We start from the raw sequence: 53,534 nt of genomic DNA, 5'->3' as shown, positions 1-53,534 counted from the left end.
TGCAATGATTCGAAGGCCCACCAAATACAAGATCCATTTTACGAAGAGAAGCAGAAAGGCTAAAGACCAGCCCAAATACAGATACAAACATGAAGAGGTTGAATATCCTGGCCCAGTTACCTTTACGTACCTTCACCATATACACACGTCAGCTCAGCCTGTGTTTAAATTCTAAAAACTAAAAACATCAACTAAACTATTCAGATTTTACTTTTTAAATATACACAAACTAGTTTGAATATTCATGTTAATTTTAAAAAAACCAATAAAAAAAAACATATAAATCTTAATTTTATTATGTTTTAAGAATGAATCACTATAGTACTCTAAATTTGGATTTATAGATTTGGATTTGCTTGCCTTTTTGAGCTTCATCTTTTGTTCATGGAATTTAAAAGGAAAAGGACGATTATTTAAAGAGTAATGTTTTGGGAAAAAAAGTATTCCAAAGGTGAAAGAGTCTTTCAAGTCTTAGGTATATAGTGCCTTTAAAAAAAAAAAAAAAAACCATAAAGATAAAGGCAATGATATTTTGCACCTTCTTTTCTTGATTAATATATTGTTGTTCTTGTGATGGAAATTCTATAAAATGATGAATTATATGTCATAATAATTATATAAAATAATGAATTTTTTAATTTTTACTTTGTTATTAAATAAGTTCATCGAGACATTTTAAGAATATTATGAAGATATATTTTTATAATATCTGCAAGTGTTTATTTTTTGCATTGCATCTTCTTTTTTTTTCTACTTTATTTTTTGTTGATATTTTATTTTCTAATATTATTAAATTAATTGAGTTTATTAAACTCATTCAAGTCAATTACCTGAATATTATATATTTTTTATTTTTTAAAAAAATATATATTTTAATATTTTTTATGCAATAAAAATTTAGACCGCGGGACACATCAATAGTTTTTTTTTTTTTTTTAAATGAAAATATAGTTCCTGAAAAACCAAGATTTTCTAAACCTGTTGACAAAGCAAAAGTTTGAAACTCTCATTTGTTAATTTCTCTAATGCCACCCAAATGGAGTCTTAATCACCAAAAGATATAAACTTCATACTGCATCAATAAAAAGCAGACCTTTCCGTACCAATAAATCATGATAGATAGACCAAGAAGCCACATTCTTCTCAGGCATTTCATCAAACAACTTTTGAGCATCCTCCAACCCACCCAGCAATAAATTCCATGGCACCATATCCTTACTTCCACACTCATCAAACAACATCCTTGACAATCCCACTTCCCCACATTTTCAATACAATCCAATCAACCCCTTCACGACAAAAACATCAGAACCAAACCCTCTCTTCACAATCTCTCCATGAACGTCCCTCCCTTCCACCAACCCCCACATCAGCCAACTTTAACACTAATGGGTATGTGTAATTATCTCCCAAAACCCCATTTCTTCTCTTATCAACAAAAAAATTGAATCCTTTTTTTCTCTTTGAGCTCTGTACATAACCTTTAATCATGGCATTACACATTTAGGCATCAGACTAGTCAATTTTAGTGAATAAGCCCTCTGCATACTTCATGTTAAGTACGTTGGTGAGGAAAGTAATTCGCTTAAGGTAAAGGGGCTGGTGATAATACTGGTAGTGATGAGTTGGGTGTGAATTTGGAGGATTTGGGACATTGTTTGAGTTTTGAAGAAGGGTGAGTAATGGGTTTTTGAAGGTGATCTTGCATAAAGTGTTTGGTATTGTAGTAATTTTTATTGTTATAGTTTGAAAAAAAAAATTTTATAAAATTTTTTAGTTGAATTGATTTGATATTTATATATATTTTGTTAAAATTATAATTAAAATTAAAGTTTCAATAAAAAATAATTTAATATATTTGGTTACAAATATTTTTTAAATTAAGGTTATAAAATAACTAATATATATATTGATGGTTTTAAATTTCAATATTGTAGATTTAACTAGTATTATTATATCATTAAATAAATAATATTTTATATAAAATATTTTTTATTATTCCATTAAATTATGTACAATTTCATTACGTATAAAATTCATTCGATAAAAATTATAGTTTTCATGATTTTTTGAGCATGTTATAAAATTAAGTAAAATATTATTAAAAATAAAATTAAAATTATATTGCAATTGAATTTAATTCACTTTATTCTATTTTTTTTAAAAATAATATTCATGATAAGAAAATTTAATTTATTTTAAATTAATATGTTTTAAAAAAAGATTATTCATGTCAACATTACCGGTGTCAGTGAATTATTCACTCACTGGTTTTTTTTTTTAAAAAAAAATTGTTTACTTCAAAAAATAAACAATGCAAAAAGAAGAAAAGCAGCCGACTCTCAACAAAAAGCATGTCCTGCTTTGTCTTGCCGTGCGTTAAACACAGATTCCATTGGGCTTCATAAACAGTAAAACAACGTTTTTTTCATTACCAAATATGGTACGCCTGGTTTTAAGCAACCGCCAAAACCAAAGTGGACCTAGCTGGGATTATTTGACAAGTGGGTAAAGAGATGAGCTGATTAGGAGCACGTGTATATACTTACGTTTAACATCATCTTGTGTCTTTTGTGGACAATCTTCGAAAGCGCACATGATCTTTTAAGTGTGTGTTTTATATTAGAGGTGGAGGTTGAAGTTTATATTAATTTATTAAAAAAATTATAAAATATAAAAAAATTAATTTTTTATTGTTAAGTTTTGTATATAAATAAATTGTACCCAATCACAACCTCAACCATAAAAGTTAAAACAAACACACAAGATTCTTGCCTACCCACGATCCCGTTTTCTTTTCTTTCTGCTTACTCTTATTTTTTGTTTTTTTTAAATGGTTTTTAAAAAATTATTTATTTATTTAAAATTAATATTTTTGAGTATTTATAAATCATTTTGATTTGTTAATTTTAAAAATATTTTTTTTTAAATAAAAATAATATTATTTTAATATATCTTAAAAAAATTTAAAATATAATCATAATCATATTTTTAAACGATATTTCTTTTCTTATATTTCATTGATTTCAAACATCATAAATTATGAAAAAAGACAGTTTACCAATTACTCTGCATCAAGTTTTCAGCGTGAAACTTTACAACAAAATCTTTGGCATTATATTTGATTTAATTTATCTTTTATATAATTACCACATGTAAAAATATTATAGTATAGGATATTAGAAAAATATCGGAGTATTTTGATATAATCTTTTTTCTTCTAAAAAAATTAGTTAAATAAAAAATAATTTTAAAAAAATTAAGTTATTAAACTTTATAGAATCAATGACATGATTTGTGAGTTAGTGAAGTAATCCTGGTTGTCCTGGTTTACAGGTTTAATGAGGTACCTTTTTTTTTTCTTAATTGAACTCAATTACGTGATCATCTATATTTTTTTTATATATTGTAAAAAAAAATAGTTTTAGAAAAAAAACCATATTATTAAATTTTAGAAAGTTCATGAGTTTGTTCCCAGGTTTGGATAGTTTAACTTTTTAAAAATATATATATATTTTTAAAAATTTTATCATTTGATATTTGATTAATTATAAAATAAGTTTTATAATTTGTTTTATTTTGCTTTATGTGAAGTTATCACAATCTTAAAAAAAAAAGTCTCAGTATTGGATTGACGCTTGAATTTATGATTGTCTATTTTTTTATCATATAATTAAATAAACAATAGTTTAAAAAAAACAAGTTATAAATCCTAATTTAGTCAATTACTTAGTTTGCGGGCTTGATGTGTTGACCCGGGTTACCCGATTTACGGGTTTGCTCATCAAACCATATATGTTTTTTTTAGTTGCTAGTCCTTTAATTTTTTCAATAAAAAAAGAGTGTAACAGTTCGTTGACAACCAAACTCAATACTTTATGGTATGTTTGTTTTCAATAATTTTATTTCTTAAGTTATTATTTTTTTTGAATTTGATGATTTCTTTTTTATTTTCAGGAAACATATAATAGCCGGCTGAAGGAGAGATACGTGGATGGCCCTTCGACCCACTTGGATTCCAAATTAGACTTATTGTTTGCGGTAGGATCATCTGGTAAACCCAGTAGAAATCGGCTATATGTACTCTCCAACACTACAACCAAGAACATGCGAACAACCCGTGGTGTTTCAACCGTTGGGAGCTCGCAATCGCTATCGAGTACTTAGTCTCTGAAGTTCGCAACCTTGTTAAATCAAGGAGTGCAAGAATGTACAACTCATCTCAATGATAAATATAAACGACTCTCTATGGATTATGAATAACTTTGTCGAATGGTCATGGATATTTGATCACAAATGAGTGGTACATGCGGACCCTCTTATTGACCTTATGATTCCGAGGATGACCAACCTCCTCCTTATCCTCTAACGTTATCCTTGTTCTAGTTTCAGTGTATTTGAACGAATAAATTTGTAATAAATATTTGAATTTTATATTAAGATAATTTATTTTTGCATACTTGAATTTTATACAAATTTAATTTTTTTTAATTTTTTTTGTTTTTTGTTCAATAGTTTTTTTTTTAAATAGATTTATTAATTATTACGGATAGAGCTACCAGCAGACTTATTTTGTTGGTATATTCCAGAAAGTTGAAAAAAATTACTACAAATACCACTTCAACTATTATATCATAGACAAAATTATTTTGTCAATATATTTTAAAGAGTTTCAAAATAATTACTGTATATGTCACTTCAAATCATCAACAAAATAATTTTGTAGGTTTATTCTAGTAGGTAATTTTTTTTGGCATGCATTATCTGTATGTAAAATCATCAGTTTTTTTAATACCTGTCGCACCCCAAAAAAATCCAATTGCGGGTTCGACTGGCGAATATTTTTTATTTTTTGTTTATTTGATTTGGTTCTTTGGAGTCGCCACCTAGTATTTTGGTCACTAGGAACCCTAACTGGTCTCAGAGATTGGGTACGGGGACTGGTTGCGTAAAGGGAAGGTATTAGCACCCCAAATACGCCCTACCTAAGGTAAGCTGCATTGTTTTATTGTCTGATAAAAAAAACAAAAGTGTTATTGTACTTTTAGTTGTTGGTTTGTCTATGGTTCAAGAAAAATCCTCCTCGGTAAGAAGGTCTTTATCGTAACGGGTAAAATCCTAACCGTTCTAACGTCTATACCAAAATTTTATTAATAATATTTAGGAATACGTTTTACGTATAAATTCGTAATCCCAAATAGTAAAAGAAAACAAAAAGATTTTTTAGAATTTTTTGAAATATTGGCCTAGTTCTCATGGCTTGAATAAACTGGTTATTAAAGCCAAAATGCATGCTAATATATATACTATTTTGAAAATTTCCTTTGTTGTGTGAAAATATGATGTTATAATATTTATATATATATTGGAGAGACTAGGCCGTATTTTAAAACAAAAAAACAATTTTTTGAAAAATATTATTTTTTTTATGCTTTGACGAAAATCGGGTATCTTAATATTGAGCTTGTATCCTTACGGTATAAAAATACAACCCAATATTAATCCACTTTGCTAAAAATATGCAGAAAAATCAACAATATTTTTAGGGACTTTTTAGAATTTTTTTGAAAGCAAAAACATTTTTTATTCTGAAAATCTTTGATATTTTGACGAAAACCAGGTATTTTTAACACTAGTTTTGTATCTTTACGGTATAAAAATACAAACCAACATTAAACCACTTTGACAAAAATATGCAGAAAAATCAACAATATTTTTTTTAAGATTTTTTAAAATATATTTTTTATTATTATATTTTATACATATATACACATATATATTATAACATATTATAATATATAATATATATATAATATAAAAAAATTCGGGCTGGGCCGGCCCAAATAAACGGGCCGGACTCAGCCCAACAAGGAACGGTTGGGCCGAACTCGGCCCAACCGAAACTTCTTCTTCGGTCTGGGCCAGAACTGGCCCAGACGTGCAGGGGCTGGGCTAGCATCGGGCTGGCCCAGCATTGGCAGCCCAGCGGGGGGGAGAATTATTTTTCTCCCCCTCCGCCTCCTACATGTAGCATGCAGGAGGCAAACCTGCAACAAAATAAAAGAAACGCAGGGGGAATGGAGTGTGTACCTGGCGAGGAGGCGGTCGCTGGTGGCGCTGCGGTGGCGTGGCTCGTGGACGGCGGCTCCGGGCGGTGCTGTGGCGGTTCGAACGGCGGTGAGAGAGACTTGTTTCAGTGGCTTTCTCTTCGGTTTTTTTCTCTGTTTTTGGGTTCGGTTTCTTTGTCTTCTGTTTTCTTTTTGTTTTCGGTTTATTCCTTTCTCTTTCCCTCTCTCTTGATGGTTCTCTCTCTCTCTCTTCGGTCTCCTCTCTCTCTCTTCCCTTCGGTGTCTCTCCCTCCTTTTCTCTCGGGTTGGTTTCTTCTGTATTTATAGGGGAAGAAAAGACGGGACCATTGTTAGTGCGGTGCAACGGCTGGTCGACCACTGTCTAAAGGTGGTGGGGACGAGGAGAGAGAGGCGGGAAGATTTGAAAAAAAAAGAAAATGGTTTTCTTCTTCTGCTGCTCTGCTTCGGGGGGAAGGAGGAAGATGAACAGTGTCGTTCAAAACGACACCGTTCTGGTCTTCCTCTTTTTTTTTTTTGTTTTTTTATATATATGAAACAGCGTCGTTTTGGATAAAACGCGCCGTTTCATTTAAATGGGCAAACTTCAAATAAGTCCTCCAAATTCGATACCCGCCCCCATAGTTGGCCGAGTTTTTCACTTTGGTCCTTGGCCTCTGATTTATGCAATTGAGCCCCTAATTGATCAATAAACTTCCAATGTCTTCAATTAAGCCCCTGAAACAATTCCAAACAGCCCCCTCTATCTTTGCGCCTTCTCCAAATTGGTCCCTGGTTTTGGATTTTCACAATTAAGTCCCTAATTGGCCCTTAAACTTCAATATTTATTCAATTGAGCCCCTGATTTGACCCAATAAATTCCTAAAAAATATACTTTGGCCCCAGAACTTAAATTTCTTCAAATTAAAGCCCAAATTGACTTAAAAATCAATTTTTCTTGCAATCAAATCTTCTATAAATTCAAATAAAAATCCAATTAAATCCATAAACATCCAATTAAGTCTATAAAAATCCAATTAAGTCCATAAAAATCCAAATTCGGGCTTTTCTCCTCAAAATTCAAATTTTCCTTCTCAATAGGGCTTTCATCCTTCAAGAATATACTGTCAAAAATTCAATCCTTGTATTTTTAAATTCCTTGACCAATTTTCTGACTGTTTTCCGAGCGCGTTTTTGCCTCCTGTTATTTTCATAACCTCTTTTGGCTATTTATTTTATTTTTCAAGGGGATCCCAAAATGGGTTACAACAATACCGACTGACTTTTTGACAAACCAAAAATTATCACCAAGGGTTTTTTTTGATGCCCGGTTTTTATCTGTAAATTCATTAGTAAAAAACTCCCCAATGATATATTAGAATAAATACTAACATAATATTCCATCAACAAAACTATTAAATGTGACAGCGAATGATTTTGATGTCACTGCTAACTGTCCCAAAAGACAATGCTAAATGTTTGCACGTTGTAGGACCACTTTTGTTTGTATTTTCTTTTTTAGTTATTTATTCTTGATCTTGATTCTTGAGAAAATATCGGCTTCTCCAATGGAATTTGCAGTGTTTGCCCTTTCTCCCTCGAGTCCAGTACTCCCCTCACATTTTCCTAAAACGACCATACTTTCACGGAGCCATATTTCAGCGAGAAACAAGCTATTCCAATCATCAAGACTACCCTCTCTCAAGAATGCTTCCATATTTAAGATATTGAGCATGAACAAGGAGGAACGAAGATCAGCTAATTATCATCCTAGCGTCTGGGAACTCCAACTCATTGAGTCCTTAAGCACTCCCTATTCAGTGAGTAATATTAACTCGCTAACAAGTACTTCTTTTGCTTTCACATGTCCCCACTAACTTCTGGCTTGTGGGGTTTTCAGTATGAGCTTCACGCCAATCGATTGGAGGAGCTGAAGCAAGAAGCTAGAAGAGCCTTCGTGTCCACCAATGAGCCTCGTGCCAAATTAAAGCTGATTGATTCAATTCAACGGCTGGGAGTTGCTTATCATTTCGAAAGAGAGATTGAAGAAGCTATAAAGCTTACTGAACTAGACGTTCATGGGGATCTTCATACAACTTCATTGCACTTTCGGCTTCTAAGGCAGCATGCCTTTTCAGTTAGCACAGGTGATATAATTCTCACAAGTCTAGATGCAATTTTTTTATTATTATTATTAAAATAGATAATCGACCTTGTAACTCAATTAATTTTATTTTTTTAATTACAATATTATTTAAACATTGATTATCTAATTTAGAAAAATTATTTAATATTTACAAAGTTTTACTCATTTATTTTTTATATTTTTCATAATGATTGAATCATTTGTCATCGATGTTCTTTCATTAACTAACTATTTTATATTATAATTTTCTATAAATGGAATTATCATATTTGGTTATCACATCAAAAAACGAGCGAGTGTTTCAACTCCTTATAAAGCCTCGCACTTCTTCTTTGTCTTGATCTTCCACCAACCTTCACGTGAAGAGGATGTTAGAATTCCCCGAAAGAGGGGGAATTTCAATTCCTTGTAATGCCTTCGTCAATCCTCATCTCTTAAGATATTTTTTTAGATGAATTAGGTCCTTTGGACTTGACCTTTTAAATTTTTTTAGGACTCGGTTCATGTAGATTTATGCATGTGGGTTTTTATACATATCCCATTTGTTTTTATATTTTAAAAGCATGTTTTTTTTAAAAAAATATTTTTTTATATTTTCAAATCGTTTTTATGTATTAATATAAATAAATTAATTTTAAAAAATAAAAATATTATTTTAATATATTTTCAAGTAAAAAATACTTTAAAAAATCACAAATACAATTTTAAATGAGCTCATAATCCTTCTTACTTTCTTAATAAAATCACAAAGACAATTTTTAAATGAGCTCATAGTCCTTGCTTTCTTAAGACAAGCACTTCTCTTAAATTCAACATATAATTATTTTGTAATAACTTTTTTTTAGATGATAATCATGCTAAAAAAAGAATTTTTTTTTAAGAAAAGAAAATGTAAATACAATTGGATATTTAAAATCAAATTATTACTTAACACTTTTTTTTTCTAAAAAATTACCTAAAACTTAGGTTGTTTCAAAAATCTATTTTTCTCAATGGATATAATTAAGTTCTTAGCTCCCACTTTGCGGAAGGTCTATCCGTAATTTAAAATGGTTAATTAAATATTTATAAACCTCTATACACAATTCAAAATAATTAATTAGATTTTTCACATATCTTCTTACACAATTTAAAACGGTATTAAAAATATTTTAATTTGAAACTTAGATAATTGTTTGTTCATTATTAAGAAATATTTTTAAAATAATTTACAGATGTGCTTGAAAAATTCAGAAGTAATAGAGATGGGAAATTCAAGGACAGCTTAAAGAAGGACGTTGCAGGGCTTTTGAATTTGTATGAAGCTTCATACCTTGGAATGCCTGGAGAAGATAATGTTTTAGAAGAAGCCAAAGATTTCAGCAGTAAACATCTCAAGTCACTGTTAGAGACAATAAAGGATGAAGTTCTAGCTAAGCAAGTGAAACAGTCATTAGAAGTTCCTCTGCATTGGAAGATGCCAAGGATTGAGGCTCGAGACTTCATTGATATTTATTCAAGTGATAGCACGAGGAACCTAGATTTGCTTGAGCTGGCTAAGTTGGACTTTAACCTTGTGCAATCACAACACCAAAGGGAACTCAATGAACTAGCAAGGTAAAATATTTATAGCCATGATCTATAATATAATTTATATATTAAAATTTTATTTAAAAGTTTAAGTTTTTTGAATTGAAATGTCTTTTTAATATGGTATTATAATCTTGATGATTAAATGATTATGAGTTCAAATAATCTGATTATTCCTTTTTTATTCTAATATTTAAATTAATTAGAAATGCAAGGTAGTTGGAGTCTATGCAAATTTAAAATTCAAAAAGTTTTTACATGAGAGAAAGTGTTTAGAATGTATTATAAATTATATATTAAATTTTACTTGAAACTTTAATTTTTTAGGTTGAGATAATTCATTGTAATTTGATAGATTTTTTTAATTTGTACTTCAAAAAATAACCATGAAAATCTTGGAACTTGATAAAATAGGTGGTGGGGTGCCTAGGCTTCAAGAAGAAGCTGAGTTTTTCACGAGATCGATTGATGGAAAATTATTTATGGGCAATGGGAATGGTGTTTGAACCTCAGTTCTCGAAATGCAGGATAGCCCTCACCAAATTTGTGTTGCATTTTAACAGCAATTGATGACATATATGATGTGTATGGATTACCGGAGGAGCTTGAGCTCTTTACCAAACTAGTAAATCGGTAAGTCTAGCCATATATATATGGCTGTGCAATCCACCACGAGCATCTTATAGTTCTTTTTTTTGTCAATACTTTTCCCCACTCATCACAATACTTTTCTATTTTGTTCTCTCTATATGAATTAGATGGGATTCCATGGCCATTGACAACCTTCCTGATTACATGAAGATATGCTATTTGGCCTTGTTGAACTTTGTTAATGAAATGGCATACGATGTAATGAGAGATCATGGCTTGTTTGTTTTACCCTACCTTGTGGAAGAGGTGAAGTGCTTCTAGCTTCCATATAACTAAGATCGTATATTCTCTTGTGCAATGCCCTAAATTCTATTAACCGAACTAACACAACTTTTTGCATAATTCTTTCAGTGGGCAAATCTCTGCGGATCATATTTGGTCGAAGCTCGGTGGTTTAGCAACAAGTATTCACCAAGTTTGAGAGAGTACTTGGAGAATGCAAGGACATCGATTGGAAGTCCTGCAGCCCTTGCCCACGCTTCTATGTTGCTGGGGAGCCCCATAGCACAAAGTTCACTGATGGATTGCTTGAAGCATGGCAGTGATAATCAATTAATCTATTGGTCATCCTTGATTACTCGACTTAGTGATGACTTGGGCACATATACGGTATGTGGTGTATTTGCAGTTTTTGTTTTTGGTTAAACACATAAACAAAGAAAAAAAAATCTGTTTAATTTGAACAAGATCTAAAAATAACCAAGATTAAATTGATCAAAACTAAATAGGGGAATTAATATTCTTCGTATACTAAAAAAAATCAATTATAATTTTGACATTATTTCTCTAGTTTTTTTTTTTAGTTTTTAATTTAAGAATTCCTCTGTTGCCAAATAGTAATATTTTTATTTCCCTCTATTGCCTTTTTTTCCTGCTTCTAGGCTGAGAGTGAGAGAGGTGATATGACAAAATCAATTCAGTGCTACATGATTGAAAAGGGTGCATCTGAAAAAGAATCAAAAGAGCACATTAAGGGTTTGATTAACCAAGCATGGAAGGAACTAAACAGGGAGAATTCAAAATGTTCTCTTCCAAAACCTCTTGTAAACATGTCCTTGAACATGGCTCGAACTGCTCAATGCATCTTCCAATTTGGAGATGGCATTGGCACTTCTACTGGGGTCACCAGAGATCGTTTAACGTCATTGATTGTCGAGCCTATCCCGGTCAAAGAACCTTAGTAACAATCTATGGCATCGTCTTTGTTGATGACCACCTTTGTTTAAAGCATGATCTTGGAAGAAGAACAAATTTTTAAGAATAAATTGAGCTCTATCCATATTTTTATGGTAAAAAATCGGATGTTGAGATGCCGGATTATGTATTACAAAATGTTCTTTCGGATCAAAGATGTGAAAAGTGTGGAGTTGAGGTAGAATTCGCGTTTCAAGATTCAAGGATTGCTGGGAGGTATGGAAAGGGGATGATATCAAAGATAGGATCTGGTGTTCCATTTTGCACCATGAAGATGGCAGGGCTGAGTCAAGGGTGCTTATGATTTCTTGGTCCTGTGGTATGCCTGCAATGATTCGAAGGCCCACCAAATACAAGATCCATTTTACTAAGAGAAGCAGAAAAGGCTAAAGATTAGCCCAAATATAGATACAAATATCCTGGCCAGTTACCTTTACGTACCTTCACCATACACGCACACATATTTTTATAACATCAGCTTCACCTCTGTTTTAAATTCTCAAACTAAAAACATCAGCTAAACTTTTCTGGTTTGCAGATTTTATTAATAATTTCAGGATTTATAAAGATTAGTTAAAAATATATATAAATCAGCTCAGACTTGCTTGCCTTTTTACATATATTAGTTAAAATATACGTAAAATATAGGATTTCACTATAGTACTCTAAATTTCAATTTATAGATTCGGATTTGCTTATCTTTTTGAGCTTCATTTTTTGTTCATGGAATTTAAAAAGGAAAAGGGCGATTATTTAAAGAGTAATGTTTTTGGGGAAAAAAAAAAAAGGATTCCAAAGGAGAAAGAGTCTTTCAAGTCTTAGGTATATAGTACCTTTATATATATATATAAAGTCATGAAGATAAAGGCAATGATATTTTGCACCTTCTTTTCTTGATTAATATATTGCTGTTCTTGTTATGGGAATTCTATAAAATGATGAATTAGATGTCATAATGATTATTTATTAATCTTATTTTTATGTGAACAAGAGCAATACACCGTATTTTTCAAAGCGGCAAAACGTTTTTCAATAATTATAATAAAAGGATTAGCAAGATAATTAGTTCAGCTCATGACACAATTGCTCTGAAGGATAATATTGCTTGACACATCAAGGTTAGAATTTTACAGCTTACAAATTAACAAAATCCTCGTGCCATGAAAAAGAAAAGACCTAAGCATGACCTCCATGCTTTTCTTCACTAAAAGCAGCAGTGGCAGAGACGTAATATGCAACACAAAACAGTCCATGGACAAAGCACAAAATGCCTCCAAAAGAAAAGAAATGATGGTGTGTGAAACCACAAGAGGATCTTGACTTGTTGTTCGACAGAGTGCCAATCGATTGATGGAAAATTATTTATGGGCAATGGGAATGGTGTTTGAACCTCAGTTCTCGAAATGTAGGATAGGCCTCACCAAATTTGTATGCATTTTAACAGCAATTGATGACATCTATGATGTCTATGGATTACCGGAGGAGCTTGAGCTCTTTACCAAACTAGTAAATCGGTACGTCTAGCCATATGAGCATCTAATAGTTCTTTTTTTTTCAAATATTTTTCCCCACTCATCACAATATTTTTCTATTTTGTTCTCTCTATATGAATTAGATGGGATTCCATGGCCATTGACGACCTTCCTGATTACATGAAGATATGCTATTTGGCCTTGTTGAACTTTGTTAATGAAATGGCATACGATGTAATGAGAGATCATGGCTTGTTTGTTTTACCCTACCTCGTGGAAGAGGTGAAGTGCTTCAAGCTTCCATACAACTAAGATCGTATATTCTCATGTGCAATGCCCTAAATTCTATTAACCAAACTAACACAACTTTTGCATAATTCTTTCAGTGGGCAAATCTCTGCGGATCATATTTGGTCGAAGCTCGGTGGTTTAGCAACAAGTATTCACCAACTTTGAGGGAGTACTTGGAGAATGCAAGGACATCGATTGGAAGTCCTGCAGCCCTTTCCCACGCTTGTATGTTGCTTGGGAGCCCCATAGCACAAAGTTCACTGATGGATTGCTTGAAGCATGGCAGTGATCAATTAATCTACTGGTCATCCTTGATTACTCGACTTAGTGATGATTTGGGCACATATACGGTATGTGGTGTATTTGCAGTTTTTGTTTTTTGTTAAACATATAAACAAAGAAAAAAAAAATTCTGTTTAATTTGAAAAAGTAAGGTTAGAACAGCCACTGCCATACTTTTGAAAAATTTATTTAACTGATTTTAACTTTTATTTTTTTGAAAATAGGAAAAATTATAATAATCAACAAAGTCGTCTAAAAGTTTGAAAACTTGACACAAACCTCATTTTTTACCCAAAGTATTCTTCATTATTATTTATAGAAAAATAGTTAAATTAAAAAGATCTAAAAATAACCGAGATTAAATTGATCAAAACTAAATAGGGGAATTAATATTCTTCATATACTAAAAAAAAATAATCAATTATAATTTTACATTATTTATCTAGTTTATTTTAGTTTTTAATTTAAGAATTCCTCTTAAAATAGTAAATAGAGTATTTTGGGTACAACTAGAGATCTCAATAATGTTTTCTAGAAAATTCAAGATATATATCAAACATGGAGGGAGTTTTATAAAATCTTTATATTTTTTAATGGTCTCTGTAATTTCACAATACCTTAAGAAGGTTATTAAAGGATGCTTATTAAAATGTCTTGTTCTTCATCACAAATACTAATATTTTTATGTCCCTCTGTTGCCTTTTTTTCCTGCATTTAGGCTGAGAGTGAGAGAGGTGATGTGACAAAATCCATTCAGTGCTACATGATTGAAAAGGATGCATCTGAAAAAGAATCAAAAGAGCACATTAAGGGTTTGATTAGCCAAGCATGGAAGGAACTAAACAAGGAGAATTCCAAATGTTCTCTTCCAAAACCTCTCGTAAACATGTCCTTGAACATGGCTCGAACTGCTCAATGCATCTTCCAATTTGGAGATGGCATTGGCACTTCTACTGGGATCACTAGAGATCGTTTAACGTCATTGATTGTCGAGCCTATCCCGGTCAAAGAGCCTTAGTTACAATCTATGGCATCGTCTTTGTTGACGACCACCTTTTTTAATGCATGATCTTGGAAGAAGAACAAATTTTTAAGATTAAATTGAGCTCTGTCCATATTTTATGGTAATAAATCGGATGTTGAGATGCCGGATTATGTATTACAAAATGTTCTTTCGGATCAAAGATGTGAAAAGTGTGGAGCTGAGGTAGAATTCGCGTTTCAAGATTCAGGGATTGCTAGGGAGGTATGGAAAGGGGCTGATATCAAAGATAGGCTCTGGTGTTCCATTTTGCATCATGAAGACGGCAGGGCTGATTCGAGGGTGCCTATGATTTCTTGGTCCTTGTGGTATGCCTGCAATGATTCGAAGGCCCACCAAATACAAGATCCATTTTACGAAGAGAAGCAGAAAGGCTAAAGACCAGCCCAAATACAGATACAAACATGAAGAGGTTGAATATCCTGGCCCAGTTACCTTTACGTACCTTCACCATATACACACGTCAGCTCAGCCTGTGTTTAAATTCTAAAAACTAAAAACATCAGCTAAACTATTCAGATTTTACTTTTTAAATATACACAAACTAGTTTGAATATCCATGTTAATTTTAAAAAAACCAATAAACAAAAAACATATAAATCTTAATTTTATTATGTTTTAAGAATGAATCACTATAGTACTCTAAATTTGGATTTATAGATTTGGATTTGCTTGCCTTTTTGAGCTTCATCTTTTGTTCATGGAATTTAAAAGGAAAAGGACGATTATTTAAAGAGTAATGTTTTGGGAAAAAAAGTATTCCAAAGGTGAAAGAGTCTTTCAAGTCTTAGGTATATAGTGCCTTTAAAAAAAAAAAAAAAACCATAAAGATAAAGGCAATGATATTTTGCACCTTCTTTTCTTGATTAATATATTGTTGTTCTTGTGATGGAAATTCTATAAAATGATGAATTATATGTCATAATAATTCTATAAAATAATGAATTTTTTTAATTTTTACTTTGTTACTAAATAAGATCATCGAGACATTTTAAGAATATTATGAAGATATATTTTTATAATATCTGCAAGTATTTATTTTTTGCATTGCATCTTCTTCTTTTTTTTCTACTTTATTTTTTGTTGATATTTTATTTTCTAATATTATTAAATTAATTGAGTTTATTAAACTCATTCAAGCCAATTACCTGAATATTATATATTTTTTATTTTTTAAAAAAAATATATATTTAATATTTTTTATGCAATAAAAATTTAGACCGCGGGTTACATCAATAGTTTTTTTTTTTTTTTTAAATGAAAATATAGTTCCTGAAAAACCAAGATTTTCTAAACCTGTTGACAAAGCAAAAGCTTGAAACTCTCATTTGTTAATTTCTCTAATGCCACCCAAATGGAGTCTATCACCAAAAGATATAAACTTCATACTGCATCAATAAAAAGCAGACCTTTCCGTACCAATAAATCATGATAGATAGACCAAGAAGCCACATTCTTCAAAGGCATTTCATCAAACAACTTTTGAGCATCCTCCGACCCACCCAGCAATAAATTCCATGGCACCATATCCTTACTTCCACACTCATCAAACAACATCCTTGACAATCCCACTTCCCCACATTTTCAATACAATCCAATCAACCCCTTCACGACAAAAACATCAGAACCAAACCCTCTCTTCACAATCTCTCCATGAACGTCCCTCCCTTCCACCAATCCCACCATCAGCCAACTTTAACACTAATGGGTATGTGTAATTATCTCCCAAAACCCCATTTCTTCTCTTATCAACAAAAAAATTGAATCCTTTTTTTCTCTTTGAGGTACATAACCTTTAATCATGGCATTACACATTTAGGCATCAGACTAGTCAATTTGAGTGAATAAGCCCTCTGCATACTTCATGTTAAGTACGTTGGTGAGGAAAGTAATTCGCTTAAGGTAAAGGGGCTGGTGATAATACTGGTAGTGATGAGTTGGGTGTGAATTTGGAGGATTTGGGACATTGTTTTTGAGTTTTGAAGAAGGGTGAGTAAGGGTTTTTGAAGGTGATCTTGCATCAAAGTGTTTGTTATTGTGGTAGTTTTTTGTGGTTGTAATTTGAAAAAAAATTGTTTTATAAAAAATCTTTTTAGTTGAAATTGGTTTGATATTTATATATGTTTAGTTAAAATTATAATTAAAATTAAAGTTAAATAAAAAATAATTTAATATGTTTAGTTACAAATCTTTTTTAAATTAAGGTTATAAAATAACTAATATACATATATATATATATATATATATATATATATTTAGTTTTAAATTTAAATATTGTAGATTTAACTAGTATTATTATATCATTAAATAAATAATATTTTTTATTATTCCATTAAATTATGTACAATTTCATTGCGTATAAAATTCATTCGATAAAAATTATAGTTTTCATAATTTTTTGAGCATGTTATAAAATTAAGTAAAATATGATTAAAAATAAAATTAAAATTATATTGCAATTGAATTTAATTCATTTTATTCTATTTTTTAAAAAAATAATATTCATGATAAGAAAATTTAATTTATTTTAAATTAATATGTTTTAAAAAAAGATTATTCATGTCAACATTACCGGTGTCAGTGAATTATTCACTCACTGGTTTTTTTTTAAAAAAAAATTGTTTACTTCAAAAAATAAACAATGCAAAAGAAGAAAAGCAGCCGACTCTCAACAAAAAGCATGTCCTGCTTTGTCTTGCCGTGCGTTAAACACAGATTCCATTGGGCTTCATAAACAGTAAACAACGTTTTTTTCATTACCAAATATGGTACGCCTGGTTTTAAGCAACCGCCAAAACAAAGTGGACCTAGCTGGGATTATTTGACAAGTGGGTAAAGAGATGAGCTGATTAGGAGCACGTGTATATACTTACGTTTAACATCATCTTGTGTCTTTTGTGGACAATCTTCGAAAGCGCACATGATCTTTTAAGTGTGTGTTTTATATTAAAGGTGGAGGTTGAAGTTTATATCAATTTATTAAAAAAATTATAAAATATAAAAAAATTAATTTTTTTATTGTTAAGTTTTGTATATAAATGGATTGTACCCAATCACAACCTCAACCACAAAAGTTAAAAACAAACACACAAGATTCATGCCTACCCACGATCCCGTCTTCTTTTCTTTCTCCTTACTCTTATTTTTTGTTTTTTTTAAACGGTTTTTAAAAAATTATTTATTTATTTAAAATTAATATTTTTGAGTATTTATAAATCATTTTGATTTGTTAATTTTAAAAATATTTTTTTAAAATAAAAATAATATTATTTTAATATATCTTAAAAAAATTTAAAATATAATCATAATCATATTTTTAAACGATATTTCTTTTCTTATATTTCATTGATTTCAAACATCATAAATTATGAAAAAGACAGTTTACCAATTACTCTGCATCAAGTTTTCAGCGTGAAACTTTACAACAAAATCTTTGGCATTATATTTGATTTAATTTATCTTTTATATAATTACCACATGTAAAAATATTATAGTATAGGATATTAGAAAAATATCGGAGTATTTTGATATAATCTTTTTTCTTCTAAAAAAATTAGTTAAATAAAAAATAATTTTAAAAAAATTAAGTTATTAAACTTTATAGAATCAATGACATGATTTGTGAGTTAGTGAAGTAATCCTGGTTGTCCTGGTTTACAGGTTTAATGAGGTACCTTTTTTTTTTCTTAATTGAACTCAATTACGTGATCATCTATATTTTTTTATATATTGTAAAAAAAAATAGTTTTAGAAAAAAAACCATATTATTAAATTTTAGAAAGTTCATGAGTTTGTTCGCAGGTTTGGATAGTTTAACTTTTTAAAAAAATATATATATTTTTAAAAATTTTATCATTTGATATTTGATTAATTATAAAATAAGTTTTATAATTTGTTTTATTTTGCTTTATGTGAAGTTATCACAATCTTAAAAAAAAAGTCTCAGTATTGGATTGACGCTTGAATTTATGATTGTCTATTTTTTTATCATATAATTAAATAAACAATAGTTTAAAAAAAAACAAGTTATAAATCCTAATTTAGTCAATTACTTAGTTTGCGGGCTTGATGTGTTGACCCGGGTTACCCGATTTACGGGTTTGCTCATCAAACCATATATGTTTTTTTTAGTTGCTAGTCCTTTAATTTTTTCAATAAAAAAAAGAGTGTAACAGTTCGTTGACAACCAAACTCAATACTTTATGGTATGTTTTGTTTTCAACAATTTTATTTCTTAAGTTATTATTTTTTTTGAATTTGATGATTTCTTTTTTATTTTCAGGAAACATATAATAGCCGGCTGAAGGAGAGATACGTGGATGGCCCTTCGACCCACTTGGATTCCAAATTAGACTTATTGTTTGCGGTAGGATCATCTGGTAAACCCAGTAGAAATCGGCTATATGTACTCTCCAACACTACAACCAAGAACATGCGAACAACCCGTGGTGTTTCAACCGTTGGGAGCTCGCAATCGCTATCGAGTACTTAGTCTCTGAAGTTCGCAACCTTGTTAAATCAAGGAGTGCAAGAATGTACAACTCATCTCAATGATAAATATAAACGACTCTCTATGGATTATGAATAACTTTGTCGAATGGTCATGGATATTTGATCACAAATGAGTGGTACATGCGGACCCTCTTATTGACCTTATGATTCCGAGGATGACCAACCTCCTCCTTATCCTCTAACGTTATCCTTGTTCTAGTTTCAGTGTATTTGAACGAATAAATTTGTAATAAATATTTGAATTTTTATATTAAGATAATTTATTTTTGCATACTTGAATTTTATACAATTTAATTTTTTTTAATTTTTTTTGTTTTTTGTTCAATAGTTTTTTTTTAAAATAGATTTATTAATTATTACGGATAGAGCTACCAGCAGACTTATTTTGTTGGTATATTCCAGAAAGTTGAAAAAAATTACTACAAATACCACTTCAACTATTATATCATAGACAAAATTATTTTGTCAATATATTTTAAAGAGTTTCAAAATAATTACTGTATATGTCACTTCAAATCATCAACAAAATAATTTTGTAGGTTTATTCTAGTAGGTAATTTTTTTTGGCATGCATTATCTGTATGTAAAATCATCAGTTTTTTTAATACCTGTCGCACCCCAAAAAAATCCAATTGCGGGTTCGACTGGCGAATATTTTTTTATTTTTTGTTTATTTGATTTGGTTCTTTGGAGTCGCCACCTAGTATTTTTGGTCACTAGGAACCCTAACTGGTCTCAGAGATTGGGTACGGGGACTGGTTGCGTAAAGGGAAGGTATTAGCACCCCAAATACGCCCTACCTAAGGTAAGCTGCATTGTTTTATTGTCTGATAAAAAAAACAAAAGTGTTATTGTACTTTTAGTTGTTGGTTTGTCTATGGTTCAAGAAAAATCCTCCTCGGTAAGAAGGTCTTTATCTTAACGGGTAAAATCCTAACCGTTCTAACGTCTATACCAAAATTTTATTAATAATATTTAGGAATACGTTTTACGTATAAATTCGTAATCCCAAATAGTAAAAGAAAACAAAAAGATTTTTTAGAATTTTTTGAAATATTGGCCTAGTTCTCATGGCTTGAATAAACTGGTTATTAAAGCTAAAATGCATGCTAATATATATACTATTTTGAAAATTTCCTTTGTTGTGTGAAAATATGATGTTATAATATTTATATATATATTGGAGAGACTAGGCCGTATTTTTAAAACAAAAAAAACAATTTTTTGAAAAATATTATTTTTTTTATGCTTTGACGAAAATCGGGTATCTTAATACTGAGCTTGTATCCTTACGGTATAAAAAATACAACCCAATATTAATCCACTTTGCTAAAAATATGCAGAAAAATCAACAATATTTTTAGGGACTTTTTAGAATTTTTTTGAAAGCAAAAAACATTTTTTATTCTGAAAATCTTTGATATTTTGACGAAAACCAGGTATTTTTAACACTAGTTTTGTATCTTTACGGTATAAAAATACAAACCAACATTAAACCACTTTGACAAAAATATGCAGAAAAATCAACAAATATATTTTTTTAAGATTTTTTAAAATATATTTTTTATTATTATATTTTATACATATATACACATATATATTATAACATATTATAATATATAATATAATTAATATAAAAAAATTCGGGCTGGGCCGGACTCAGCCCAACAAGGAACGGTTGGGCCGAACTCGGCCCAACCGAAACTTCTTCTTCGGTCTGGGCCAGAACCGGCCCAGACGTGCAGGGGCTGGGCTAGCATCGGGCTGGCCCAGCATTGGCAGCCCAGCGGGGGGGAGAATTATTTTTCTCCCCCTCCGCCTCCTGCATGTAGCATGCAGGAGGCAAACCTGCAACAAAATAAAAGAAACGCAGGGGGAATGGAGTGTGTACCTGGCGAGGAGGCGGTCGCTGGTGGCGCTGCGGTGGCGTGGCTCGTGGACGGCGGCTCCGGGCGGTGCTGTGGCGGTTCGAACGCCGGTGAGAGAGACTTGTTTTCAGTGGCTTTCTCTTCGGTTTTTTTCTCTGTTTTTGGGTTCGGTTTCTTTGTCTTCTGTTTTCTTTTTGTTTTCGGTTTATTCCTTTCTCTTTCCCTCTCTCTTGTTGGTTCTCTCTCTCTCTCTTCGGTCTCCTCTCTCTCTCTTCCCTTCGGTGTCTCTCCCTCCTTTTCTCTCGGGTTGGTTTCTTCTGTATTTATAGGGGAAGAAAAGACGGGACCATTGTTAGTGCGGTGCAACGGCTGGTCGACCACTGTCTAAAGGTGGTGGGGACGAGGAGAGAGAGGCGGGAAGATTTGAAAAAAAAAGAAAATGGTTTTCTTCTTCTGCTGCTCTGCTTCGGGGGGAAGGAGGAAGATGAACAGTGTCGTTCAAAACGACACCGTTCTGGTCTTCCTCTTTTTTTTTTTTGTTTTTTTTATATATATGAAACAGCGTCGTTTTGGATAAAACGCGCCGTTTCATTTAAATGGGCAAACTTCAAATAAGTCCTCCAAATTCGATACCCGCCCCCATAGTTGGCCGAGTTTTTCACTTTGGTCCTTGGCCTCTGATTTATGCAATTGAGCCCCTAATTGATCAATAAACTTCCAATGTCTTCAATTAAGCCCCTGAAACAATTCCAAACAGCCCCCTCTATCTTTGCGCCTTCTCCAAATTGGTCCCTGGTTTTGGATTTTCACAATTAAGTCCCTAATTGGCCCTTAAACTTCAATATTTATTCAATTGAGCCCCTGATTTGACCCAATAAATTCCTAAAAAATATACTTTGGCCCCAGAACTTAAATTTCTTCAAATTAAAGCCCAAATTGACTTAAAAATCAATTTTTCTTGCAATCAAATCTTCTATAAATTCAAATAAAAATCCAATTAAATCCATAAACATCCAATTAAGTCTATAAAAATCCAATTAAGTCCATAAAAATCCAAATTCGGGCTTTTCTCCTCAAAATTCAAATTTTCCTTCTCAATAGGGCTTTCATCCTTCAAGAATATACTGTCAAAAATTCAATCCTTGTATTTTTAAATTCCTTGACCAATTTTCTGACTGTTTTCCGAGCGTTTTTGCCTCCTGTTATTTTCATAACCTCTTTTGGCTATTTATTTTATTTTTCAAGGGGATCCCAAAATGGGTTACAACAATACCGACTGACTTTTTGACAAACCAAAAATTATCACCAAGGGTTTTTTTGATGCCCGGTTTTTATCTGTAAATTCATTAGTAAAAAACTCCCCAATGATATATTAGAATAAATACTAACATAATATTCCATCAACAAAACTATTAAATGTGACAGCGAATGATTTTGATGTCACTGCTAACTGTCCCAAAAGACAATGCTAAATGTTTGCACGTTGTAGGACCACTTTTGTTTGTATTTTCTTTTTTAGTTATTTATTCTTGATCTTGATTCTTGAGAAAATATCGGCTTCTCCAATGGAATTTGCAGTGTTTGCCCTTTCTCCCTCGAGTCCAGTACTCCCCTCACATTTTCCTAAAACGACCATACTTTCACGGAGCCATATTTCAGCGAGAAACAAGCTATTCCAATCATCAAGACTACCCTCTCTCAAGAATGCTTCCATATTTAAGATATTGAGCATGAACAAGGAGGAACGAAGATCAGCTAATTATCATCCTAGCGTCTGGGAACTCCAACTCATTGAGTCCTTAAGCACTCCCTATTCAGTGAGTAATATTAACTCGCTAACAAGTACTTCTTTTGCTTTCACATGTCCCCACTAACTTCTGGCTTGTGGGGTTTTTCAGTATGAGCTTCACGCCAATCGATTGGAGGAGCTGAAGCAAGAAGCTAGAAGAGCCTTCGTGTCCACCAATGAGCCTCGTGCCAAATTAAAGCTGATTGATTCAATTCAACGGCTGGGAGTTGCTTATCATTTCGAAAGAGAGATTGAAGAAGCTATAAAGCTTACTGAACTAGACGTTCATGGGGATCTTCATACAACTTCATTGCACTTTCGGCTTCTAAGGCAGCATGCCTTTTCAGTTAGCACAGGTGATATAATTCTCACAAGTCTAGATGCAATTTTTTTATTATTATTAAAATAGATAATCGACCTTGTAACTCAATTAATTTTATTTTTTTAATTACAATATTATTTAAACATTGATTATCTAATTTAGAAAAATTATTTAATATTTACAAAGTTTTACTCATTTATTTTTTATATTTTTCATAATGATTGAATCATTTGTCATCGATGTTCTTTCATTAACTAACTATTTTATATTATAATTTTCTATAAATGGAATTATCATATTTGGTTATCACATCAAAAAACGAGCGAGTGTTTCAACTCCTTATAAAGCCTCGCACTTCTTCTTTGTCTTGATCTTCCACCAACCTTCACGTGAAGAGGATGTTAGAATTCCCCGAAAGAGGGGGAATTTCAATTCCTTGTAATGCCTTCGTCAATCCTCATCTCTTAAGATATTTTTTTAGATGAATTAGGTCCTTTGGACTTGACCTTTTAAATTTTTTTAGGACTCGGTTCATGTAGATTATGCATGTGGGTTTTTATACATATCCCATTTGTTTTTATATTTTAAAAGCATGTTTTTTTAAAAAAATATTTTTTATATTTTCAAATCGTTTTTATGTATTAATATAAATAAATTAATTTTAAAAAATAAAAATATTATTTTAATATATTTTCAAGTAAAAAATACTTTAAAAAATCACAAATACAATTTTAAATGAGCTCATAATCCTTCTTACTTTCTTAATAAAATCACAAAGACAATTTTAAATGAGCTCATAGTCCTTGCTTTCTTAAGACAAGCACTTCTCTTAAATTCAACATATAATTATTTTGTAATAACTTTTTTTTAGATGATAATCATGCTAAAAAAAGAATTTTTTTTTAAGAAAAGAAAATGTAAATACAATTGGATATTTAAAATCAAATTATTACTTAACACTTTTTTTTCTAAAAAATTACCTAAAACTTAGGTTGTTTCAAAAATCTATTTTTCTCAATGGATATAATTAAGTTCTTAGCTCCCACTTTGCGGAAGGTCTATCCGTAATTTAAAATGGTTAATTAAATATTTATAAACCTCTATACACAATTCAAAATAATTAATTAGATTTTTCACATATCTTCTTACACAATTTAAAACGGTATTAAAAATATTTTAATTTGAAACTTAGATAATTGTTTGTTCATTATTAAGAAATATTTTTAAAATAATTTACAGATGTGCTTGAAAAATTCAGAAGTAATAGAGATGGGAAATTCAAGGACAGCTTAAAGAAGGACGTTGCAGGGCTTTTGAATTTGTATGAAGCTTCATACCTTGGAATGCCTGGAGAAGATAATGTTTTAGAAGAAGCCAAAGATTTCAGCAGTAAACATCTCAAGTCACTGTTAGAGACAATAAAGGATGAAGTTCTAGCTAAGCAAGTGAAACAGTCATTAGAAGTTCCTCTGCATTGGAAGATGCCAAGGATTGAGGCTCGAGACTTCATTGATATTTATTCAAGTGATAGCACGAGGAACCTAGATTTGCTTGAGCTGGCTAAGTTGGACTTTAACCTTGTGCAATCACAACACCAAAGGGAACTCAATGAACTAGCAAGGTAAAATATTTATAGCCATGATCTATAATATAATTTATATATTAAAATTTTATTTAAAAGTTTAAGTTTTTGAATTGAAATGTCTTTTTAATATGGTATTATAATCTTGATGATTAAATGATTATGAGTTCAAATAATCTGATTATTCCTTTTTTATTCTAATATTTAAATTAATTAGAAATGCAAGGTAGTTGGAGTCTATGCAAATTTAAAATTCAAAAAGTTTTTACATGAGAGAAAGTGTTAGAATGTATTATAAATTATATATTAAATTTTTACTTGAAACTTTAATTTTTTAGGTTGAGATAATTCATTGTAATTTGATAGATTTTTTTAATTTGTACTTCAAAAAATAACCATGAAAAATCTTGGAACTTGATAAATAGGTGGTGGGGTGCCCTAGGCTTCAAGAAGAAGCTGAGTTTTTCACGAGATCGATTGATGGAAAATTATTTATGGGCAATGGGAATGGTGTTTGAACCTCAGTTCTCGAAATGCAGGATAGCCCTCACCAAATTTGTGTGCATTTTAACAGCAATTGATGACATATATGATGTGTATGGATTACCGGAGGAGCTTGAGCTCTTTACCAAACTAGTAAATCGGTAAGTCTAGCCATATATATATGGCTGTGCAATCCACCACGAGCATCTTATAGTTCTTTTTTTGTCAAATACTTTTCCCCACTCATCACAATACTTTTCTATTTTGTTCTCTCTATATGAATTAGATGGGATTCCATGGCCATTGACAACCTTCCTGATTACATGAAGATATGCTATTTGGCCTTGTTGAACTTTGTTAATGAAATGGCATACGATGTAATGAGAGATCATGGCTTGTTTGTTTTACCCTACCTTGTGGAAGAGGTGAAGTGCTTCTAGCTTCCATATAACTAAGATCGTATATTCTCATGTGCAATGCCCTAAATTCTATTAACCGAACTAACACAACTTTTGCATAATTCTTTCAGTGGGCAAATCTCTGCGGATCATATTTGGTCGAAGCTCGGTGGTTTAGCAACAAGTATTCACCAAGTTTGAGAGAGTACTTGGAGAATGCAAGGACATCGATTGGAAGTCCTGCAGCCCTTGCCCACGCTTCTATGTTGCTGGGGAGCCCCATAGCACAAAGTTCACTGATGGATTGCTTGAAGCATGGCAGTGATAATCAATTAATCTATTGGTCATCCTTGATTACTCGACTTAGTGATGACTTGGGCACATATACGGTATGTGGTGTATTTGCAGTTTTTGTTTTTGGTTAAACACATAAACAAAGAAAAAAAAAATCTGTTTAATTTGAACAAGATCTAAAAATAACCAAGATTAAATTGATCAAAACTAAATAGGGGAATTAATATTCTTCGTATACTAAAAAAAAATCAATTATAATTTTGACATTATTTCTCTAGTTTTTTTTTTTTAGTTTTTAATTTAAGAATTCCTCTGTTGCCAAATAGTAATATTTTTATTTCCCTCTATTGCCTTTTTTTCCTGCTTCTAGGCTGAGAGTGAGAGAGGTGATATGACAAAATCAATTCAGTGCTACATGATTGAAAAGGGTGCATCTGAAAAAGAATCAAAAGAGCACATTAAGGGTTTGATTAACCAAGCATGGAAGGAACTAAACAGGAGAATTCAAAATGTTCTCTTCCAAAACCTCTTGTAAACATGTCCTTGAACATGGCTCGAACTGCTCAATGCATCTTCCAATTTGGAGATGGCATTGGCACTTCTACTGGGGTCACCAGAGATCGTTTAACGTCATTGATTGTCGAGCCTATCCCGGTCAAAGAACCTTAGTAACAATCTATGGCATCGTCTTTGTTGATGACCACCTTTGTTTAAAGCATGATCTTGGAAGAAGAACAAATTTTTAAGAATAAATTGAGCTCTATCCATATTTTTATGGTAAAAAATCGGATGTTGAGATGCCGGATTATGTATTACAAAATGTTCTTTCGGATCAAAGATGTGAAAAGTGTGGAGTTGAGGTAGAATTCGCGTTTCAAGATTCAAGGGATTGCTGGGGAGGTATGGAAAGGGGATGATATCAAAGATAGGATCTGGTGTTCCATTTTGCACCATGAAGATGGCAGGGCTGAGTCAAGGGTGCTTATGATTTCTTGGTCCCTGTGGTATGCCTGCAATGATTCGAAGGCCCACCAAATACAAGATCCATTTTACTAAGAGAAGCAGAAAGGCTAAAGATTAGCCCAAATATAGATACAAATATCCTGGCCAGTTACCTTTACGTACCTTCACCATACACGCACACATATTTTATAACATCAGCTTCACCTCTGTTTAAATTCTCAAACTAAAAACATCAGCTAAACTTTTCTGGTTTGCAGATTTTATTAATAATTTCAGGATTTATAAAGATTAGTTAAAATATATATAAATCAGCTCAGACTTGCTTGCCTTTTTACATATATTAGTTAAAATATACGTAAAATATAGGATTTCACTATAGTACTCTAAATTTCAATTTATAGATTCGGATTTGCTTATCTTTTTGAGCTTCATTTTTTGTTCATGGAATTTAAAAGGAAAAGGGCGATTATTTAAAGAGTAATGTTTTTGGGGAAAAAAAAAAAAAGGATTCCAAAGGAGAAAGAGTCTTTCAAGTCTTAGGTATATAGTACCTTTATATATATATATAAAGTCATGAAGATAAAGGCAATGATATTTTGCACCTTCTTTTCTTGATTAATATATTGCTGTTCTTGTTATGGGAATTCTATAAAATGATGAATTAGATGTCATAATGATTATTTATTAATCTTATTTTTATGTGAACAAGAGCAATACACCGTATTTTTCAAGCGGCAAAACGTTTTTCAATAATTATAATAAAAGGATTAGCAAGATAATTAGTTCAGCTCATGACACAATTGCTCTGAAGGATAATATTGCTTGACACATCAAGGTTAGAATTTTACAGCTTACAAATTAACAAAATCCTCGTGCCATGAAAAAGAAAAGACCTAAGCATGACCTCCATGCTTTTCTTCACTAAAAGCAGCAGTGGCAGAGACGTAATATGCAACACAAAACAGTCCATGGACAAAGCACAAAATGCCTCCAAAAGAAAAGAAATGATGGTGTGTGAAACCACAAGAGGATCTTGACTTGTTGTTCGACAGAGTGCCAATCGCTAGCATGGATAACCCAGCAGCCAATATGATCCTGCCCAGACAATTAGGTGTATGCAGAAACATCATTAATCAATAAGTAATACACTATACTGCTAATTATAGTTGATCTCTGAGAAACTGATCATCGGTTCAAGCTACAGAATAAAAAAATAATTTGCTTGTTAACTCAGCTGAGTTGGGAATCAAGAAAATGTTTATACAAGTTCACTTACCACGAAAAAAGGAAGCATGCCACAGACAGTTGTCTATGAGGGGAAGCTCTTTGAAGCTCTTCTTGAGAACAAATGCACATGCACCCACCTAGCAAGTTAGCAATAACATGAGCTAGAACTAGAATCCCCGCTGCAGCTAACCCTAGCTTGAAGGCATCCTCGCTTGGTTCTCTGCACTCAAATATCCAAAGTCTTAGGTGCTTAACCTGTATTAACACACACCCACATACACACATTATTGACGACAACAAGATATATTCATATTTTTGAAGTATAAGATCAAGATAACTGATATATCAAAGAAAATGCTTTTCTTAAAAGAAAAAAAAAGATTGGAAGGAAGGAGGGGTTAACATGCCTTGTTTTGTGCGATTTCTGCTTGGATGCCAAGAATACCAGCTGCTACATCCATAGCAACAACCAACATACAAACAAGTATACCTCCTATTTTAACCATTTTTTCAGAAAAAAGGAGCACTTGATAAGGCTGGGTGTCAAGAAAGAAGGAAAACAGAGCACTCTCTGTACTAGCTTCTCGGTGCTAAGATTTAGAAGATGAGAAAGAGGATATGAACAAAGTCTAAAAGAGAATATATAAAGAGTGGTAAAGTGAGGAGAAAATATGACTAGCCGGGATAAGTTAGCGAAAGCTTCTTTTGTCCAAACAGTGGAAACTTTCTTGTGTATATTTTCACTTCCTTTTCTTTGCCTCTTCGGATTCCTTTGATAGCGGAGCAAGGAAAGAAGGGTGTGAACCAGCTCATGGAGGAGCGTGCCTTCGCATCTAGCAATGAACCATTTAATGGCCCAGCAATATTTGTCCCTTTTGACTTTAATAAGTATTCTCTATTTGTATAGGCAAGCAGCTAACAACTGCTAACCTTTTGCTACCTTTTTATTTTATCCAAAATGATAGATAATTGCCCCATTATCTCCATACTTAAGGATTTAAATGAATTAAAGTAGTTTCAAAGGCTTGATATAATGCTTGAGGCTTAGATTCGAGGACACATGAGTGAGCTTCCCAAAATTACGATTTTGTGCTCCAATTTAAAGAGAATTTATAACAAAGAATTATTGTTTTTCTTAATATAAGAAAAATTTGCCTAAGTTAGAATCTAGAAAAAAAAAAAAAAGTAGTATTTGCATGGCATTTAATTTATTCCTTTTTTTCCTCTTTTAATATTAGGTTAGAAATCCCACTCTCCATGGTTTATCGACATTGCAGGAGTGGAGTGAAACTACTCTCAACTCTGTAGAGAGAGAGAGAGAGAGAGAGAGACTTGACATTTGCTACATGGTATCATCCTCATTCTTCACTTTTTGAAGGGGATGCCATTTGCTAGTGTAAAAGAGAGGGAGGAAGCAAAATTCCGGGAAAAAATGGGTACATATTTCAAAGCTGCAACAGCTGTAGGGGACCCCCCCCAAGTATCAGAGAAATAATGCATGAAAAGACTACAAGGAAAAGCTCAAGACGGTGCATCTGTAGTTTGTACCCCATTGTCAAACCTTATGTCTGTGATTATCTGAGACTTTTGTGACCAGCTAGCAAACAAAAGGGACCCCATTTTCATACCTCAATCCCTTAAACAAGTACTATACACGAACCTTTGGGCTCAGGAAATTACATGATTCAAAATCAATGGCGTCATGATATGCGTTCTCTACTAAACAAATCAAGTGGGACGGACCTAAGTTCATGATGGGTTGGACTGAAAGCAATATCAAAAACCTGAAAGCTTTATTGGATTATATGATAATGGCCTGAATCGGCCTTTCCTTTTATTTGAACCAAGCAGGAAGGAAGGCCACATCAGAATTTGGCATCTCATGAGAAGATGCAAGCTTATTGCTCAAATGCGGGCCACTAGCCCATCCTTTACAATCGGTATCTCATATATTTGATTAGAGTCTTGCTGATCATTGCTGAAAAGAATGAAATCCACCAATATACAACAGAAATTACTACCTGTAGCAAACTTTTCCTCAAAACTTCAAAAACAAAAAAAATATAGATTTTACCTAGTAAGCAACTTGGATTATTGAGTTAATAAAAAAAAAAAAACTATAGATTTAGTTGGATTATGAATCAATCAACTAGATTTCCCTAAGTTTGACTATATTAATGTTAAATTATTGGGTTTAATAACTAAACAAAAATTATCAAATTAATTATATGAGCCATAAAAATAGCAAAGCAGCTAAGTGATAACAACCATGAACATCACCCTTCTCCGTTTTATGATAGCAAACACATAGTCTATATATACACATTAACGTTTTTTTAAGCTAAAAGAGACCCAAGTACACTAAAACACTCACAAAACAACATATTGACATTAAAGAAGAACAAATTAAGGCAGAAAACACAACAACATGATGCAATACCAACATCTGAAGCACACATTAAACTGTTATGTTTTTTTTTTTTTTTTATCAGTCAAATATCATGTCAGATGTAGCAACCAAAACAATATATAAGGCCAAGTCATCAAGCTGCATTTTGTTGTTTTTTTTATATATATAAATAATTTCTAATACTATATTTGCTAGTTCTTACTTGCCCGTCTGTGTGTGTGTGTGTGTGTGTTTTAAAGTATGCCTTTACATATATAATTCTGTTTTGGTACTGCAATATCGAGGTCTTATTTTTTCATGGCTGGCGCCCTTGTAACACGACAATTGATTTTCACTCGGTATCGTAGTAGCATGAAGCCATCAAAGCTGGTTTTTTTTATTTTCAAAAATAGTAATAACAGAATAAAAAATTACTGATTGATATTCAGATAGATAAATTTTATTGGTGATGCTGTTAATAAAAATATCAGTGATGAATTGTGTGTCTTATATTAACAGAATGAATCTACCAATAAAATTATTTAATAGTGTAGTGTTAAAGGCAATTCATAGTGTTAATTTTTAGCCCGGAAAATCACCATTGAAGAATGGTTTAGTATATAAAGGGGATGTTGGAGGAGTCATTATTACATGATTTAGATTATATGTTTCATATAATTTTTATAAGTTGATTTAAGTTTTTTATTTTAGTAAAAAAAAGTTACAAGTATATTTAATTAGAAATAACTTTTGACTTAATTAATCAAGAGTTTGTTATATACTTCAGTCGAATTTTTTGTGATATGATCACTTTATCTTCTCCATTTGTGTTCTAAACTTTGGTTGATGAAAAGAGAAGACAGCTTATCCAAGACCCTGCACGATGAAGTTCCTTTTCATTTTTAGTAGAACACGTTTTCTCCTTAGCTAATCTAACACTAACTTTGCATCCTGTAAAGGGTTAATTAAGAACACCTTTTCTTTTACTTTCGAAGCCTCTCTTAGATTTTCACTTCAGTATGTTTTTCACTTTTTGCTGGCCTCAGTCAGCCCTACAGGTCGGTCCATGAGTACACCTTTGCCTCAACTTTTTTTCTTGGCTACAGAATTTCAAAGTTCACTGTACACTATATCTACCCATGTAACCACTCGCTTCACTCGATCAGCTATTTTGAACTCCGATTATTTCTTTCTTCATATAACCATAAAATTATTCTACAGATTAACGTTAATCTTATCGGAAGATGAAGGGAACAACAACTAGAGAAAATCTATGGCGGAAATAGATAGTAAGGTTTGACCAAAAAAAACAAAGAAAAGGTGAAAGACCTAGAATCAAGAGGCACCAAAACATTGTACGTATAACACAAGTTAGCTTAGATTAAATCTATCGCGTGCTTGAACTAGCGAGATTCTTTGACCCCACTCAAAAGAGAAAAGCCAAAAATAGTTGAGAGAAGAAGTACAAATCACGTTCCAAAGTAACCTAGATATTTAAATCAATATAATTGTCTATGTGAATCTGAATTTTAAGACATGTCGGTCCATTAGTTAAAAGTTTATTAAAACGTATGTCAACATGACATATACATTATGACTTCCATGTTATAAAAATCAATCAACAAGTAATATTATATATATATATATAAGATAAATATTACAATTTATTGAAGAGATTCAATAATTAATTGACTTAATCTATAATAGCTACAATTGTTTTGTTTTCGCTTACTCTCAACATGTATGTATCTTCTATTATAAATCATTCAAAAGTTTGAAGATTTGTCAAAACTCCCTATATATCTAGAACGCCTTTGATTTCAAAAAAAAAAAAAAATATATATTTAAATTAAGGAAATTTTTAAAATCAGAGAAAGAATATTAAAAAGGAAATTAAAAAAATAAATGAAATTAAATAGTGAAATTACTGTATTTCATGCACTAAAAAAACCATGTCCCATTTTTTACAGTATTTCTCCAACTTTTTTAAACTCTCAATGTGACTATCATATTCAAATAATAATTAAGAGCATATTCGATTATCAAAAGTAGGTAGGTTTTGGATTGTGAATCCTGCGTACACAGGTGGTTTGCTGGTCAAAGTGGAGGATAATTAGATGCCGTGTGATATTTGTAGTCATACGGCCAAAGAATAATTCTACGGCCTGAAATAGAACATTCACCAGCTTCCTGGCTCCATCATTTGATGATCGAAATATCAGAAAAGGCGAAAAGATGTTTTTCAGGTGAAAGAATGAAAGCAGACTACATATATAGCTAATGTGGGAAATTAACTGATCACCATGCAAGGAGGAGGCAACCATGAATTCTAATCTCTTTCACTGCCCAAATCTCTGCGCGCTACTTTATTTGCCTCTCTCCAAACATGACAAACATTGCAAGTAGCAAAAAAAAACAAAGAATGAATGGAGATACAAAAATAGAACAGCAATCTTATTAACGAAACACAACATCAACAAGCAAGTTTCCTGATCTACATATACACACACACACACACACACACACACACATGCAAAACACCTGGGTGTAGGCTCACAGGAGGAAAATGACTTACAAACATCAAAGAACTATGAAGATTGTAAAATAGTAATTAACAGGGAGCTTGCAAACCAGTAGACAAAGAGCCTAGAGACACACGAACAAATTAAAGGAAGCTGGATGAACTCCCAATATTCCATGTAAATGACATGTAGTATAAGAGCACAAGACCTCAAAAGGATAAAGCTGATAAGGAGACAATATATATGGAATAACAGTAAGAACGCAGAACACCGCTTCCGTGCCAAGAAGAACTCAAAGGCTGATTAATTATTGAGGAAGATAACTTGATGCCACGCTTAAAAACCTAAGCCATCATATTGAAAAAAGTCATGTCAGGACCCAGAATTGTTTCTTAAAAAGAAAAGAAAAAAAAAAGGCAAAGAACAAAGCAAGCATTAGGTACTGTAACACCAGAGGAGTAAATATTACAGATTTTTATCCGAAATTTAATAGCTGAAACTTACATGTAGATGAATCATATATCCAGTTCCAAATTGGGCTCAACTCTAATCTTAAAGCTGACTCCATTTTCTGCAGCTACCATTGTTAAGATGATAGAATCATTGACTGTAAGTCCCTTCTCACGAACGTAGTCCAACCAGTCTCCTCTGATGACGGGTTTCCTGTAACGACCATGGTTTCTTGTACAAAGCTTGAATTCCCACACTCTTCCAGTAGGATCTCTTGCATTAAAACTGATAGCGTTTTCTCCTTGCACCATTTGAAAAGCCCAGAGATTAGCCGTTGTATAAGCCAGACAAGACTCTATGTCTGTGGTGGTTAGTTGTTTATTCATAAGCTCAATCTCCATGGTAGGCTAAAAGAGTCAGGAAGATGGGAGGAGAATACTGGATGCGGAGATCTACCTCCTCTCTGCCATGGTTATATAGAGGTTGGTAATTTTAAAATCTCGGTAAAGTATTAGTGTAGTGACGTTGATGTTGTAGTATGGTGTAAAGTACAAGACGTTGATGCTCTAGTACGGTGTAAAGTATTAGTGTAGTGACGTTGATGTTGTAGTGTGGTCGTGTTGTAGTTTAGTGTTGTGGTGACCTTGTAGTATGGTGGCGTTGTAGTTTAGTGACCTTGCAGTGTGGTGGTGTTGATTTTTAGTGTGATGTTTTTTAGTGTGGTCCCTTGATTTTTTTCAATGCAATAGTTATTTCAACGGAAAGCCATGCGGACGGCAAAGGAATCAATTTACACGTGGTAATATATAACAAGTTGCAAGATGCATGATCTTGTGCATGATCTTGCATTACAGGTCTCAAAAGCAGAAACGTTAAATCCAGAGTCGGGTTCTGCTGTTGATGGTGCATCTCATGTTCTTCATCTCAATCTCATTTCTTGTGGGGATATTGAGTCAACATTTCAAGCGGTTGATGCTAGAAAGTTGCGTACTGTTTTCTCAATGGTTGATGCATTGAATCAGTCTTGGAAATTCAAAAGCTTGAGAACTCTCAAATTGCAACGGTCTAATATCACAGAATTACAAGATTCAATTTGCAAGCTGAGACATTTGAGATATCTTGATGTCTCACATACAAATATCAAAGCATTACCAGAATCCATCACAAAGCTCTACCATTTGGAAACATTAAGATTCACTGATTCTTTAAACCAGGTTACCTCGTAAAACCTGGGACTTGCGTTATGAAAGTTTGATAACTAAATAGAAAAAAAAATGACGGGTTTACCTAGAATTAACCGGGTTAACCCATCAAACCAAGTTAACCCATCAAGCCTAAGATACGTGTCATGAAAGTCTGATAATTAAATAGAAAAAAAATAATTTTAACAAACTAAACCAAATGAAAAAAATAACTCGTCAAATCAGGTTAATCCATCAAATTTGAGATTCGTATCATGAAAATACGATAACTAAATAAAAAAAATTAACATTAACAAATTAAATAAAACAAAAAAAATTCATTAAAAAAAATTAAAAAGAAAAAAAAGTCATATAATATAATACAATATAATAATAATTAAAATGAAAAAAACGTGGGGAAAGCTAAAGCTAAAGCTAAATTCTCAACCAACTCAATATTAAAAAAATAAATTTAACAAAGATAATTTAAAAAATAAAACATGTGTGGAAACACTGCAGCCAAACAAAAATTATATAAAGGAAACACTATAGTAATCCATAGTGTTTTTTTTTTTAAAAAAAAAAAACTACAAAGCTAAGTTGTTAACCAGTTTAATATATATAAAAAAAACCGAGATCCGTGTAATAAAAGTATCATAACTAAATTAAAAAAAAAATTCATGAAAAGAAAAAAAAAAGCACAAAGAAAAAAGCAAAAAAAAAAAAAAACCATGGGCAAAACGGGAAAAAAAAAAGGAAAACAAAAATGAAAAAAAAAAAGTCAAGTGTTTTACTGTGTGCACAGTGATACATTATATGTAAAAAACAGAAGAAATAAAAGCGAGGAAAAAAAAAGCTGCTACAGTGAAAAAACATTTAAAAAAAAGGAAAAGAAAGAAAAAAGGAAAAACTGCTATAGAAAAAAAAAACAAAAAAAAATGCCATAAAAGAAAAAATGAAAAAAAAAAAAGCTTTAGCTACAATGAAAAAGCTACACGTTTTAGAGTTCTTATTAACCTTTCAAATCAGGATAACCCATCAAACATTAGATTCGCGTCATAAAAGTTTAATAACTAAATAAAAAAAAAATTGACGGGTTAACCCATAATTAACTGGGTTAACTTGTCAAGCTTGGAATACGTGTCATGAAAGTCTGATAATTAAATAGAAAGAAATTTAACATTAACAAACTAAACTAAATGAAAAAAATTAATTAAAAAGAAAAAACAAAAAAAAAATAAAATATCCAGTTAACTCGTCAAAACCAGGTTAACCCGTTAAACTCGGGCTTAATTAACAAACTAAATTAAACAAAAAAAATTAAAAGGAAAAAAAATTAAGAAAGAAGCCAAAAAAAACCCATAAAGGCATAAAAAAACCAAAACAAATACAAAAAAAAAATGAAAACAAAAAATAATATATATTATAATATAATAATATAATTATAATAATAATAATTATTATATATAATAATAATTATTATTATTATATATAAGTATAATTAAAAGGCGTGGGGAAGCTACAGTACTTTCCCCACGCCTTTTAGAGTTCTTTAATTATTATAAAAATAAATTTTGAATTACCTCAATCCCTTAAACAAGTACTAAACAGGAACCTTTGGGCTCAGGAAATTACATGATTCAAAATCAATGGCGCCATGATATGCATTCTCTACCAAACAAATCAAGTGGGATGGACCTAAGTTCATGATGGGTTGGACTGAAAGCAATATCAAAAACCTGAAAGCTTTATTGGATTATATGACAATGGCCTTTCCTTTTATTTGAACAAAGTAGGAAGGAAGGCCACATCAGAATTTGGGACCTCAGGAGAAGATGCAAGCTTATTGCTCATATGCGGGCCACTAGCCCATCCTTTACAATCGGTATCTCATATATTTGATTAGAGTCTTGCTGATTATTGCTGAAAAGAATGAAATCAACTAAATAGATTTTACCTAGTAAACAAATTGGATTATTGAGCTAATAAAAAAAAACTATAGATTTCTAAAAAAAAATATTGATTTTGACTAGATTTAGTTGGATTATGAATCAATCAACTAGATTTCCCTAAGTTTGACTATATTAATGTTAAAATAATGGGTTTAATAACTAAACAAAAATGATCAAATTAATTATATGAGCAATAAAAATAGCAAAGCGGCTAAGTGATAACAACCATGAACATCACCCATCTCCATTTTATGATAGCAAACACATAGTCTATATATATACACATTAACGTTTTCTTAAGCTAAAAGAGACCCAAGTACACTAAAACACTCACAAAACAACATATTGACATTAAAGAAGAACAAATTAAGGCAGAAAACACAACAACATAATGCAATATCAACATCTGAAGCACACATTAAACTGTCATGTTTTTTTTTTTTTTATCAGTCAAAGATCATGTCAGATGTAGCAAGCAAAACAATATATAAGGCCAAGTCATTAAGCTGCATTTTGTTGTTTTTTTTTATATATATAAATAATTTCTAATACTATATTTGCTAGTTCTTACTTGCCCACATATCTATATATATTTTTAAAAAGTATGCCTTTACATATATAGTTCTGTTTTGGTACTGCAATATCGAGGTCTTATTTTTTTTTTCATGGCTGGCCTTGTAACACGGCAATTGATTTTCACTCGGTATCGTAGTAGTATGAAGCTATTCAAGCTCTCTCTCTCTCTCTCTCTTTTTTTTTTTTTTTTTTTTAATTTTCAACAAAAATAGAAATAAAATGAGAAATTACTGACGATTAATATTCAAATAGATGAATTCCGTTAGTGATACTGTGTCGGTAAAAATATTACCAACAAATTTTATGCTTTACATAAACAGAATGAATTTGTCTGTAAAATTGTTAAATATTGTAGTGTTAAAGGCTATTCATTGTGTTGATTTTTAACTTAAAAAATCTCCATTGAAGAACGGTTTAGTACATAAAGGGGATGCTGCAGGAGTCATTATTACATGATTTAGATTATACTAGTTATATGACTTGCATGATGCCGCGGGTCATTTTTTTTGCATAAAATATATAAAAAAATAAGATTTAAAAGTGTTAAGTTTTTCTACAAAACTTTACCCAGGAGTCTTAAGTTTGACTATAAACACCTGATTTAAGAGTAATATTTATAATATTAATAATAACATTAAACTTGCATGACCCAAGTTTAAGTGAACTTAACTGCAACACCGAATCCAAAAATATTGGATGTGGGTCTGACTATAAAATCGTATCATAAAAGTGTGATAATTAAATAGATTAATTAAAAAGAAAAAACCAATAGGAAGAAAACAACTAATGAAGAAAAAAAAAACATCTGAATCAACTAGGTTAATCCTTCAAATCAGGTTAACCCGTAAAACTTGGGATTCGCGTCATAAATGTTTGATAACTAAATTGAAAAAAAAATCGACGGGTTAAACAAAAAAAATTAACAAACTAAACTAAACGAAAAAAATTGATTGAAAATGAAAAAAGCAAAAAAAAAATAAAAATCAGGTTAGCCTGTCAAACCAGGTTAACCCGTCAAACCAAGTTAACCCGTCAAACCCGAGATCCGTATCATGAAAGTCTGATAACTAAATAAAAAGTTTTTTTCACATTAACAAACTAAATAAAATAAAATAAAATTCATTAAAAGAAAAAAAAAACACAAAGAAAAAAGCAAAAAAAATAAAATAATTAAGAGTTTTACTATACACAGTGAAACACTAATATTTAAAAGGCATGAAATGCTAATATTTAAAAGACGTGGAAAAATTATAGTACTTTTTTCTGCGTCTTTTGTAAGTTGATTTAAGTTTTTTATTTTAATAAAAAAAATTACAAGTATATTTAATTAGAAATAACTTTTGACTTAATTAATCAAGAGTTTGATATATACTTCAGTCGAATTTTTTGTGATATGATCAATTTATCTTCTCCATTTGTGTTCTAAAGTTTGGTTGATGAAAAGAGAAGACAGCTTTTCCAAGACCCTGCACGATGAAGTTCCTTTTCATTTTTAGTAGAACACGTTTTCTTGTAAGCTAATCTAACACTAACTTTGCATCCTGTGAAGGGTTAATTTAGAACACCTTTTCTTTTACTTTCGAAGCCTAATCTCACTTCAGTTTGTATCTCACTTTTTGCTGGCCTCAGTCAGCCCTACATGTCCGTCCATGACTACACCTTTGCCTCATAGTTGGTCTGATATAATTAAGATGAACAGATCAAGGCAGCAAACATAACAACATGATACAATATCAACATCTAAAGCACACATTAAACTGTTCTGTTTCTCTATGAATCAAACTCATCTCTGATGCAGCAAAAAAATTTATAAGAAATCAAACAAAACCCAAAGAAAGGAAGTTTTTGTAATATTTTCGTAAACGAAAAGAAAGTGTTTGTTAGATTTTTTAGATATGGTATTTATTATTGCATAATATCTTAAAAGGTACGTTATTGTAATTTACCTTCACAACTGAAGCACGTGCAGATGTCATGCTTCTGATGCTTAAGAACCCACTTTGACGACAACAAAGGCAATAATTAATAGTAAACAGAGATAGAAGAATGTCATGACGAGAATTGACTTAAAGGTCTAACATGAGGAGGTAAAGTTAGATTGAGTTACCTATGAAGTCTAGCACGATGACTTAAAGGTCTCCGCTTGTTTGGTGATATAGTTGTAATTATTTGTTAAATAATTTTTTTATATTAAAATTTATATTAATGTTTTTTTTTAATTTTAAAAATTTATTTTTGATAGCAGCACATTAAAAAGATTTGAAAATATTAAAAATATATTAATTTAAAATTAAAAAATTAAATTTTTTTAAAAATATTTTTAAAACGTAAAAGTACAGCTGAAGCTATAAACCACCTTCAACTTTTTTTTCTTGGCTACAGAATTTCAAGGTTCATTGTCTTCACTCGATCAGCTATTTTGAACTCCAATTATTTCTTTCTTCATATAACCATAAAATTATTCTATAGATTAACGTTAATCTTATCGGAAGCTGAAGGGAACAACAACCAGAGAAAATCTATGGCGGAAATAGATAGTAAGGTTTGAACAAAAAAAAAAAAAAAACAAAGAAAAGGTGAAAGTCCTAGAATCAAGAGGCACCAGAACATTGTACGTATAACACAAGTTAGCTTAGATTAAATCTATCGCGAGCTTGAACTAGCGAGATTCTTTGACCCCACTCAAAAGAGAAAAGCCAAAAATAGTTGAGAGAAGAAGCACATATCACGTTCCAAAGTAACCTAGATATTTTAAATCAATATAGTTGTCTCTGTGAATCTGAATTTTAAGACATGTCGATCGGTCCATTAGTTAAAAGTTTATTAGAACGTATGTCAACATTACATATTAGTACTTCCATATTATAAAAGTCGATCAAGAAATAATATCATATAAGAAAAATCTTAAAATTTATTGGAGATTAATCAATGATTAATTCACTTAATCTATAATAGATATAATTGATTTGTTTTCGCTTACTCTCAACATGCATCTCCTATTATAAATATAGTAGGTTTTTATTTTTTTGGTAATCTGTTCAAATATATAATAATGAAATATGGATTCATCTTATATTTCTAAACTCTTTAACTACCCAAATCCGCAACTTTATTTGCCTCCCTCCAAATATGACTAACGGTGCAAGTAGCACTGTGTGTGTGTTATATCTTTGGTTTTCTGAACAGTAAAATCAATCTCTCCGGGGAAAACAATTGAGGCGCTTTAAACATATTGGGCTGCTACCCTTGGTAGCTCCTCTTCATCTGCTCATTATTTCTTCTTGTTCTCACACACTCTTTTTTTTTTTTTTTTTTAGATTAATGTGAGTGTCCGCACTTCGACTAATTTCACGGACCCTGAAGTTAACGACCATGTAAGTATCTAGTAGCCATCATATGAGCAATTACAGGGTTCGAACCTGAAACTACAGAGGGAGTAAACCTTTTAGTCTCAGACTCTTACCACTGGACCACCACCTAAATGGTTTGTTCTCACACACTTTATTGTTAGTTGAAGGTGACAAAACAGTCCCAGCAAACCTAGCTCAAAATAAAAAACCAAGAATGCTAAATATGATCCACCAAGATAACGGAATGAAGATACAAAGCTAAAACAGCAAACTTATCAACAAAACACAGCATCAACAAGCAAAGTTTCTGGTATTGTATGATCATACATATGGCCTCCTCGTTGACAAATCACACGTGACAGCACAATACCTGATCAAAAGGGCAAGCATAAGTAGCTAGCCCATATGAACAAACGAGGATGGGGTCACACATAACCATAAAATTATTAAGCTTTAGTTTTGATTAAAAAATAATCCTGCTTAAATCTGAAAAAAATAATAATCATAGAAGCTGCACAACGGACAGCCAATTAGCAACCCTTGCCACCGGGGTTCCTTTTTTGAGTGTAGTGTTGTGCTGATTATGTCATTTGTAAACAGTGTCTAATTAAGAACGCGCAGATGGCAACGTCATGTGTTATGATATGAGGAGGTAAAGTCAGGTTGAATTGCCTATCAAGTATAGCTAATGTGGAAATTAACTGATCACCATGCAAGGAGGAGGCAAGGCAACCATGAATTCTAACCTCTTTCACTGCCCAATTCTCTACTTTATTTGCCCCCCTCCAAACATGACTAACAGTGCAAGTAGCAAATTAAAAAAAAAACGAAGAATGAATGAAGATACAAAAATAAAACAGCAATCTTATTAACAAAACACAACATCAACAAGCAAGTTTCCTGATATATATATATATATATATATATATATATATATATATTAATATATATATATATATATATATATATAAAGACAAAAAGACATACAGACATCAAATAACCATGGAAGATTGTAAAATAATAAACAGGGAGCATGTAAACCAGTAGACAGAGAGCCTAGAGACACATGAACAAAGGAAACTTTTTTTTTTTTTAAAATGTCGTTCATGCAAATGCCCAGGTCAGTTTTTTGTGTTCCTGAATCAACGGGTGGGCAAAATCTAAAATGTCTTTGATTTAATAAAAAAACAATATCTAAATTAAGGATATTTATAAAAAAAAAACAAAAACGGAGAAAGAATATTAAAAAGGAGATTTTAAAAAAATAAATGAAATTAAATAGTGAAATTACTTTTTTTTCGTGTACTAGAAAAATCATGTTTCATTTTTTACATTATTTCTTCAACTTTTTTAAATTCTCAATGTGACTATCATATTAAATCATAATTAAGAGCATTTTAGATGTTGAAAAAAGAAGAAGAAGTTTTTGTAATATTTTCGTAAACCTAGAGAGAAAGATTTTGTTAAATTTTTAATATCTTAAAAGTTTATGTTCACAACGAAAGAGCGTGCAGAATATATCATGCTAAGAGCCCACTTTAACGACAACAACATAGGCAATAATTAATTAATTAACGATCAACTTTTTTTCTTATTGGTTACAGAATTTCAAAGTTCTTTTTACATAGACCCATTAACCATTTGCTTCACTCGATCAGCTATTTCACACTCCAATTACTTTTGTCTTCGTATAACCTTAAAAATTATTCTATAGATAAACGTTAGTCTTGTTGAAAGACGAAGGGCACAACAACTATATATATATATATATATATATATATATAGACGCACATATCAATATTTTCCAAAGTAACCTCGATTAAATAAATATATAGTTATCTTTGTCAATCTGAATTTTATGACATGTCGGTCCATTAGTTCTAAGTTTATTAAAACGTATGTTAACATTTCTTATTACTACTTCCATGTTATAAAAATCAATCAACAAGTAATATCATATATATAAGATAAATCTTACAATTTATTGAAGAGATTCAATAATTAATTGACTTAATCTATAATAGCTACAATTGTTTTGTTTTCGCTTACTCTCAACATGTATCTTCTATTATAAATCATTCAAAAGTTAGAAGATTTGTCAGAACTCCCTATATATCTAGAATGCCTTTGATTTCAAAAAAAATAATAATAATAAATTAAGGAAATAAATGAAATTAAATAGTGAAATTACTATATTTCATGCACTAAAAAAATCATGTCCCATTTTTTACAGTATTTCTCTAACTTTTTTAAACTCTCAATGTGACTATCATATTAAATAATAATTAAGAGCAGATTAGATTAACAAAATAGTTAGGGTTTGGGATCCTGAATCCTACGTACGGGTGGTTTGCTGCTCTAGCTAGGCAAAGTGAGAATAATTAGATATATGCCGTGTAACATTTGTAGCTGAACTGAATTAAAAGCCCGTTAGACTTGCATTTAATGAGCAGAATTAACTAAGAGCCACCTAAATCATGATCAATAACGTTTCCAAATCATGCATGCTGTCCGAGTGGAGGCCTGAAATATTAGAGCATCCACAGCTCCCTGGCTCAATCATTAAGTGATCAAAATATCAGAAAGGGCACAAAGAGGATTGTCGTTGGGATCTGTAGAATGTATCTTACTGTCAAAAACAAAATACGGGTTTCGGAACTGGAGACAAAGACAGGTTTATCAGGTGAAAGCAGACTACATATATAGCTAATTTGGGAAATTAACTGATCACCATGCAAGGAGGAGGCAACCATGAATTCTAACCTCTTTCACTGCCCAAATCTCTGCTACTTTATTTCCTGATATATATATAACACCTAGGTGCAGGCGCACCGCGAAAGGAGGACAAAAATAGTAAACAGGGAGCTTGAAAACCAGTAGACAGAGAGCCTAGAGACACATGAACAGATCAGGAAGCTGGATGAACTCCCAATATTCCATGTAAATTACATGCAGTATTATAAGAGCACAAGACCTCAAAAGGACAAAGCATAATTAAGGAGTCCATATTGAATAATAGTAAGACCTTAGCACACCGCTTTCGTGCCACGAAGAACCCGAAGGCTGGTTATTGAGGAAGATAACTTGATGCCACGCTTAGAAACTTAAGCCATCATATTGGACAAATTCATACCCAGAAATTAAAAAAGAGCCAATGGACAAAGCAAGCATTAGGTACTGTAATAACAACAGTAAATATTAAATATTAAATATTTTTATCCGAAATTCAATAGCTGAAACTTACATGTAGATGAACTGAAAGGGCTATATAGCCAGTTCCGTATTGGGCTCAACTCTAATGTTATAGCTGACTCCATTTTCTGCATCTTCTACCATTGTTAAGATGATAGAATCATTGACTGTAAGGCCCTTCTCACGGACGTAGTCCAACCAGTCTCCTCTGATGACGGGTTTCCTGTAACGACCATGGTTTCTTGTACAAAGCTTGAACTCCCACACTCTTCCAGTAGGATCTCTTGCATTAAAACGGATAGCGTTTTGTCCTTGCACCATTTGAAAAGCCCAGAGATTAGCCGCTGTATAAGCCAGACAAGACTCTGTGTCTGTGGTGGTCAGTTGTTTATTCATAAGCTCAAACTCCATGGTCGGCAAGAAGCTGGTTGCCTCCACTCTGCCTTGTCTATTTATCTAGAGTCGTTGTTTATAATACGAGCACTTTTTCGGTAATACGAGGACTTTTTCGGTGCTTTTGTATAATACGAGGATTTTTTCGGTAATTAAATACGAGGACTTTTTCGGTACCTTTGTATATCTAGAAGTCGTTGTTTTTTTCATTATGGATTGATCCTGGCATTCAGTTCATTAAGTTTGGGTTTAATATTTTTTTTTTTAATTTTTAATATCAATATTGATTCTGTTGTTGCCCTGTTGTAATTTTTAATTTTTAATTTTTCAATATTTTTAACTCGTAACCCTGTTGTTGCCCAAGGTGAAACCTTGAGTTAAATTTTAAAATTATTATAGTAATTATTTTTAATTTTTATATTGATTCTGGTAAACTGTCCTGAATTCAAAAAAGAATTCTTACAATATACATGGACACAAAAAGATTCTCTTTTTTTATTCCGGCCATGTTCCTGTTTCAGCAAATGAAACTTCTCTTCTTCTTCTTCTTCTTTTTTTATCTATTTTTTACTAATGGTGCGTGGCTAGTAAGGGTATACGGCTAGAAATTGAATTTAAATTTTAATTAGTTTGAATTAATAAAATTAAATTTTATTTTATTAAAAAAATAAAATTTCAAATACAATTCAAAAATTAATTTAATATAAAAAAATTAAGTGCTAAAAAAACATTACGAGTGACTTTGTTTTTTTTTTCTTTGTTACATTTTTATTTTAAAATTGATTGAAGAAATATTTATAAAAATGTAAGTCAGTTGGTCATCATAAGTGGATAATACCTCCGAGCCTCACTTTTAATATGTTCTTTATTTAATAAATATATCAAAATATTACTTATTAGATGAGGTCTATCTCATCATCGATCTTCGACTTTAGACAAGCGTTTGACGTGGCAAAGATAACAGGTTATCATTAGATGAGGTCTTGCCACTACCGATATGAATTGTAAAGTAAAAATATCAATATTTGTTGCAAATCGCTACGAGTTCTCTATGTCAATGCAAAATCTTACGCTATTGGCCTACCACACGCACTAAAATTCAGACTTTTTTCTTCTTCTTTGAAATTCAATCTCGATACCATGGAAGCTCGTGTTAATAGATTAACATGTTAGATTCAAATTTATAACTCAAAACTCGGATTAAATTTTAATTTTAATATTGGCTTTGTTTGGTATCTTTGATTCACACTGTATAAAGACAAACTCTTTAGTGTGTTTTTATTTTAATTTTTGTGGTTAAGATTGTGATTGCATACAATCTAATTATACACAAAAATCAACCATAAAAAAATTAATTTTTTTTATTTTTTATAAATTTTATTTTAGTGGATTCCACGTCCAAACCTCAACCTCTACTTTTAATACAAAAAAAATTCCAAGAATCTATCCTCAATTTTATTTTATTAGTCCACTTGAAAAGGTCATCTGGTCGACGGAGCAAATATGAAACTTTCATTATTACATTTCACCCATATTACAACTCTATTAAAAATAAAATAATATATATTATCCCAATTTGTTTATTTTCAGCATTCCAAAATAAATGAGACTGCACAACAAAACAAAAAACCACACTATTTTTTTTTTATTATTTACATAGATCCAACCCACTCTACCTTTTATACAAGATGCGGAGCTCTCCCTCCACTATACCTTTTATACAACCCCTATCTTTATCTGAGCGGTCACATCATAATTCGTCCGCAACAAACAGTAATCGCTCATGGCAGAAAGTGATTCCTCGTGTAGTCTTTTGGTGCATTTATCATCGATGTTGAAACGCCGACTAGTGGCCTCCGATTTGTAAAATGCCATGCCAGAAAGTAACTCCTTGTGTAGTCTTTTTATTAAATCATTTTTAATCAAGTTATTATATTTTCATAACATGGATTATGCATTTTATAGGTAAATTCAATTTGAAGAGTTACCAATTTAATTCAAATATATTATTATTTTAATAAAAAAAAATATATTTAAATTAATTTATGTGATTATCAAACTTGCCATCGGTAGCGTATTGGTGACACGGGAGGCTTCAGTCTTGGCTTCAACTTACCATCACAAAATAATTCATCCGCAAATGCCATGGCAGAAAGTGATTCCATGTGTTGTTTTTGGTGCTTTTATCATCGATGCTGCAACGCTGACTAGTAGCCTCCTATTTGTAAAATGCTTCACTGATTTCGAATGTCATCGTATGCAATTAACAGTCTACCAATTAAAGGTTTGGGTTTAATAATATTCTCTACTAAATAAAATCAAGTGGGACGGACCTAAGTTCATGATGGGTTGGACTGAAAGCAATATCAAAAACCTGAAAGCTTTATTGGATTATATGATAATGGCCTGAATCGGCCTTTCCTTCTATTTGATAGCGAGCTCATAGTTTATATACATTCACTTTTTCTTAAGCTAAAAGAGACCTAAACACTAAACCACTCACAAAACAATATATATATCCTGGTTTAGACTCTGACACAAGACGAACAAATTAATCAAAGCATCATATAGTACAAAATGATTCAATTTCAACATCTAAAGCACACGTTAAACTATTATGTTTCTCTATCGGTCAATCTCTTGGCAGATATAGCAAAACAATATATAAGAAACCAAACAAAACACAACAAATAGAATCAAATAACTTGAAAAACCATACTCCTTTGTTAAAATGTTATATATTCATACAATCGTATCTCTATTTTCATTCATTTCATGTCCTTCGAAACATAACATAACATAAATCGAAGTTGAACAAAACTAAAATTATCATCACGACCTAAAATGCAGCTCAGATTAGAAGATATTAGTTCCAAAAAAAAAGAACTCTTGCCTCTCTTTTTAACCTATACCCAAAAACACAAGTGAGGAGCCCTTCAACCCTTGCATTCGTCTTTACTTTTCTTACTAAACTAATAATATACTTAGTTCCTCCTTTTCAACCGCCCCAAAATCCCTCTGACAAAGACAGTGTTTATAAATTAAAGTGAATCGAAGTTATTCGATAAAAAAAGAAAAAGAAGAGACAAAAAGCGACAGGCAGAAGGGAAGAGAATAGCCCACCGGCATTATATGTGCAGAATTTGTAAGTAGCTTATAAACAGGTGAAGAATTAATGGAAGGTTTGGTGCGAATACCAGCTGAAACGTCAAGTTGTGGAATTGGCACCAAGGAATAATTACGGGGATCAACTGACGTTTTTGTATTGGAATTTCAGCTTGCTTTTTATAGTAAAGTAAAGAATTTGTTTTGTTGAACGGTGAAATAAAGTTTTGTGCAGAAACCTCTAATTTTGAACGTGGGCATGCAAATGGTGAAAGCTGATTGGAAACGTGGTAAAAAATTATGTTTTTATAAAATTTAATATATTTTTTTGTTAAAAATAAATTATTTTTTGTATGTATTGGATCATTTTAATGCGTTAATCTAAAAAATAATTTTTTAATTGAATCATTTGGTCCTTATTCTTTTAATTGAATCATATTTGATCCTTATTCTTTTATTTGTTACTTATTTTATTTGAAATAATTTATGAAATTATAATAATTATTATTTTAATTTCATCATCTTTCAATTTTTTATTTGTTAGATTTGATCTTTATTATTTTGATTATTATTTATTTTATTTGAGATAATTTATGAAATTAGATTTTTTTTTAATTTCATTATCATTTAACTTTTTAATTTGTAAGATTTGTTTCTAATTATTTTAATAAACTTAAAAAAATAATATTAATAAACTATTTTTCAACTTATTTTTTATAACATAACCAAAATACTAAAAAGTGTTTTTCAACTTATTTTTCATGATACTACCAAACATTAAAAAATAATTTATTTTTAAAAATTCACTTTTCAAGTAAATTATTTTCTAAATAAAAAATATTTTCTAACAAACAGGTTTTAATAAATATGTAAAACTTGTATTAAAAAGTTAAATAATTAAAATATGAAGTTGGGAGGCAAGGCGAAGATATAGGAAAAGTAAAGCAAAAGTTATACTAAAGAGATTACATGTAATTGAAAACTCTAGGAAAAGTTTGTAAAGCAAAAGTTTGTTGACGATCCCCGGTCCCATCCGACAACACAGATTGTAAAGCAAAAGTTTTCGCCACAGCTAGGAAAAGTTTTCGCTGTTAAATGTTTTGCATAAAATAGTTAGACTAAAGAGATGGGTGTGTGTAAACAAAAGTAATTAACAGTGTAATTAAAAAATAAAGTGAATAATAATTTCAGAATTCTTTGAAAAATATTGATGAAATAAATTTTATTGGTAATTTTGTTGGTAAAAATGACACATTATTATTATTATTATTATTATTATTATTATTATTATTATTATTATTATTATTCTTTCAATATATACCAAGGAAATAGATATCATTAAAATTTATTGGAAATTAACTGATAAAAATACATTTTTAATATTTTTATTTGAATTTATCAATTTTGTTTTAGTGAGTGTGGCCAAGTTAATAAGCTGCATTTTGCTATATTTTTTTAATAATGTCATGTACCATATCTGCCAGACTTGCCATTAATTATGAAATGGTTCGTTGGTTTCCCACATCATTAATTTTGAAATGACAGTGGCCACTTAGTAATCCATAAAATTTGAAGGTTTGTTTGGTTACGAATTGTGAAAAGAATAAAAATGCTGACGTTATCATTTTGACATAAATTTTGAAGTCAATATTTTAGCATGTAATAGCCTGAGCATATATTATAAGTTGAGCATAATAAGGTCATGAACATTTATGGAATCTAAAAAAATATCATGCTCAGCTCATGAGCATAATCTCATGAGTATATGTTTATGTTTTTATTTGTGTGTTTGGTATTATATATGGAGCAGAATATTTTAAAAATTGTCTTTCAATTTAAAATGTTTTAAATGATTTTTTTTTAATTTTTAATATTATCACGTCAAAATTATCTAAAAATATTTACAAAAATATTAATTTAATAAATTTTAAAACGAAAAATAAATTAACAAATATGTTTTAATACAAAAACAAACACTTACTTCCCAAAGACTTTCTTGCATAAGGATGGCATATGCTCCTAACTCAAATAAAGAACCCGTTTATACCAACACAAATTGTAAAAGATGGGTTCGTGGCCTGCTTATGAGCAACAAGTCGCACCATTGAAAAGTTTACACGCGCGCGCCCGCATATATAAGCAAGAGATTGCCTTGTAGTGGTGAAGAAGTATAAAACGAATCCGCTAAAAATGAAACAATAGACCATTCATATTGAAACTTTATAAATCTGCGAAACATCTAAAAAGCTAAATAATTAAAATAACAATCTAGTTTAGTGAAGTTGAAGATTGACTAGATTCATCTCGGATAATAGAATTACCCATCTCCATTTTATGACAGAAAGGAAGTTTTTGTAATATTTTCGTAAACGAAGAGAAAGTTTTTGTTAGATTTTTAGATATGGTATTTATTATTGCATAATATCTTAACAGGTTATTGTACTTTACCTTCACAACTGAAGCACGTGCAGATCGATGTCGTGCTTCTGATGTTTAAGAACCCACTTTGACGACAACATAGGCAATAATTAATAATAGTAAACAGAGACAGAAGAATGTCATGACGAGAATTGGCTTAAAGTTAGATTGAGGGAATATTTGACATCGGCAACTGGCATTTCACTGCTCTCTCGAGAACATCATGGATTATGTTCATTAGTGAATTCAAATCAATAGCAAGGGTTTTCGTTCATGCCTGAATGCCGTAGGTTTTGGTTGTGTTCTTGGATTGACTTATTGTCAAGTACCTCTCTTTGCTGTCTGTACTCAACAAGCAAAAAAAAAAAAACAAGGATGGAAGGAAGATACAAAAATAAAATTAACAGCAATCTTATTAACAAAACACAACATCAACAAGCAAGTTTCCTGATATATATATTTGTTTATCTTTTAGACGAGGGCTATGTCAGCAAAATCACCACGAGTCCTCTATGTCAGCAAAATCTGACGCTATTTGCCTACCACACGCACTGAAATTCAGACTTTTTTTTCTTCTTTGAAATTCAATCTCGATACCATGGAAGGTTGTGTTAATAGAATAATCTGTTAAATACAAATTTATAATTCAAAACTTGGATTAAATTTTAATTTTAATACTGGCTCTGTTTAGTATCTTTCACGCACACTGTATAAAGGCAAACTCTTTAGTCTATACATAAAGGCAAACTCTTTAGTCTATATAAAGGCAAACTCTATAGTGTGTTTTTGTTTTAACTTTTTAGGACAATTAAACTCAATCACAAAAAAATAATTTTTCTTATATTTTTTAAGTTTTTTTTAGTGGTCCATATCCATTCCTCAACCTCCACTTCAATCTGTCTCCTCAATTTTATTTTATTAGTCCACTTGAAAAAGACCATCGGGTCCGCGGAGCAAATCTGAAACTTTCATTATTACATTTCACCCATATTACAACTCTATTAAAAATAAAATAATATATATTATCCCAATTTGTTTCTTTTCTCGTTGAAAACTAAATTATTTTCAGCATTCCAAAATAGAAGAAATTGCACAACAAAACAAAAACAACACTATTTGTTTTTTTACATACATCCAACCACTACCATACCATGCCACAATAAAAATAATAATTTTGAAGTATGTAATTTAATTGGTTAAATTCTGGATAAATTCTAAGGGATATAATTTAATTGATCAGATCTTAAATTTGCTTTTTAAAAATTATAAATTTAAATAAAAATATCTTAGTGTCACTAAAAACTTGCATCACCGTTAACTTTAAAATAGATAAGATTGTTGAAATCTGTATGCAAATCAGCGCAAAAATCGACGCGAACTCCACGTGTTGTTTTTCATAATTTAATTACTACGAAGCTGGGAATGTTGGGAATCAATGAACCTTTAGCAAGATCAAGAGGTAGTCTGCGTGATATATAGTGAGAGGTCTTTTTGTCATGTGTTGTATGAATTGTTTAATTATATAATTATACAAGTATGTAAATACTCCTCCAGAATGTATGAATTGTTTGATTATATATATAAGTCTTTTCAAATCGGTGGATATTTCATAGATACAAATATATTAATGTTATATCACTACTAGAAAATCGATAAATATAAATAGAAATATCGAAGGAATATTTTTGTTGGTAAATTTTCAAGGGATTTTACCGATGGATATATTCTCTCAGTATATACCGAGGGAATTATAGTGGGAAAAAAAAATTCAAACAAAGCAACAAAAAAAAAGATGACATGTCAATTTTTACCACCAGAATTCCATCGGTAAATCCGTTGGTAAACTATAAACACTGTTTATTATGTCAATTATAAAGGAAATCACCAACGGGATTTTCCATTAGTATTTTCTAGAGAACTCCAGGACTGTTCACTTTCCAATTGCACTGTTAATTGTTGTTTTTTATGGACAAAATCACCGACAGATTGAAAAGTCGTCGGTGTTATTTGGTGATTTTCTGAAAAAAAATTAATTAATTTAAAATTTTTATTTAAATATTACAAACAAAATCATTGATGAATTGAAAAATCATCAATAATTGTTGGCGGTTTCATTTAAATATTAGATGCCGTGTAATATTTGTAGTCCTACGGCCAAAGAATAATTAGAATAATTCTACGGCCTGAAATAGAACATCCACATCTCCCTGGCTCCATCATTTGATGATCGAAATATCATAAATGGCAAAAAGAGGATGGTCGTTGGGATCTGTAGAATGAACAAAGAATGAATATCTTTATTTTGTAAGTAATTAAATAAGAGGAGGACTTTTTCGGTACTTTATTATATCTAGAGGTCGCTGTTTTTTTCATTACCGATTCCTGGCATTCAGTTCAATATACTGGAGAATATCAAACTTGCAATCGGTAGCGTACTGGTGACATGGTGGAGGCTACAGTCTTGGCCCAACCTTACCATTATTACATCAAAATGCGTGCGCATATTTATGCCATGCCAAAAAGTGTAGTCTTTTGGTGCTTTTATGAATTATCATCGATGTTGACACGCTGACTCGTGACCTCGTATTTGGAAAATCTCTCATCATTTATATAAAACATTTTCTAAACTAAAGAATTGTTTTTACAGGTGTCAGGTGAATAATTACTCTGCCGATTACCCACATATGCCGTGACTTTTTGGAAGAAATACCCACCTTTGATCACAAGCTGGGGGACACGAATGGTCTTATTGGATGTGCACAGAGCTGGGGGCGGCCACGAATGGTACATGGATAAAATCAATTTGTTGCCTTACAAGGCTAGCCAGCCAAACAGGTCCTGAAAAAGGAACGGTATCGTTGTTAGCCTATACGTTGGTGCATGAATGGGACTCAATTGTTGTGGGGTTGGTTACTGGTCTAGCTAGGGTTTGGAATCCTGAATCCTACGGGTGGGTTACTGGATCTAGGCAAAGTGAGAACAATGGATATTAGGGGTAGGAACAAAAAAAAATAGAGAAACATTCAAAAAATAATAATCCTAGCAACTCGATGAACTAGTTAAAACCTAAAACTCGGATTTAGAACTGAACCGGTTACCACACCGGGTCTAACTATGATAATAAGTGGTTAATGTCTCCGAGTCTCACTTTTGACAAAAGAAGGCAAAAATCCTTGACAGCTGGAATACTCTTGTCGTGGCGCATTTCTATCTCATCATCTTTGAGTTTAGACAAGCGGGAACTTTGAAGAATCCTCCACGGGTTGTTCATGACGTGGCAAAAGATAATTTGTTATCATTATATAAGAAGGTCTTGCCAATACCTATATGTATTGTAAAGTAAAAATATCAATATTTGTTGTAAATCGCTACGAGTTCTCACTGCTACTTGCCCACCACACACACTAAAATTTGGACTTTTTTTTTTCTTTGAAATTCAATTTCGATGTCTTATATACCATGGAAGCTCGTGTTAATAAATTAACCTGTAAAATTCAAATTTATAATTCAAAACTTTTGGATTAAATTTTAATTTTAATATTTACTTAACCGGTGAATTTGTTAATATTGTACTGAGATGTAATCTACACTTTAAAAAATTTAAAATAAAATCAAATGAAAAATATTTTAAGAAAGATAATAAATAGATTGACATGAAGATGAAGTAACCTAAGCTTTTAAAGAGATGGAAACATTGAATGTATTTTTTCTCCCTAAGATTTCATCCATGCTTTCCCTTGAGCAGAAAAGAACAATGGGCCAAAGCTTGTTGTTATGCATTTAGACCAAAAAATGATAAAGTGTTTTGTGCAACAGCCCTAGAGAGGCCAACTAACAGTATAATTGTGGTTGCTTT

At 31.3% G+C, this 53,534-nt stretch overlaps 2 protein-coding genes and 2 pseudogenes across 2 annotated transcripts; 3 read left to right on the top strand and 1 right to left on the bottom strand.

Moving 5' to 3' along the window:
- The first annotated feature begins 7,601 nt into the window (after window positions 1–7,601).
- Window positions 7,602–11,788, top strand: LOC118036245 (probable terpene synthase 9; annotated as a pseudogene).
- A 1,185-nt stretch (window positions 11,789–12,973) lies between these two features.
- LOC118036228 (probable terpene synthase 9) lies at window positions 12,974–15,237 on the top strand. The gene is made up of 4 exons (XM_035041919.2): window positions 12,974–13,139; window positions 13,241–13,379; window positions 13,484–13,738; window positions 14,389–15,237. Exons 1-4 carry the CDS (start codon window positions 12,976–12,978, stop codon window positions 14,686–14,688), a joined length of 858 nt encoding a protein of 285 aa, XP_034897810.2. The 5' UTR covers window positions 12,974–12,975; the 3' UTR covers window positions 14,689–15,237.
- Window positions 15,238–22,625: 7,388 nt separating this feature from the next.
- Window positions 22,626–27,208, top strand: LOC118036249 (probable terpene synthase 9; annotated as a pseudogene).
- A 507-nt stretch (window positions 27,209–27,715) lies between these two features.
- On the bottom strand, window positions 27,716–29,002 carry LOC118036248 (protein VASCULATURE COMPLEXITY AND CONNECTIVITY). The gene is made up of 3 exons (XM_035041933.2): window positions 28,558–29,002; window positions 28,200–28,405; window positions 27,716–28,018 (listed from the first exon to the last, which is right to left on the bottom strand). Exons 1-3 carry the CDS (start codon window positions 28,654–28,656, stop codon window positions 27,817–27,819), a joined length of 507 nt encoding a protein of 168 aa, XP_034897824.1. The 5' UTR covers window positions 28,657–29,002; the 3' UTR covers window positions 27,716–27,816.
- Between the last annotated feature and the right edge of the window lie 24,532 nt (window positions 29,003–53,534).

The sequence above is a fragment of the Populus alba genome, chromosome 7, assembly GCF_005239225.2.
Source record: "Populus alba chromosome 7, ASM523922v2, whole genome shotgun sequence".
Lineage (NCBI taxonomy): Eukaryota > Viridiplantae > Streptophyta > Magnoliopsida > Malpighiales > Salicaceae > Populus > Populus alba.
This window is presented reverse-complemented; position numbering and strand designations above follow the sequence as displayed.

Coding starts and splice junctions, on each gene's coding strand:
- LOC118036228 (XM_035041919.2), top strand. CDS start 12,976: ATGGAAAATTATTTATGGGCAATGGGAATGGTGTTTGAACCTCAGTTC. Junction 13,380..13,483: donor TACCCTACCTCGTGGAAGAG/GTGAAGTGCTTC, acceptor TAATTCTTTCAG/TGGGCAAATCTCTGCGGATC. Junction 13,739..14,388: donor ATGATTTGGGCACATATACG/GTATGTGGTGTA, acceptor TCCTGCATTTAG/GCTGAGAGTGAGAGAGGTGA.
- LOC118036248 (XM_035041933.2), bottom strand. CDS start 28,656: ATGGTTAAAATAGGAGGTATACTTGTTTGTATGTTGGTTGTTGCTATG. Junction 28,406..28,557: donor CAGAAATCGCACAAAACAAG/GCATGTTAACCC, acceptor GTGTTAATACAG/GTTAAGCACCTAAGACTTTG. Junction 28,019..28,199: donor GCATGCTTCCTTTTTTCGTG/GTAAGTGAACTT, acceptor TTGTCTGGGCAG/GATCATATTGGCTGCTGGGT.